At 42.2% G+C, this 72089-nt stretch overlaps 1 protein-coding gene and 1 pseudogene across 1 annotated transcript; both read left to right on the top strand.

Moving 5' to 3' along the window:
* The first annotated feature begins 23646 nt into the window (after window positions 1-23646).
* Window positions 23647-33591, top strand: LOC114110023 (pregnancy-associated glycoprotein 1-like; annotated as a pseudogene).
* Window positions 33592-52890: 19299 nt separating this feature from the next.
* On the top strand, window positions 52891-64827 carry LOC101106809 (pregnancy-associated glycoprotein 1-like). The gene is given in 10 exon segments (XM_042238254.2): window positions 52891-53023; window positions 56975-57125; window positions 58092-58209; window positions 58305-58423; window positions 59619-59812; window positions 60727-60843; window positions 62518-62612; window positions 62615-62658; window positions 62744-62842; window positions 64518-64827. Coding segments are annotated over 10 exon segments (1188 nt in total). The 5' UTR covers window positions 52891-52922; the 3' UTR covers window positions 64668-64827.
* Window positions 64828-72089: the final 7262 nt, after the last annotated feature.

Here is a 72089-nt window from a genome sequence, read left to right as displayed (position 1 = left end):
ATCTGGAAAATGGGCACCATAATGATAATTCCACCTTCTAGATTGCATGAGTGCCTGCTAAGAACAAGTGGCCCTGAGAGGGCTTTCTGGGTTTCTGAGTCTGGAATAAATATGAATTATTCTGCCACCTTGAAGAAGGAAATCTCCTTAGGGGTTATGGCTGCCATCCCCAAGGCTAAATATTGATTCAAGCCAAATGACATCTATTTCTGAACCCTGACCCAGAACTCTGACTGAGCCGATACTTCTGTTTTCTGGGCTTACACAAGAGCTAATGATTACTTGCTCAGATTACTCCCTTCCTCAGCCTTACCAGTCAGCCTTTCCTTGTCAACTATTCCCCTGAAATCACACTGCAAGGAAAGTTGTAAAGGCTCTTGCTCTCTTGTCAGTGCCCCACATCTCCAGTGTAGCAACAAGTAGCTGTCATAGCAACAACTATGGCAACCTGTACAGTCCAATCTCAGCCTCTTAAATGAATCTTTCCCCATTTGGCCCCTCATGGTTAAATTACCTACAGTTGCCTTAGTAATCTTCCTATACTTGTTATTTAATGTCGAAATATGTGTGGACCTCATCTAGTTTTTTTTCCCAAGCATAATTCCAACCATGCAAATAAGTAACCAAGCATTTAGTCATCTAACTACCCACAGGAATTGACAAAAGCAAACCACCCATCATGCATTTCTTGTTTGCCCCAAAATAGCATTGAGATGATCTGCTGAAACAATGTAATACATTGACATATACACTCTAGAAGGGACATGTTTTTCTCTGGATATTTTTTCCATCTAGTGCAGAATGTCTACCATAAGCCTGACCCTCCAGCAGTTGGTCACCTAATTTTTGCAGACTCAGCCCTCTCCATATCCCTTCCATATCCCTCAGTAAAATCTAGAGAACAGACTCAGTCAAAGTTCCCACTCCTGCAGAAAACAGCTTTTTGTTTTTTTAGGAAACAATATTTGGTAACACATTCAAATCTTGTGCTCCTTGCCTTGGATTCAAGGACCTGTACCAGATGACAGGAAGCCTCCCCTTCCACCTAAATCTTTCACCACTCCTACCAGGGCCACAGGCTTGACTGGACCCCAAAGACTTCTGCCTGCTCCCTCATGTCCTCTGTACCTCAGTTCAGTTCAGTCTCTCAGTCATGTCCAACTCTTTGTTATATCACGGGGTGCAGCATGCAAGGTTCCCCTGTCCATCACCAACTCCTGGAAATTGCTCAAACTAGGGTTCATCAGGTCGGTGAAGCCACCCAACAATTTCATCTTCTGTCTTCCCCTTTGCCTTCTGCCTTTAATCTTTCCCTGCATCAGGGTCTTTCCTAATGAGTAAGTTCTTCCCATCAGGTGGCCAAAGTATTGGAGGTTCAACTTCAGCATCGGTCCTTCCAATGAATATTCAGGACTTATTTCCTTTAACATGGACTGGTTGAATCTCCTTGCTGTCCAAGGGACTCTCAAGAGTCTTGTCCAACACCACAGTTTAAAAGCATCAATTCTTTGGTACTCAGCTTTCTTTATGGTCTAACTCTCACATCCACTCATGATTTCTGGTAAAAGCATAGCTTTGAATATACAGACCTTTGCAGGTAAAGTAATGTCTCTGCTTTTTAGTATGCTGTCAGGTTTTTCATAGCTTTTCTTCCAAGGAGCTAGCGTCTTTTTTTCTCACAACTCTGGTCACTATCTACAGTGATTTTGGAGCCCAGGGAAATAAAGTCTGTAACTGTTTTCATTATTTGTCCAGGTATCTGCCATGAAGTGATCGAACTGGATGCCATGATCTTCATTTTTCAATCTGTATAAACTACATCAAGAACATCCCAAAGAAAATGAAATGCAAAAAGGCAAAATGGTTGCCTGAGGAGGCCTTACAAATAACTTAGAAAAGAAGAGAAGCAAAAGGCAAAGGAGAAAAGAAAGACATACCCATCTGAATGCAGAGTTCCAAAGAATAGCAAGAAGAGATTAAAAAAACAAAAAACAAAAAGCAAACCTTCCTAAGTGATCAGTGCAAAGAAATAGAGGAAAACTTTAGAATGGTAAAGAGCAGAGATGTCTTCAAGAAAATTAGAGATAGGGAGGGAATGTTTCAGGAAGATGGACACAATAAAAGAGAGAGATGGGATGGACCTAACAGAAGCAGAATATTTTAAGAAGAGGGTGAAAGAATATATAGAAGAACTGCACAAAAAAGATATTGATGACCCAGATAACACTGATGGTGTGATCACTCACCTAGAGCTAGACAATTCTGAAATGCGAAGTCAAATGGGTCTTCAGAAGTTTCACTACAAGCAAAGATAGTGGAGATGATGGCATTGCAGTACAGCTATCAGATCCTAAAAGATGCTGCTGTTAAAGTGCTGCACTCAATATGCCAGCAAATGTGGAAAACTCAGCAGTGGCCACAGGACAGGAAAGGTCGTTTTCCCTGCAATCGCCCAAAAAGGTGATTTCAAAGAATGTTCAACTACCACACAGTTACACTCATCTCAAATGCTACCAAAGTAATTTCTCCAAGCAAGTCTTCAACGGTACATGAACTGTGAAATTCCATATGTTCAAGCTGGATTTATAAAAGGGAGAGGAACCAGAGATCAAATTGTCAACATTCGTTGGATCATAGAAAAAGCAGGAGATTTCTAGAAAAACACCTACTTTGCTTTATTGACCATGCAAAAGTCTTTGACTGTGTGGATCACAACAAACTGTGGAAAACTTACAGATGAGAATACCAGATGATCTTACTTGCCTTCTGAGAAATCTGTATTCAGGTCAAGAAGCAACAGTTAGAACTGAACATGGAACAGCAGACTGGTTCCAAATCGGGAAAGGAGTACATAAAGGCTGTGTATTGTCACCTTGCTTATTTAACTTATATGCAGAGTACATCATGTGAAATGCCCAACTGGATGAAGCACAAGCTGGAATCAAGATTTCTGGGAGAAATATCAATAGCTTCAGATATGCAGAAGACACCACCCTCATGACAGAAGTTTAAGAGGAACTAAAGAGCATATTGATAAAAGTGAAATAGGAGAGTGAAACATCTGGTTTAAACTTCACATTCAGACAATGAAGATCATGGCATTTGGTTCCATTACTTCATTGCAAATAGATGGGGAAACAATGGAAACTTTGAGAGACTTTATTTTTGGGGGCTCCAAAATCACTGCAGATGATGACTGCAGCCATGAAATTAAAATATGCTTGCTCTTTTGAAGAAAAACTAGGCAAACCTATACAATTTTTTTAAAAGTAGAGAGATTACTTTGCTGAAAAAGTTCAGTATAATCAAAGCTATGATTTTTCCAGTTGTCATGTATGGATGTGACAGTTGCACATAAAGAATGGTGAGCGATGAAGAATTGATGGTTTTGAACTGTGGTGTTGGACGAGACTCTTGACAGTCCCTTGGACTGTAAGGAGATTCACCAAGTCATCCTAAAGGAAATCAATCCTGAATATTCATTGGAAGGACCGATGCTGAAATTGAACCTCCAATATTTTGCCAACTGATGTGAAGAACTGACTCATTAGAAATAACCTTGTTACTGGGAAAGATTGAAGGCAGGAGAAGATGTTGATAGAGAATGAGATGGTTGGATGGAATCACCAACTCAATGGACATGAGTTTGCCCAAGCTCCAGGAGTTGGTGAAGACCAGCGAGCCCTGGCGTGCTGCAGTCCATGGGGTTGCAGATTTGGACATGACTGAGCGACTGAACTGAACTGAACATACCACATAGCAAATACTATTTGTAATTGGCATGTTTCTCCAGCAAGACTGGGGGTCCCTAAGGCCCCAACACATATCCCCAGTCAAGTTTGCACCCATGCACAGAAGTCATTGCCTAGCATTCACAAGGCATTCAGTGAGTTTTGGTTGCAGGGGGACCTCCATTTTAGTTGACATAAAGGAGTAAAGGACACATTTATACTCCTGTTTCATATAACTCCAAAGTAGAAAAGACAAATGAAAAAGCATTGTTTTACATGAAACATCTGGCAGCAGAGAATGGATTCCTGAGGCGGGAGTAAGCAAGGAGAGTTCTACAATTGCCCCAACTCTAGGAAACAGTTTCTAACACATACATGGAAGGTGTACCTAGGCAGAGGCAAACAGTCTCCCCAAGAAGAGAGATTTATGACTATATAGTTAGAATTCGGAGAAGGCAATGGCAACCCACTCCAGTACTCTTGCCTGGGAAATCCCATGGATAGAGGAGCCTGGTAGGCTGCAGTCCATAGGGTCGCGAAGAGTTGGACAGGACTGAGCAACTTCACTTTCACTTTTCACTTCCATGCACTGGAGAAGGAAATGGCAACCCGCTCCAGTATGCTTGCCTGGAGAATCCCAGGGACGGGAGCCTGGTGGTCGCACAGAGTTGGACACGACTGACATGACTTAGCAGCATCATTAGAATTCCCAGGAAAGATCTACATACAGAGAACTGTGGGAAGGTACAGGTGATATCCTTCCAGGGTTCAGCAGGGTAGATAGTACTGGTCTGAATTATAGGGAACAATCCTTGAGTCCCAAATTGCACCAAGTCTAATTGTGTCCCCACCCACCAGCATGGAAATTACTCATTTTTAAAAATATAAATTTATTTACTTTAATTGGAGGCTAATTACTTTACAATATTGTATGGGTTTTGACATACAGTGACATGATCCACCATGCGTGTACACGTGTTCCTCATCCTGTACCCCCCCCCCCCCACCTTAATCCCCATACCATCCTTCTGGGTCATCCCAGTGCACCAGCTCTGAGCATCCTGTATCATGCATTGAACCTGGACTGGCGATTTGTTTCATATATAATAATATACATGTTTCAATGCCATCCTCCCATTTCATCCCACCCTCGCCCTCTCCCAGAGTCCAGAAGACTATACATCTGTGTCTCTTTTGCCGTCTCTCATACAGTGTTATTATCATCTTTCTAAATTCCATATATATGCATTCAGTTCAGTTCAGTCACTCAGTCATTTCTGATTCTCAGTGACCCCATGAATCACCGCACGCCAGGCCTCAATGTCCATCACCAACTCCTGGAGTTCACTCAAACTCACATCCATCTTGTCGGTGATGCCATCAAGCCATCTCATCCTCTGTCGTCCCCTTTGCCTCCTGCCCCCAATTCCTCCCAGCATCAGAGTCCTTTCCAGTGAGTCAACTCTTCACATGAGGTGGCCAAATACTGGAGTTTCAGCCTCAGCATCACTCCTTTCAAAGAACACCCAGGGTTGATCTCCTTTAGAATGGACTGGTTGGATCTCCTTGTGTTCCAAGGGACTCTCAAGAGTCTTCTCCAATGTCACAGATCAAAAGCATCAATCTTCAGTGCTCAGCCTTCTTCACAGTACAACTCTCACATCCATACATGACCACTGGAAAAACCACAGCCTTGACTAGACGGACTTTTGTTGGCAAAGTAATGTCTCTGCTTTTGAATATGCTGTCTAGGTTTGTCATAACTTTTCTTCCAAGGAGTAAGCGTCTTTTAATTTCATGGCTGCAGTCACCATCTGCAGTGATTTTGGAGCCCCCCAAAATAAAGTCTGACACTGTTTCCACTGTTTCCCCATCTATTTCCCATGAAGTGATGGGACCGGATGCCATGATCTTCTTTTTCTGAATGTTGAGATTTAAGCCAACTTTTTCACTCTCCACTTTCACTTTCATCAAGAGACTTTTAAGTTTCTCTTCCCTTTCTGCCATAAGGGTGGTGTCATCTGCATATCTGAGGTTATTGATATTTCTTCCAGCAATCTTGATTCCAATTGTGCTTCTTCCAGCCCAGCATTACTTGTGGTGTACTCTGCATATAAGTTAAATAGGCAGGGTGACAATATAGAGCCTTGACATATTCTTTTTCCTATTTGGAACCAGTTCCATATCCAGTTCTAACTGTTGCTTCCTGACCTGCATATAGCTTTCACAAGAGGCAGGTCAGGTGGTCTGCTATTCCCATCTCTTTCAGAATTGTCCACAGTTTATTGTGATCCACACAGTCAAAGGCTTTGGCATAGTCAATAAAGCAGAAATAGATGTTTTTTTTTGGAACTCTCTTCCTTTTCTGGAACTCTCTGGCCAAGATCCAGTGGATGATGGCAATTTGATCTCTGGTTCCTCTGCCTTTTCTAAAACCAGCTTGAACATCTGGAATCTCATGGTACACATATTGCTGAAGCCTGGCTGGGAGAATCTTGACCATTACTTTACTAGTGTGTGAGATGAGTGCAACTGTGTGGTAGTATGAGCATTCTTTGGCATTGCCTTTCTTTGAGATTGGAATGAAAACTGACCTTTTCGAGTCCTGTGGCCACTGCTGAGTTTTCCAGATTTTCTGGCATATTGAGTGCAGCACTTTCATAGCATCATCTTTCAGGATTTGAAATAGCTCAACTGGAATTCCATCACCTCCACTAGCTTTGTGCATAGTGATGCTTTCTAAGGTCTACTTGACTCTACATTCCAGGATGTCTGGCTCTAGGTGAGTGATCATCAATAATCCTTTTATGCATGAAGCTGAAGAATATTGAGTATGTTAAATAGAGACATGTAAAGTAGGAATGCAAAGACTGTGAGAAAATAATTAACTGCATCAGAAGGATTTGCAATAACTTTAAGAGTGCTAGTTCAGTTCAGTTCAGTCGCTCAGTCATGTCCGACTCTTTGCGACCCCATGAATTGCACCACGCCAGGTCTCCCTGTTCATCACCATCTCCTGGAGTTCACTCAGACTCAGGTCCATCGAGTCTGTGATGCTATCAAGCCATCTCATCCTGGGTCGTCCCCTTCTCCTCCTGCCTCCAATCTCTCCCAGCATCAGAGTCTTTTCCAATGAGTCAAATCTTCACATGAGGTGGCCAAAGTACTGGAGCTTCAGCTTTAGCATCATTCCTTCCAAAGTAATCCCAGGGTTGATCTCCTTCAGAATGGACTGGTTGGATCTCCTTGCAGTCCAAGGGACTCTCAAGAGTCTTCTCCAACACCACAGTTCAAACGCATCAATTCTTTGGCGCTCAGCCTTCTTCACAGTCCAACTCTCACATCCATACATAACCACAGGAAAAACCATAGCCTTGACTAGACGGACCTTAGTGGGCAACGTAATGTCTCTGCTTTTGGATATACTATCTAGGTTGGTCATAACTTTTCTTCCAAAAAGTAAGCGTCTTTTAATTTCATGGCTGCAGTTAATACCATCTGCACTGATTTTGGAGCCCCCAAAAATAAAGTCTGACACTGTTTCTACTGTTTCTCCATCTATTTCCCATGAAGTGATGGGACCGGAGGCCATGATCTTAGTGTTCTGAATGTTGAGCTTTAAGCAAACTGTTCCACTCTCCTCTTTCACTTTCATCAAGAGGCTTTTTAGCTCCTCTTCACTTTCTGCCATAAGGGTGGTGTCATCTGCATATCTGAGGTGATTGATATTTCCCCCGGCAATCTTGATTCCAGCTTGTGTTTCTTCCAGCCCAGTGTTTCTCATGATGTACTCTGCATAGAAGTTAAATAAGCAGGGTGACAATATACAGCCTTGACGTACTCCTTTTCCTATTTGGAACCAGTCTGTTGTTCCATGTCCAGTTCTAACTGTTGCTTCCTTACCTGCATAGAGCTTACTCAAGAGGCAGGTTAGGTGGTCTGGTATTCCCATCTCTTTCAGAATTGTCCACAGTTTTTTGTGATCCACACAGTCAAAGGCTTTGGCATAGTCGATAAAGCAGAAATAGATGTTTTTCTAAAACTCTCTTGCTTTTTCCATTATTCAGTGGATGTTGCCAATTTGATCTCTGGTTCCTCTGCCTTTTCTAAAACCAGCTTGAACATCAGGGAGTTCACGGTTCACGTATTGCTGAAGACTTGCTTGGAGAATGTTGAGCATTACTTTACTAGCATGTGAGATGAGTGCAATTGTGCAGTAGTGTGAGCATTCTTTGGCATTGCCTTTCTTTGGAATTGGAATCAAAACTGACCTTTTCCAATCCTGTGGCCACTGCTGAGTTTTCCAAACTTGCTGGCCTATTGATTGCAGCACTTTCACAGCATCATCTTTCAGGATTTGAAACAGCTCAACTGGAATTCCATCACCTCCACTAGCTTTGTTCGTAGTGATGCTTTCTAAGGCCCACTTGACTTCACATTCCAAGATGTCTGGCTCTAGATTAGTGATCACATTATCATGATTATCTGGGTCGTGAAGATCTCTTTTGTACAGTTCTTCCGTGTATTCTTGCCACCTCTTCTTAATATCTTCTACTTCTGTTAGGTCCATACCATTTCTGTCCTTTATCGAGTCCATCTTTGCATGAAATGTTCCCTTGGTATCTCTAATTTTCTTGAAGAGATCTCTGGTCTTTCCCATTCTGTTGTTTTCCTCTATTTCTTTGCATTGATTGCTGAAGAAGGCTTTCTTATCTCTTCTTGCTATTCTTAGGAACTCTGCATTCAGATGCGTATATCTTTGCTTTTCTCCTTTGCTTTTCACCTCTCTTCTTTTCACAGCTATTTGTAAGGCCTCCCAGACAGCCATTTTGCTTTTTTGCATTTCTTTTCCATGGGGATGGTCTTGATCCCTGTCTCCTGTACAATGTCACCAACCTCATTCCATAGTTCATCAGGCACTCTATCTATCAGATCTAGACCCTTAAATCTATTACTCATTTCCACAGTATAATCATAAGGGATTTGATTTAGGTCATACCTGAATGGTCTAGCGGTTTTCCCTACTTTCTTCAATTTAAGTCTGAATGTGGCAATAAGGAGTTCATGATCTGAGCCACAGTCAGCTCCTGGTCTTGTTTTTGTTGACTGTATAGATCTTCTCCATCTTTGGCTACAAAGAATATAATCAATCTGATTTCAGTGTTGATCATCTGGTGATGTCCATGTGTAGAGTCTTCTCTTGTGTTGTTGGAAGAGGGTGTTTGCTATGACCAGTGCATTTTCTTGGCAGAACTCTATTAGTCTTTGCCCTGCTTCATTCTGTATTCCAAGGCCAAATTTGCCTGTTACTCCAGGTGTTTCTTGACTTCTTACTTTTGCATTCCAGTCCCCTATAATGAAAAGGACATCTTTTTTGGGTGTTAGTTCTAAAAGATCTTGTAGGTCTTCTTAAAACCATTCAACTTCAGTTTCTTCAGTGTTACTGGTTGGGGCATAGACTTGGATAACTGTGATATTGAATGGTTTGCCTTGGAGATGAACAGAGATCATTTTGTCGTTTTTGAGGTTGCATCCAAGTACTGCATTTCAGACTCTTTTGTTGACCATGATGGCTACTCCATTTCTTCTGAGGGATTCCTGCCCGCAGTAGTAGATGCAATGGTAATCTGAGTTAAAGTCACCCATTCCAGTCCATTTTAGTTTGCTGATTCTTAGAATGTTGACATTCATCCTTGCCATCTCTTGTTTGACCACTTCCAATTTGCCTTTGATTCATGGACCTGACATTCCAGTTTCCTATGCAATATTGCTCTTTACAGCATCGGATCTTGCTTCTATCACCAGTCACATCCACAACTTGGTATTGTTTTTGCTTTGGCTCCATCCATTCGTTCTCCCTGGAGTTATTTCTCCACTGATCTCCAGTAGCATATTGGGCACCTAATGACCTGGGGAGTTCCTTTTTTGGTATCCTATCATTTTGCCTTTTCCTACTGTTAATGGGGTTCTCAAGGCAAGAATACTGAAGTGGCTTGCCATTCCCTTCTCCAGAAGACCACATTCTGTCAGGTGTCTCCACCATGACCCTCCCATCTTGGGTTGCCCTGCAGGCATTGCTTGGTTTCATTGAGTTAGACAAGGCTGTGGTCCTAGTGTGATTAGATTGACTAGTTGTCTGTGCGTATGGTTTCAGTGTGTCTGCCTTCTGATGCCCTCTTACAACACTTACCATCTTACTTGGGTTTCTCTTACCTTGGCATGGGGAATCCCACAGGAAATGAAAGACTGGAGAATAGAGCAAAGAACTACAGAATTACTTGCTGAAAAATTTCCAGGAATGATGAAAGCTTTAAACTCGTTAAGACAGAAACTCAATTAATTCAAGGACAAAAAATATGACAACTATACAAAGGCATATCATAATGCATAGTTTAAGACAATCAACCAAAGAAAGGTAACAAGAAGGAAAAGCAGACACAGTAGAACAAAAAATGGGGATGACAGCAGATTAGGCAAAAGAAACAATGTTAGCCAGAGGACACTGTAACCACATCTTAAATTCTGAGAGAAACATAATTGACTCTGAATTCTATACCCAGGAAAAATACATATCAAAAACAAGATAAAATACTTTCTCACACATACAACAACCGCAAAACTGCATCACCACCAACAGACCAATGTAATAAATGTTTTTTAAAAGGTTTCAAGTCAGAAGGAATTTAAAACCAAGTGAAAATCTGTATCTACAGGGTGAATGAACAGTACTCAAAATGATAAACATGTAATATGTATTAAAAGGTAAATATAGGGATTTCTTTGGTGGTCCAGTGGTTAAGGATCTGCTTTGCAATGCAAAGCATTTGCAAATGGCAAAGGTTTGTTCCTTTGCCAGAGAACTAAGATCCCACATGCCACTGAACAACTAAGGCTACATGTCTCAAAAGAGTTTACATGCTGCAACTACTGAGCTTTCCATCCTCAATAGAGAGTCCCTACCACAAGGAAGATCCTGCATGCCACACTAAGACCCAGTACAGACAAAGAAATCATAAATGAATAAATAATTTAATAATTGTCATAATTAATAATGATAGATTAGCAAGTTAGAGAACATACCATGGATCTTAAAACTACTTGAAGAAACAGTTACAGTTAATAAAGTGACAAAGATATAAAAGGGAATTATAACAAGTACTCAGTCACAGAGAAGTCAGGAATAAAAAGAGACATGGGAAGAAAGAACATGGGACAAACTGAAGATAAAGAGCAAGATGATCGAATTAAACCCAACTAGAGTTAACCCCTCAGATGTGAACCCAGACTGAAGATATAACCCAGGGCCCAGATGACAGCAGATCCCCATACACTGCACTGTGCAGATGAAACAGAGCCTGCCAGGCCCCAGACCCCATGTGCTGGGGCACAGAACAGCACCAAAAGTTTATATGGAACAGTAAATTAGAAGAATTCAATCATACAAAGTACATGCTCTGTTTATAAAGAAATGGTATTAGAAATCAATGTTCACTGTACAGAAGAAGAACAAGGTGCTAGCATAGTGTGGACCTTCCCTCTTTTACACTCTAATTCTTCTCAGGGGGGAGCACATAAAGTTACAGGACTTACATCTCTTCAATACTAGACATACTTGACATACCTCAACAATACTAGACATTCATGTTTGATTTTCACTGTTCAGTCTCCTCTCTTGCTCATCCTGGGCAACAGGGACTGCTCCTCTAAACCACAGCTCAATCACTACACACAAATCCGAATGATATTTGCCGAGTCTTTCACATAAACCAGTGAAAACTTGTTTCCTCCTATTTCACACTCTTGGCTCTTTTCAACCAACCACGGGTCTTGTCCTACCTCCTGGGATTCTGATCCTCTGTTACTTGCAGCCGTATTCCCGTACATCGGACCTCAATTACACCCAATGAAATTCCTATTCAGACTGGCCATAATACACGTAAAAAGGGAAAGAACAGGCAGCTCCTTACTCTTCTCTCTTGTTCCTACATACATTCACTGAAAACCTGTGTAGCAAGTTTGTTACATACAAGTGTTCAAGTAGAAAACTTTCAAACATGTAAAAGTGCATTTGTATGTGCAATCATATCAGTTAGTTCACAGATCTGACACACATTGTCATGGGCACATCCAAGACAAGTTGGTGTGCATTTGTGTACTTTACTGTAGAGAACTGTATGGAGCACAATAGTGCAGGACTTTTATTTCAAGCCTACGCTGTCTGAAAGGAAGCATAAATGCAGTGGTAATGCAGATGGTACTACTATTCTATTTTTAAAAGTGTGCTTTGTTGCTCAGCTGTGTCTGAATTTTCAACATGTGAACTGCAGTCAGCCAGGTTCTTCTTGCCATGCGGATTCTCCAGACAAGAATACTGGAGTGGGTTGTCATACCCTTTCCAGGTACTGCAAGATTAAAAATGTTTCTTTTATTGTGTTTGTTTTTTACATATTATTAGTGTGAAAAGTATCATAAAGCTATTAAACTGCAGTAATATATAGCCAATTGTCTTAGTTGGCTACCTAAGAAACTTTGCTGGATTTATGAAGAAATTGGGATTTTTGAACACCCTTCTGAAATGTAACTTGTTCAAATACAGGGGACTTACTGTTCTGCTAAGACCTGTGGATCCAAAAGTGAATGCATCCCCTCCAGGTCCAAGGAAGTCATATTCTTGGTTGGGATTTTAGAGGAAAAGTGAGATCTCCATAATTATAGCTATTTCAGTCTTTTCAAAAGACCTTGATCAGGACAAACAAATAGTAAAGTAAAAATAGTCATTGTGTTTCTACCCACTTCTAGAAAGTGTTGCTAAGTTCTCAATACTGGATCTTGTAATGCTTGTGGACTAGATGTGACCAGAAATAAGGAAGGTGAGACAGGTAGGTCAGAATGTGAGGTAACAAAGACAAGGTATTTAGAAGCTGAAGAATTGAGAGATATTTGGGACCTGATTTGGAAAAGCAGTTTTCAAACCAAGTTGGGTCGTGTGTTATGTGTAATCCTCACTTTAGTCGTTAGAAGATCTCTACTGGCCAGTCTGCCTCTATTTTCTGGAGCACAGTTCAGATCCATCTAGCTGTTTCTCATTGCTTGTCCTTTCCCCTGGCTCCCACACTTTGCCCAGCCATTCAGGCTATTCCATTTTTTTTTTTTTGGTTTTGTTCTTTAAGGCAGGCACTGCAGGATACCTACAAAATGATGTATTCTCTGGTTCTATTTCAAAACTGAAAATAGTTTGTTGTATAGCCATGAGCCCAGTAGCTACAGGACTGCACTTCCTACCCACCCGTGCTCTTAGACATGACTGGTGACTTAGAGATGCAAGCAGATCTGTAAGAGGCATTGCTTGGAAGACTGCTTTCAAGGAGCTGATTCAGCGAAGAGATGAGACTCTTCCCTTCCCCACCTACTTCCTAACTGTTGCCTGGATTTTAGTTGTGATGGCTGGACTCCTACAGTTGTATTGGACAATCATGTAACCTTGGAGATGGATAGCACCCAAGCTCTGGCTGGCCCACCTCTAGCTTTGTTTCAGTAGGACAGAAAAATCAAGTTTATCTTGCTAAAGTTATAGCTGTTTTAGTTTTACAAAATGTGCAACCAAACTTAATCCTGATACTGCTATGTGTTTAATATGGTATAGCCTTATTATTTTGTCGGGTTTAGTGAATATATTTATATTTTACATTTCTCTAATTTTTATTTTATAAAAATAAAAATAAAAATAAAAAACCATTATACCTAAATTGTATAAATGCAAAATATGATTATAAGCATGCTTTCCTTTAGATTTTGAATTTTTATACTTTCTTATCTTCTTTCCATTCTTGTTTTTTCCATATTTGTTCAGCCTGGGCCATATCCTCTCTTATAAGCTCATCCATATCCATATCTGCAGGCCAAAACAGACCGAGAGCTGTGTGGGGAGAACTGAAGAAGAATGAATACAGGGATATGAATGAAGGGTGGTGGCCCTTGTTACTCATCGTGAATGTTCTGAAGTAGGATCACATTCCACTGTGCTTCTGTGTGCCCACCACCCCCAGGTTTGCCATGACCATGGAAGATACTTCGGCCAGTGGAATTTGAGTAGAGGTGATGTCAATTCCAAATGGAAGTATTATTTTCTGTCCCACTAGCTGCAATGCAGATATAATGACAGGAGCTGGAGCAGCCACGTTAGACCAGAGGTAAGTAGCACAGGTGGAAGATGTAACAAGAAAAAAGTGGGCCCTCATCTCTGTGGAGAGACCTGCAGTAACATTATATGACAGAGAATTGAAATTGTATTGTATTTAAGACAATGTTACTAAGGTTTTGATTACAGTCGTTGAAATTATAACCTAACACTCATAATAAAATAACTGAACTTTGTATTAGCCTTGTCTTGACATTAGGGTCTGAATGAGACAATATCTACTTACGTATACTTACAAGTGAGTCAAGTGACAGCCCTGCCCTCTGGAAGCTGTGCTCTAGTGTGGGATTCAGAAACTGAAGCAAGAACAAAGCCACATGTCAGGAGTGCTTCAAGATCCCATAGTAACCCTTGGGAGGGGAACCTCAATCAGTCCTGATCTTGGGTTACTTGAAGCAGGAACAGTCCTCTATCAGCCTCCTCATAAACAGGCCATGGTGTCAAGTTTCATGTGAAATGATTTATTTCAAATTCCTTCCAGAGTGTTTTCCCTTCTGATCCAGTGCTTAAGATATACGTTTGAGACCTGGTTTGGGATGATTGCAAATGCCCCAGGAAAACTAAGCTGGTGGACCACAGCTATGGAGCCTGAGTGCCCTAGAGCCTGTGATCTACATCAAGAGAAGCATAGGATTGAAAAGCCAGTGCACCAAAATTACAGAGTAGTCCCTGCTCACTGAAAATAGAGAAGTCCTGAGCAGCAATGAAGACCTGCAGCTAAGTCACTTCAGTTGTGTCCGACTTTGTGCGATCCCATAGGCAGGAGCCCACCAGGCTCCTGCATCCCTGGGATTCTCCAGGCAAGAACAATGGAGTGGGATGCCATTTCCTTCTCCAACGAATGAAAGTGAAAATTGAAAGTGAAATCTCTCAGTCCTGTCTGACCCTCAGCAATCCTATGGACTGCAGCCTTCCAGGATCCTCTGTTCCTGGGATTTTCCAGGCAAGAGTACTGGATTGGTGTCATTGCCTTCTCCGCATGAAGACCTCAGTTCAGTTCAGTCGCTCAGTCGTGTCCGACTCTTTGCGACCCCATGAATCGCAGCATGCCAGGCCTCCCTGTCCATCACCAACTCCCAGAGTTCACTCAGATTCATGTTCATTGAGACAGTGATGCCATCCAGCCATCTCATCCTATGTCGTCCCCTTCTCCTCCTGCCCCCAATCCCTCCCAGCATCAGAGTCTTTTCCAATGAGTCAAATCTTCACATGAGGTGGCCAAAATACTGGAGTTTCAGCTTTAGCATCATTTCTTCCAAAGAAATCCCAGGGCTGATCTCCTTCAGAATGGACTGGTTGGATCTCCTTGCAGTCCAAGGGACTCTCAAGAGTCTTCTTCAACACCACAGTTCAAAGCATCAATTCTTCAGCACTCAGACTTCTTCACAGTCCAACTCTCACATCCATACATGACCACAGGAAAAACCATAGCCTTGACTAGACGGACCTTAGTTGGCAAAGTAATGTCTCTGCTTTTGAATATGCTATCGAGGTTGGTCATAACCTTTCTTCCAAGGAGTAAGTGTCTTTTAATTTCATGGCTGCAGCCACCATCTGCAGTGATTTTGGAGCCCCCAGAAATAAAGTCTGGCACTGTTTCCCCATCTATTTCCCATGAAGTGATGGGACCGGAGGCCATGATCTTTGTTTCCTGAATGTTGAGCTTTAAGCCAACTTTTTCACTCTCCACCTTCACTTTCATCAAGAGGCTTTTTAGTTCCTCTTCACTTTCTGCCATAAGAGTGGTGTCATCTGCATATCTGAGGTTATTGATATTTCTCCCAGAAATCTTGATTCCAGCTTGTGTTTCTTCCAGTCCAGCGTTTCTCATGATGTACTCTGCATAGAAGTTAAGTAAGCAGGGTGACAATATACAGCCTTGACGTACTCCTTTTCCTATTTGGAACCAGTCTGTTGTTCCATGTCCAGTTCTAACCGTTACTTCTTGCCCTGCATACAGCTTTTTCAAGAGGCAGGTCAGGTGGTCTGGTATTCCCATCTCTTTCAGAATTTTCTACAGCTTATTGTGATCCACACAGTCAAAGGCTTTGGCATAGTCAATAAAGCAGAAATAGATGTTTTTCTGGAACTCTCTTTTTCCATGATCCAATCTGGTTCCTCTGCCTTTTCTAAAACCAGCTTGAACATCAGGAAGTTCACGGTTCACATATTACTGAAGCTTGGCTTGGAGAATTTTGAGCATTACTTTACTAGCATGTGAGATGAGTCAATTGTGCAGTAGTTTGAGCATTCTTTGGCATTGCCTTTCTTTGGGATTGGAATCAAAACTGACATTTTCCAGTCCTGTGACCACTGCTGAGTTTTCCAAATTTGCTGTCATATTGAATGCAGCACTTTCACAGCATCATCTTTCAGGATTTGAAATAGTTCATCTGGAATTCCATCACCTCCACTAGCTTTGTTCATAGTGATGCTTTCTAAGGCCCACTTTACTTCACATTCCAAGATGTTTGGTTCTAGATGAGTGATCACACCATCGTGATTATCCAGGTTGTGATGATCTTTTTTGTACAGTTCTTCTGTGTATTCTTGCGACCGCTTCTTAATATCTTCTGCTTCTGTTAGATCCATACCATTTCTGTCCTTTATCCAGCCCATCTTTGCATGAAATGTTCCCTTGACATCTCTAATTTTCTTGAACAGATCTCTAGTCTTTCCCATTCTGTTCTTTTCCTCTATTTTTTTTTTTTTTTTGCATTGATCACTGAGGAAGGCTTTCTTATCTCTTCTTGCTATTCTCTGGACCTCTGCATTCAGATGCTTATATCTTCCCTTTTTCCTTTGCTTTTTGCCTCTCTTCTTTTCACAGCTATTTGTAAGGCCTCCCCAGACAGCCAGTTTGCTTTTTTGCATTTCTTTTCCATGGGGATGGTCTTGATCCCTGTCTCCTGTACAATATCACGAACCTCATTCCATAGTTCATCAGGCACTCTATCTCTCAGATCTAGTCCCTTAGATCTATTTCTTACTTCCACTATATAATCATAAGGGATTTGATTTAGGTCATACCTGAATATCTAGCGGTTTTCCATACTTTCTTCAATTTCAGTCTGAATTTGGTAATGAAGAGTTCATGATCTGAGCCACAGTCAACTCCTTGTCTTGCTTTTGTTGACTGTATAGAGCTTCTCCATCTTTGGCTGCAAAGAAAATAATTAATCTGATTTCAGTGTTGACCATCTGGTGATGTCCATGCGTAGAGTCTTCTCTTGTGTTGTTGGAAGAGGGTGTTTGCTATGATCAGTGCATTTTTTTTGGCAGAACTCTATTAGTCTTTGCCCTGCTTCATTCTGCATTCCAAGGCCAAATTTGCCTGTTACTCCAGGTGTTTTTGACTTCCTACTTTTGCATTCCAGTCCCCTATAATGAAAAGGACATCTTTTTTGGGTGTTAGTTCTACAAGGTCTTGTAGGTCTTCATAGAACCGTTCAACTTCAGCTTCTTCAGCATTACTGATTGGGGCATAGACTTGGATAACTCTGATATTGAATGGTTTGCCTTGGAAACGAACAGAGATCATTCTGTCGTTTTTGAGGTTGCATCTAAGTACTGCATTTCAGACTCTTTTGTTGACCATGATGGCTACTCCATTTCTTCTGAGGGATTCCTGCCCACAGTAAGATCTAGTGCTGCCAAAAAAAAAAAAAAATTCTCCCAGAGAACCCAGTGAGGTCTCAAGGGAAGCACGACATGAAAAAGGATGGAACCAGTCTGGGTCTGATATCATACAAGTCATGGAGAAGGAAGCTACAGCCTGCTTTCACAGGGAACTTGGGATATAAGTTGTGCTGTAATTGTGTGCCAACCCAACGCTATGGGGCTGGGATATTTCACTCTCCCACTAGCGCCTCCCTCTCGTCCTTCAAATAACACCCAGCTGGTGTCTCCAAGCCCTTGTATTACATCCTCCAAAGACAAATCAAAGGTGACACTAGAAGCAAAAGACACCAAAGCTCAGGAAAATGAAACCTCAAATAATGTCTAAATTCCTGCATCCAGTCTGCCTTCTCCAGCATCTTATCTGAAATCCTGCGAGTCTAAAGAACTCCATGGGTCTCTACATGTAAGCATTAAAAAAAAAAATTCAGGTTTTAATTTATATAGGAGTGTAGTTGATTTACAGAATTGTATTAATATTAGTTGTATGGGAAATTAATTCCTTTATACATACACATGTTTCTTAGATTCTTTTCCCATACAGGATATTACACACAATTGAGCAGAATTCTTGTGCTGCACAGTAGGTCTTTGTTGATTATCTATTAAATAAAGTAGTCTACATATATTAATATCAAACTTCCAATTTATCCCTCTCCCACCTTTCCGCTTTGGTAACTATAATTATTGTTTTGATGGAGGGAAGGGTCTAAGCACTTTTTGGATGAGGGTCTGTGCTTGTGAGAGTGCAGTGGCCAGGGAAAGCAAGCCTGAGAGACTCATTTGAGATAATGGTATCACTAACACAGAAACTTCAAAATGGACTTTCTATAAACTTCTTACTGTAAAACTATTTCAAGCATAACAAATATAAGAAAGAAGAGTGTCATGAACCCTATATCTCATCATTCAGCATCAATAACTACAAAACTAACCTCTTAGTCCCACAGATTGTCATAGACTGGAGAGTATGCAACATCAAGGTGGTGGCCAATTGAGTTCCCAGTGGAGACATTCTTCACTTGCATCAGTCTTTCTCTTCTTGCTATGTTCTCACATGTGGTGGTTGAAGGGAAGGAAGAAGACAGAGAATAAGAGAGAAAAAGAGGGAGAGGCTAATCCCATCATGAGGGACCACCATCAAAACCCCATGTCAACCTGGGTACCTCCCAAAGACCCTACTTTCCAATATCATCACACTGGGAGTCAAGGGTGGACACAATTCACTCCATAGCAGCTATACATAGCATAGCAGCTATCTGTTTTTAAAATCAAGACAGACCATCATTTCATTCTCTCTTTTACTCCTTATTCATTTTTCCTGAAGTATTTTAGGGAATAGATGAACATTTCACCAAATGTACATAATGAGTATTTGTGGTAGAATGATAGCATATGAAAAAAAATGCTCTTTTGTTCCCAATAAAATGAACATTTTATATCCAGTCCATGTGCAAATTCCTCTGATTCTAAAAAAGCAGATGTCCTTTCACAGTTTATTGAAATAATGTAGTCATATGTTGCACTTGGTTGTTCTCCTTTAGGACTAAGTAAGTGTTCCTCTCCAAATTTTAATGACATTTATTTGTTCATAAATGGGGAGGAAGTAGGGTGGTTTGTCCTACAGAATGTCCCACTATTGGTTTTAGAGCAGGAGTCCACAATACCAGCACAGTGGATCAGGACCAGTACCAGTCCTTGGTCTATTAGGAACCAGACCTCCACAGCAGGAGGTGAGCTGCAGGCCAGTGAGTGAGGTTTCATCTGTATTATAGCTGCTCCCCATCACTCTCTCATCATCCCCAGAAGGGACAGTCTAGCTTGTTTCCCTGGAACCGTTTGTAGTTACATAACCTATGCTTAATAGAAACAAAAATAGCATAAATATTGATGACTGTTTTCCTTTCTCAGTGCTCAGAATGGTGAGTTGGTGTCCTAGCAATCTATCACAGTGACAAATTAGATGTTGCCTATTAACATTTGGACACATTCGGTCAGCTTAAAATTAAAAATTAAAAAACTAACATCATGGGATCCGGTCCCATCCTTCATGGCAAATAGAAGGAGAAAAGGTGGAAGAAGTGAGAGATTTCTTCATCTTAGCCACTAAAACCACTGTGGATGGTGACGGCAGCTATGAAATCAGAAGACATTTGCTTTTTGGCATGAAAGCTATGACAAACATAAACAGTGTATTGAGAAGCAGAAACATCATTCTGTCCAAAAAAACTGGTAGGTGTTTGGCCTTTTCATTTGGATTCCTAAACTTTCTGTCCAGTCCCCATTGGTCTTTGAAGTCCCTTAGCTTTCTGGTCCTTCACGATTCCCAAGATAATTTTGTGCATTTCTTTACCCAGTCCTGAAACCAGCCATCTCTTTAATATCGTCTGATGGGAAATGTATTTAGAAGCTACATGTTAGACCTCAGAATAGTCACTGTTATCAAGTTGTCACTGCTTCTACGTTTTACAGTGGTCAAAGGAGGAAGTACACATTTTCTTTAAAAATTAAAATAAAAAGGAATGTAATTACTTTGTACAAACTTATGCTTTCAGTTCAAGATTTAAGACAGCAGGGTTTGAAATAAACTTCTATATATTATGTGTGAACCTGTTTTTCTAGCCACTGAAAGCCTTACTTCAGAACATTAGTTTTAATTATTGTCTTGCTTTTACCTGTTAACATACATACAATTCTGTCACAATAACAGAAACAATATGCAGAACAATACATTGTTGAATTATTACTTGATGCAGCTGCGATGGCAGTGCAGATGGATGGCAGCTGCAACGGCAGTGCAGAAGCATGATGGAGAGGAACTACCCCACGTCCAAATCAGGGGCAGCAGCCAAGAGGAGCTACCCTACTTCCAAGGTAAGGAGCAGTGGCTGTGCTTTGCTGGAGCAGCTGTGAAGACATACCCCACATCCAAGGTAAGAGAAACCCAAGTAAGATGGTAGGCATTGAGAGAGGTCTCCAGAGGGCACACAGACTGAAACCACAATCACAGACAACTAGCCAATCTGTCACATGGATCACAGCCTTGTCTAACTCAGTGGAACTAAGCCATGCCATGTGCGGTGACCCAAGACGGACAGGTCATGGTGGAGAAGTCTGACAGAATGTGGTCCACTGGAGAAGGAAATGGCAAATCATTTCAGTATTCTTGTCTTGAGAACCCCATGAACAGTATGATAAGGCAAAAAGATAGGACACTGAAAGGTGAACTCCCCAGGTCGGTAGGTGCCTAATATGCTACTGGAGATCAGTGGAGAAATAACTCCAGGAAGAATGAAGGGATGGAGCCAAAGCAAAAACAACACCCAGTTGAGAGTGGGACTCGTGATAGAAGCAAGATTCGATGCTGTAGAGAGCAATATTGCATAGGAACCTGGAGTGTTAGGTCCATCAATCAAGGCAAATTGGAAGTGGTCAAACAGGAGATGACAAGAGTGAATAAAGACATTCTAGGAATCAGCGAACTAAGACGGACTGGAATGGGTGAATTTAACTCAGATGACCATTATATCTACTACTGTGGGCAGGAATCCCTTAGAAGAAATGGAGTAGACATCATAGTCAACAAAAGAGTCTGAAATTTAGTACTTGGATGCAATCTCAAAAATGACAGTATGATCTTTGTTTGTTTCCAAGAAAACCATTCAATATCACGGTAATCCATGTCGTTGTCCCAATCAGTAACACTGATAAAGCTGAAGTTGAACAGTTCTGTGAAGACCTACAAGACCTTCTAGAAGTAACACCCCCCCCCCCCCACCAAAGATGTCCTTTTCATTATAGGGGACTGGAATGCAAAAGTAGGAAGTCAAGAAACACCTGGCATAACAGGCAAATTTGGCCTTGGAATGCAGAATGAAGTAGGGCAAAGACTAATAGAGTTCTGCCAAGAAAATGCACTGGTCATAGCAAACACCCTCTTCCAACAACACAAGAGAAGACTCTACACATGGACATCACCAGATGGTCAACATTAAAATCAGATTGATTATATTCTTTGCAGCCAAAGATGGAGAAGCTCTATACAGTCAGCAAAAACAAGACGGAGTTGACGGTGGCTCAGATCATGAACTCCTTATTGCCAAATTCAGACTGAAATTGAAGAAAGTGGAGAAAGGCATTTGACCATTCAGGTATGACCTAAATCAAATCCCTTATGACTATACAGAGGAAGTGAGAAATAGATTTAAGGGACTAGATCTAATAGACAGAGTGCTTGATGAACTATGGACGGAGGTTCACGACATTGTACAAGAGACAGGAATTAAGACCATCCCCAAGGAAAAGAAATGCAAAAAAGCAAAATGGCTGTCTGAGGAGGCCTTACAGATAGCTGTGAAAAGAAGGGAAGCAAAAAGCAAAGGAGAAAAGCAAAGATATACCCATTTGAATGCAGAGTTCCAAAGAATAATAAGGAGAGATAAGAAAGCCTTCCTCAGCGATCAATGCAAAGAATTAGAGGAAAACAATAGAATGGGAAAGACTAGAGATCTCTTCAAAAAATTTAGAGATACCAAGGGAATATAGTTGTTGAATATAGTGTCAGATTTCTTTCTTCTTTTTCTTTTGGTTTTCTTTGGTTTGGTTTATGATGGGCAGTATTTTTGTTTTTCCTTAGAAGATATTCCACTCTGAATGTAGAGTCTTAAGTCTGAATTTTAAAGCCACTCAAGTAATGTGTTGTTATAGGTAGCTAGTCAACAACCTGATGCAGTTAGATTTATTAGTCTTTGTTCTCAATATTTTCAGTTCAGTTCAGTCCTTCAGTTGTGTCCGTCTCTTTGCAACACCACAGACTGCAGCATGCCAGGCTTCCCTATCCATCACCAACTCCTGGAGCTTGCTCAAGATCATGTCCATCGACTTGGTGATGCCATCCAACCATCTCATCCTCTGTCTTCCACTCCTCATGCCTTCAATCTTTCCTAATATCAGCATGTTTAGTATGCATTCAGTCTCTTTTAAAATCAACCAACATGAATTAAATTCCTCTCTGTCCCCACTGCACTCCCAACTCTAGGCCAGAAACAAAAATCTGCAGAGACTGAAGGCTGATTCCAGAACATCGCTGTGGAGATTTCATTCCCAATCTTTTTTTTGGGGGAAAAAAATTAGTTTCTTACATTAAAATCAGTAGATTGTACATATATATCCAAAGTTCTGATTCTCTTGAAACCATGGCCAACTGGCCTGCTTTCCAGTATGGGTGAAGTGGAGGAAAGGCTGCTCCCAGTTGTAAGGCCTGTGCTGCCCAGATTCCAACAGGGCCACCTAGTCCTAGTATCATATCTCCTGCCTCCCGGGGCCATGAGTTTGTGAGAACTAGACTTCTAGTACTCTTAAGATAATTACTACTTTTGTTTTGATCAGCTTTGACTTTGAAGCCTTTAACCCAAGATCCTAGCACACAGTTCTTCCTTGTATAGTTGTTAGATGATATAAAATATCTTGTGGATGCATATGACATTTCTTCTAATACTGAAATCATGCAACTGAAGTACTGCTTTGTCCTATCTTTGATACAGTCTGGCATCGTAGGTGCCCCTATGTCTGCCATTAGACCCACTACCTAAAGCCAGTTGTATGTCCCTGGGCTGTCCCCGAAGTCTTCAGTTTGCCATTTGACAACTTATCCTCCTAGAAATCTCCTTTCCAACGAAGACAGCAATGCATATCTCATGAAGTGACAAGGAAGATGACATGAAATCAAGAGTGTCGAGCATGCCCCCTAGTATCCATTTTCATGATGTTCTTAGCAGTTTTTTCTCCAAGTAGGCAAGGTTCTCCATCTTCTTAGCTGTTCATGCAGATCAGTTTGATTTTCCAGCTAAGATTCAAGGAAGAGATTACAGTTCAAGTCTCTGTATTCTGAAAAGCTTCAAAGGCCATTCACCAAGGACACTGATGAAGGTAAAGATTTTATCGAGAGCTTTGTGTTTTTCTCAGATCTTTTAGTGGCCTAAAGGGGAAGACTAGGGTAAATCAGAGCATGTATAACTAGGGGCCCCTAATCACCACTACATGCTAAGAACCCAAACTTCCCTGAGTACTTGAAGCCAGGAAAGAAACATGAAGTGGCTTGTGATCCTTGGGCTGATGGGCTTCTCAGAGTGCATAGTCAAGTAAGTATGGGGACTGTAAGTCACATCATATTCCTTTCTTGAAATTTTCTTTGCATCTGATTAGCCTTCCACCCATCAGGTTTAGAAGGGAATGGAATATTTCCCTAAGAATCTTAAAGCTCAACTCTTACTCCTTGAAAAATAACTTGTTACAGAAAATGTGGATTCCAAGGTCTTGGTGTAGATTTGGGTTGCACAAATCTTGGGGTCCAGTCATGTCATGACCCATAGAAAATGCAACTCCTTGTAACTTTTCAGTGCACAGTCTGTGCAGATGTCGATGTAGACCTGTGGAATAGCACTTTCTACATTTTATTCAACATGTCCTCTTTTTCCCTGTCTACTTCAGTGTGTATATGCCTATGTCTGCATCTCTGTATCACTGTCATTTATCTCTCCATCTCTTTGGAAGTCACTGGGAGTGTATTTCTCTCTGTGTTGTTTTCTTTTAATTTTTCATTTGACTCTTTCTTCCTTCTCAAGCCTCTGAATTTCCCTTGCTTGCTCCCTACATCTTGGATTCTTCTTTCAATTCTCTTTCAACTTGGAGAAAGATACACTGTTTTACACCGGACAAGCAGTGTGAACACAGTCAACTCAGAAACCTCTTGTGTTTCAAATTGCTCCCTTGTAAAAAAGGATAAGAGTCCCTCTTCTACCTCCTTCTTTGAGGTTCTATGAGAAGGAATGAGTGAGATGCCAACAGCAAAGCTAATGGCTGTCATTGTTGAGACTCCCTATTTATCAGGTACCTTATATCCATCACTTCTGTTATTACCAAGATATTCTATTTGGAGGGTTTGTATTGTTACATTCCACCGTTTTACTGAAAGGGAAACTGAGACACCACATGGTCATATGGCTTACCCAAGATTGCAGAACAGAACCTGTATTCAAATCTATGTCTTTGCCATGGTATATGCATAAAATTCTGATAATAATGTGCCTCATAAAAATGATTAGAAAATACACAGGGCCATTACAACGACAGTTATACCTTAACACTGACAGCTAATTGTAGCATTTTCTTTGTTTTCTTTGTCAAATGGCTCGATGAAAGAATACCTCTAAGGAGAGTGAAGACCATGAGAAAAATCCTCAGTGGAAAAAACATGATGAACAATTTCCTGAAGGAGCATGCTTACAGACTGTCCCAGATTTCTTTTCGTGGCTCAAATCTAACTATTCACCCACTGAGAAACATCAGGGATGTGAGTATTTTGGGAGGATGGTGCTCCACAGCGCCCCCTGGTGCTCTAGCCTAGCACTGGGGCTCATCTGGAGGTGCTAGGTGGGATGTTGGGGTTGGGGTTCCTGCAAGAGGCAGAGACACTGGAAAACAGGGACCCCACCCAGAGGAGAAGGCACTCTCATCCTCAACTGTTGTTCTTTGTGACTGGGCCTGGCAATTACCAGGTGACAGGTAAACATCCATTTGTGTGTGAAAGATGTGTCATTAGTTTGAGGGTGATTGTTCCTTCTGAACTAAGTGAGCCACGCATTTATAGATGAAGAGTGAATCATCACTTATCAAAAGGTAGAACCAAATGCAAAGCAATTGTGAATCCTCAGGTAGAGGAATTCAGTTGCCAGAGATGCAAGAACGACAGCAGTAAAAAGTTACTGAACCTGTATTCTGAGTATGGCCATAAGAATCACAGTGGATCCTGTTTTTAGGTTAGAAAAGGGCTTGTCTTCAAGATATCTTGAAGAATGCCCATGCTAGCCTGAGAGATAGGCAAAAAGTAAATACACATCAAATTAAAGGGTCAACTGTGTGCTGGTGATTGAATGTGGTCTGAGTTTAGAAAGAGTGGCTGGGGTTGATCAGGAAGGACCTCCTGGAGAAGCGGGTGCTAAGGTTGGGTTTGGAGAGACTACAGAGCTTCTCCAATGAAGGCACCAGGACTTCCCTGGGTTTCCAGCAGTCCTGGAGGCCCATGGGTTATGCCTCTGGGATTTCCATGCAGGAGGTACCACTTCAGCGCCTGGTCATAGAGTCAATATCCTGCATACAATGTAGCACAGGAAAAATATATCAAATGCAGATACATCTGTGACCAAAGCCTGTGAGCTGCACGGTGGTTAGAAAGTGATCTCAAGAGATATGTGACACCCATAGTGGTGCTGCAATTTGGGAATAGAGGGTAGCCAGTTCTGCACTAACCTACTCCCTCCTTCTCCCTGTAGTTGTTCTACTTGGGTAACATCACCATTGGAACACCTCCTCAGGAATTCCAGGTTGTCTTTGACACAGGCTTATCTGAATTGTGGGTGCCCTCCATCTTTTGCAACAGCTCAGCCTGGTGTGAGTACAGACACCCAGTACCCAGACCATCTTTCACTTGCCCTGCCACCTTATTTCCACCCTTGACACCTGATGACACTCACCTCTTTTATCTGCAGCTACACATGTTAGGTTTAGACATCTTCAGTCTTCCACCTTCTGGCCTACCAATAAGACCTTCAGCATCACCTATGGATCCGGGAGAATTAAAGGAGTTGTTGTTCATGACACAGTTCGGGTAACAGTGTAACAAATGCTGAGTCAGGACTGGCTATGGAGTGACCACTGCTTGCAAAAGAGATGCAGAATCATCTGGCAAGACCCTTCCTAGCCTAACTCTCATAAATATTGGCCATCTTATCCACAGGATCATGTCCCTGGGGAGGCAGTGCCCATGGTGACACACGAGCAAACAGATTAGCTAACCCAGAGAGTGGCTTGAGGTGTGGACTTGCAGCTCCTCTGCCCATGAGCAGTTCAAGGTTCATTTTGCTGGGAGCAAGAGGAAGGGATAAAAGCACCCACTTTTATATTCACTGAATGTTCCGGGCACTTTCTGGTGATAACTGGTTTAATCCTGCAACAACCCCACACAGCAGGTGGTCTGATTAGCTAATGAGACATATGAGGAATCTGAGGTGTGAACAGCAAGGGCCTTGCTGAGGGCACACATGTGGTAAGTGGTGGAGTTAGGCTGGCTTTTCAGGACTGAAGTTGCTATGGGGCATTTGGGGAAAGGATAAAACTGATCTGGGGAACTAGGGGGCAGTCAAGGGCTTCAGGTGTCCATTGTGGGACACTGGAGGCCTGAGAAATCAAGGGGCCTGATAAATGGCTTCTCACTCTAGACAACCCTGGCGAGTCTAATAAACCTATGCCCTGCCTCCCCCCAGATACTTGAGTAGTTTCCCTCTCTCTCTTTCTCTGTCATACACACTAACAGAAATATACAGATATGCCAAAAAGTGAATTCTCCAGACACTAATTTCATAGAAGCCTGCAAGCAAGATTGTGTTTTTGGCTTCTGTCCTGGACAGATGCAGAATCCACAGTACATTATAGAGAATGCAGTCCATTCCTGTCATTAGGTCACAGTGATGCCAAAGAGAAGGCTATCTTGCTCTCGATTGTTTTGTCCCTAAGGTGGCACCTATGGGAGCTGGCCTGACTCTTGGTTGCCCCAACTGGACAGAAGTCATGAGGCCAATTTGACTCACCTAGGTGGTATTTTTCAGAGGGGCAGATTTTATAAAATTCACAGCCTCTCTCAAATGGAACCCAAATTCCCCTTCCAGCTTGATCTAACCATCTGTGGGCCACCAAAGACAGAGCCCAGCCTCAATTCTTCTCTGAGGATCTAATGGCAATGCACCCAGCCCAGTCCTAGGCCACTTCACGTATCTGTAAGTGGGAACACTCTTCTCTCCAACAGATTGGGGACCTTGTAAGTACTGACCAGCCATTCGTTCTATGCATGGCAGAATCTGGGTTTAAGGGCATAGCTTTTGATGGCATCTTGGGCTTGAGCTACCCCAACAGATCCTTCTCTGGAGCCATCCCCATCATTGACAAGCTGAAGAATGAAGGTGCTATTTCTGAGCCTGTTTTTGCCTTCTACTTGACCAAGTAAGTCTGAGATGGACAATCCCTTTCTCCAAATTAGCTGTAAGATGTTTTCAGTTGCACGAAAATTATAGAATATTTGATAAAGAAGTATCCTGAGAGATAATCTAACCCAGGATAATATGGCTCCAGGGCCCAACTGGCTTCCCCCTGGCTTTTAAAAATAACAGGGAGAACAGAGGTGGGGTCCCTTCTGAGTGTGGGGCCCTGTTGACAATAGAGGTCACAGGCCAGTGGAGCCAACTCTGGGTGACCTGAACCCACACACTTAGAACTCCCAGGCCTTGATTTTCCTGAAAAATGACAAGGTGGACAAGGGGAAAGCCAAATGCTTCAGCACCCTGTCCTCTGAGGGTGTCTGAGCACTCAGGTCGCTGGAAGTCCAGGGCGTCTTCAGAAGACATAGTGGGTGGAGCCCAGCCAAGTGATTCAGCTTCTAACCTCCTCCGTGCCACTCATTAGCCAGTAACAGACCTCAGTCTGGATCTCGGTCACTCCTAGACTCGATTTCTGCATCTGCACATGGGGACCTTATTAGGGCCTTGATGGGTGGACCAGCACAGCTCTCAGACAGTGCTATTGTTACTGTCCTCCAAGGATTGCCCCTATCTCTCTACGGAGACAATTGGGAGGGCTGTTTGGTGATGTTTGGTGGGGTGGACCACCGCTGCTATGAGGGAGAGCTCAACTGGGTACCATTGATCCAAGCAGGCAACTGGATTGTACACATGGACTGGTAAGCCTCTCCCTCTGAGGATCAGCCCGAGTGATGCTCCTGCTACTGTACATGGGCACAGGCAGACACACACAAATGCATTCTCAGACACACAGTCACACAAAAATACACATCACCTTCAACGACAGAGACAGACACACAGACACATGGAGACACACAAGCACACACAGAGACACATAGAAACACACATACAGACAAACACACAAGCACATAGATACACAAACAACCCATGGGTTCGTAATCTCCAGGCTTTCTAAGCAAGGCTCTGACCAGGGTCCTAAAAGGGTCCAGAGAGGTCTGTGCAGCTGAGAGAGGGCTGCACCCACTACCCTTTGAGATGGGGAGCATGGTTAGAGGACTCTACAGTGTGGTGAACAGAGGATCAGGGAGAATTTCTCCAGCCTGAACAGAGTTATGATAAGATGACCAATAGTCCAGGGGTACCTAGGACATAGGAAGTTCTCAGTACAGATAAATGTCATTTTAAAAACAGGGACAGTCCTGAGAAAATGGGGAAAACTGGTCTTCTTAGGGAGCAGCTACTCAGCAGTGGAGAGAGGTTGGCTGCAGTCTTAAGATGTGAAAGCAACTAATAAAAAGGACACCCCACGTTCTTGGGCACACAGTGGGACAGGGGCTATAAGAGAGAATCAGGAAGGTGGGATCTAGGAGAGACCTGAGGACAAGAGGCATAACTGACAGGATTCTGTGTGATACCCTCAGACAAAAGCTCACCTATCCTTTGGAGTTTCTGTGGGCTAGTCATGTATTTCCTGGCCAGGGTCTCAGGGTCTGAGCTGGTTGTAGGAGCAGTGCTGGGAGACACCCTCTCCCAGAGGAGCCCCTCTCTCTCCCTACTATGAGAATCTGCTGCCCCTGCGAATCTCCATCTTCACTTTGTGTGAGACCCGTTATTTGTTCCCCATCAGATACAGCTCTCTGGAGGTTTCTTATTATTTTCTCAGTCTTCATTCACTTATTGAACAGACAAGCATTGGGCGTCCACTGTGTGCCAGGCACTTTAGGGAGGCAAGGAGAATAAAACTCGCCCTCACATCTAAGAAGGCAGATGTACATGAAGTGACTCACCTACATAGTGAATTGTGACTTTGGTACATGCTAGACATGAGGAGGAGAAGGCAATGGCAACCCACTCCAGTACTTTGCCTGGAAAATCCCATGGATGGTGGAGCCTGGTGGGCTGCCCTCTGTGAGGTCCCACAGAGTTGGACAGGAATGAAGTGAGTTAGCAACAGCAGCAGCAGCAGACATGAGGAAGGGTCTACAGAGAGTGAGCAAGACAGGAGACTGATAAACACCGGGGGAGAAACTTTCCGAAAACAATACAATTAAGGTGGAATCTGGAAGATGAGAAGAAATATGCTAGTCAAAGGGGAGTGGAGTCTTCTAAGAAGGAAGACCAGCTTGTGTCAAGGTATAAAGAATCCTGGTATATTCAAGTACTCCATTCAAGGCTGTCAAGAAAGGTGCTGTGTCGAGAGTAAAGGAAAAGAGGCAAGAGACGGGCTGTTTATGAGACAGTTGGGAAAGGGGCAACTCTGGGAAGACTCAGAGTGACCTTGATGCCTACTTTCTTCCATTGTCTCTCAGCATCTCCATGAAAAGAGAGGTTATTGCTTGTTCTGATGGCTGTGAGGCCTTTGTGGACACAGGGACATCACATATCGTAGGCCCAAGAAGACTGGTCAATAACATACAGAAGCTCATTGGCGCCACAGATTGGCGTTCCAAGGTGAAGGGTCGTGCCCCAAAGTCACTCCCAGTTTCCACACACAGCAAGGATCTCCAGGGCCAACCTCTCTCCCTCTCTAACAGCACTACGTTTCATGTTCTGTGGTGAATACCCTGCCCTCTATTATCTTCACCATCAATGGGATCAACTACCCAGTTAGCTCAAGCCTACATCCTCAAGGTGAGGGGACAATACCGAGCGTTGGTTCTCAAACTGAAGCTTGCAGGAACCCTTGGGCTCCTGCTGGGAGGAGGGCGCCATCTGGAGGCCATGTCACACCATTGCAGATGCTGCTGAGCCCAGTGGCTGGGCCAGTGCCTTCCACAAAACCAAACACTTGAAAGTAAAGGGCTTTGGATAAATGTCTATTTAGTTCTTTGGCCCATTTTTTGATTGGGTCGTTTATTTTTCTGGAGTTGAGCTGCATAAGTTGCTTGTATATTTTTGAGATTAGTTGTTTGTCAGTTGCTTCATTTGCTATTATTTTCTCCCATTCAGAAGGCTGTCTTTTCACCTTGCTTATATTTTCCTTTGTTGTGCAGAAGCTTTTAATTTTAATTAGATCCCATTTGTTTATTTTTGCTTTTATTTCCAGCATTCTGGGAGGTGGATCATAGAGGATCCTGCTGTGATTTATGTCTGAGAGTGTTTTGCCTATGTTCTCCTCTAGGAGTTTTATAGTTTCTGATCTTACATTTAGATCTTTAATCCATTTTGAGCTTATTTTTGTGTGCGGTGTTAGAAAGTGATCTAGTTTCATTCTTTTACAAGTGGTTGACCAGTTTTCCCAGCACCACTTGTTAAAGAGATTGTCTTTACTCCATTGTATATTCTTGCCTCCTTTGTCAAAGATAAGGTGTCCATATGTGTGTGGATTTATCTCTGGGCTTTCTATTTTGTTCCATTGATCTATATGTCTGTCTTTGTGCCAGTACCATACTGTCTTGATGACTGTGGCTTTGTAGTAGAGCCTGAAGTCAGGCAAGTTGATTCCTCCAGTTCCATTCTTTCTCAAGATTGCTTTGGCTATTCGAGGTTTTTTGTATTTCCATACAAATCTTGAAATTATTTGTTCTAGTTCTGTGAAAAATGTGCCTGGTAGCTTGATAGGGATTGCATTGAATTTGTAAATTGCTTTGGGTAGTATACTCATTTTCACTATATTGATTCTTCCAATCCATGAACATGGTATATTTCTCCATCTATTAGTGTCCTCTTTGATTTCTTTCATCAGTGTTTTATAGTTTACACCAATACAGTATACTAACACATATATATGGAATTTAGGAAGATGGCAATGACGACCCTGTATGCAAGAGAGGGAAAGAGACACAGATGTGTATAACGGACTTTTGGACTCAGAGGAGAGGGAGAGGGTGGGATGATGTGGGAGAATGACATTCTAACATGTATACTATCATGTGAATTGAATCGCCAGTCTATGTCTGACGCAGGATGCAGCATGCTTGGGGCTGGTGCATGGGGATGACCCAGAAAGATGTTATGGGGAGGGAGGTGGGAGGGCGGTTCATGTTTGGGAATGCATGTAAGAATTAAAGATTTTAAAATTTAAAAAATAAAAAACAAAAAAAAAAAAAAAAAGAAAGTAAAGGGCTGTGTGGGACACTAATCTTCCTGAAATAAATGTGGAGATGCCACACCATATGTCATGATGGGAGTCACAAGGAGAGGGGAACACTAAGGTCCTCAGTCCTCAAAGAGCTTCAATTAAATTTGAACCCATATGTTCATGAACATGAAATTCAGCAGTAGCAGTCCCTGAAATAGGCCATGTTACAAGGAGAATGGCGGGGGACAGTCCCAGTGTGATGTCCCAGCATAAGTTAATAGGCTCCCTTCCCTTCTCAAAGTTTTCCTGATTTGGATGATAAATTACATGGTCAGCCTAGTTCTTGGCTGCATCTTCTTGTTTTGGCCAGGTGCCTCCTTTGTGAGTTGGGGTACCCGACCCCTCTGTGGGGAAGTTGGATACTAACGTGTTAAAGAGTGCATGGCGACTGCTCAGCCCCGGCACAGGGTGGAGGCTTCATGTCAGCTCCCTGAGAGAGTTCAGAGCAGGCTGATGGGCTCAAAGAAGGCTTTCAGGAAGAGAGGGAATATCAGGAATTCTAAAACCACAAACTCATTGAGCCATCTGGAGGGTTGCTTGGTTCTAGGCAAAACTGCACTGGGTTCCATGCAAATGGCATCTCAAGGTGGTCTGCACTGGGGCACTGGGGATTTACTCGGGATGATGAGGGCTAAGGACTGACCAGTGGGAATGGGGTACCAGAGTACGTTATCCACCCAAGCCTGGAGTGGCCAAAGACAGTGAGTGTAGGCCAAAGGAGGCTTCTCAGAGTTCCTGAGTTAAGTCTTCAAGAACATGTTGTGGGCACTGCTCTATTTATGATGGATAACCAACAACGAGATGCTGTGTAGCACAGAGAACTCTGCTCAGTTATATGATAGCCTGAATGGGAGGGATGTCCTTGATACCAAGATACCTGGATACATACAGTTTAGTCCCTTTACTGTCCACCTGAAACTCAGAATATTGTTAATCAGCTATAATCCAATACAAAAAAGTTTTAAAATAAAGTATAGATTGTGGGGACACAGGAGGAGAACCAGCATTCTCTGCAGAGAAAACAAGGAGCAGGAGTCAGAAGAAAAGAAACAGGGAGTGACGGGAACTATGGACACACTTGTTCTTTTCTAGAAAATTATATTGAAGTGTGGCCAATCTTCAGTGTTGCATTAAGTTCTGCTGAACAGCAATGTGACTCAGTTATACATATAAAAATATATATATTTTTCTTATTCTTTTTCATGTGGTTTATCACTGAATATTGAATATAGTTCCTTACGCTCTACAGTAGGACTTTGTTGTTTTCCATTTCTCTGTTTCCCCAACTCCCAGTCCTCCGCTCACCACACCCTTCCTCATGGCAACCTCATGTCTTGGGCCTCTTTGGTTTTGGATGAACTCTTACATCCCATGCTGCTGAGAAAACCCCTTGATACTTACCAAAAGAGGGAAATAAAGCAAAGAATTGTGCTGGGTCTAGATATTGGGGGAAGTCACCGGTAAGGGTTCGTGCTGACTGGTGTGTGTCTCTGACTCCCCCAGGATTCTAGAGGCCGCTGCTATACCACCTTTCAAGAGCACAGAATGAGTTCATCTACAGAGACCTGGATCCTGGGTGACATCTTCCTGAGGGTGTATTTCTCGGTCTTTGATCGAGGAAATGACAGGATTGGCCTGGTACGGGCAGTGTAAATGCTTGGAGTGGTTCAGGAATCAGTAAGGCTGCTCCTAACACACACTTACTCACACTTTGGGCACTCCTGCCCATGATGCTGGCAAACTGTATTTGGTGGTCTGTACACCCTATTCTCAGTAAAGAATAAAGGGTTTCACTCTTAATGGTGCTGAAACAAATGGTTGCCTCTGTTTGTGTCTGGGAGTGAAGGATCTAGAACCAAGTCTGAATCAAAATTGAGAGAAGCCCTACTCCAACTGGCTTCAAGGGAAACAGAGACTCATTGAATAGATTCTGGGAATCCAGGATACAAGAATTAGAGCAAATACAAAGATCTCAGTGACTAGACCCAAGAAATCAGAAGAAATCAGTTCTCTCTCACCTTTTCTCATTCCCTTCAGTCTACTTTGATGGTCTTAGCCTGGCAACTTTTTTCCTTAAGGCTTATACACCTAGTGAGGGAGTTCAAGCTACCTGACCTAGGGTTTTAAATCCTGAAGGCATCACCTAGTAAGGAAAGAAGATTGCAGACATCACATTTCAAGGGTGTTCTCTGAAAGACCCACCTCAGATCACATGTACAGCCCTTGATCAACCATCCTGGCAGGGACATGGGGTCTTATGACTGGCTTTACATGGTCTTTGGCCCTGACTCAGCAGCACACATGATTGTCAATTTTCTCCAGAACTACATGACTGAAGCTGGGGAGAGGCAGCCCCAAGGATAGCGACTGGCAGATGGTCTAGGCGATGGAAGAATTTGTGATAACCCACCAACTCCACCACCTCTTCATTCAGAGGAATTATAAGGAATAATGAAATAGAGTCTCTTTACCCATCTCAAATGATCTTATCACTGGGCTACTCCTCCAGGGGATGTTGGGTGAGGCACTTCATGCAGAGCTGGTTCCCTCTTGTTCCCTCACCCCAGTCACCAGCTCTTTGCCACATATGCCTGCTCTGTCCTTTACAGTCCCACTTGGTAAGTGGTGGCCACAGTTGATCCCTGAGCCATCCCCCTACTCCAGGGCCCAGAATGCCCCTTCCTTGCCTCCAGTGCTGCTGGGGAGTATGCAACGCATGTATCGGGGGACCCAGGTTACACAGAGCCTTCAGCCTTTCTGAGTTTCCTCCAGGGGTGGAGCTACAAACTATTTTCTTAGAGCTGCCAAAGTTAGGCACTTTTGCAGTAGAAGCATCCGTTCCTTCCACCTGGAGACCTTCAGTAGATGCCTCAGCTGAGTCAGCAGGGGTCACAGGTTGATTTCCTTTCAGATTGACTGCTTTGATCTCCTTGTTGTATAAGGGCCTCTCAAGACTCTTCTCAATAACCACAGTTCAAAAACTCAGTTCTTTGGCATTTACTGTTTTTTATGGTCCAGATCGCACATCTATACATGATTACTGGAAAAATCATAGCTTTGATGCTACAGACCTCTGTAGCAAAGTGAGTCTCTGCTTTTTAATACACTGCAGGTTTTTCATAGCCTTTCTTCCTTCCGAGGAGCAAGTGTCTTTTATTTTTTATTTTTTACTTTTTTTTTTAATTTTAAAATCTTTAATTCTTACATGCGTTCCCAAACATGACCCCCCCTCCCACCTCCCTCCCCACAACATCTCTCTGGGTCATCCCCATGCACCAGCCCCAAGCATGCTGCACCCTACGTCAGACATGGACTGGCGATTCAATTCTTACATGATAGTATACATGTTAGAATTCCCATTCTCCCAAATCATCCCACCCTCTCCCTCTCCCTCTGAGTCCAAAAGTCCGTTATACACATCTGTGTCTTTTTTCCTGTCTTGCATACAGGGTCGTCATTACCATCTTCCTAAATTCCATATATATGTGTTAGTATACTGTATTGGTGTTTTTCTTTCTGGCTTACTTCACTCTGTATAATCGGCTCCAGTTTCATCCATCTCATCAGAACTGATTCAAATGAATTCTTTTTAATGGCTGAGTAATACTCCATTGTGTATATGTACCACAGCTTTCTTATCCATTCATCTGCTGATGGACATCTAGGTTGTTTCCATGTCCTGGCTATTATAAACAGTGCTGGCACAAAGACAGACATATAGATCAATGGAACAAAATAGAAAGCCCAGAGATAAATCCACACACATATGGACACCTTATCTTTGACAAAGGAGGAAAGAATATACAATGGAGTAAAGACAATCTCTTTAACAAGTGGTGCTGGGAAAACTGGTCAACCACTTGTAAAAGAATGAAACTAGATCACTTTCTAACACCGTACACAAAAATAAACTCAAAATGGATTAAAGATCTAAATGTAAGATCAGAAACTATAAAACTCCTAGAGGAGAATATAGGCAAAACACTCTCAGACATAAATCACAGCAGGATCCTCTATGATCCACCTCCCAGAATGCTGGAAATAAAAGCAAAAATAAACAAATGGGATCTAATTAAAATTAAAAGCTTCTGCACAACAAAGGAAAATATAAGCAAGGTGAAAAGACAGCCCTCTGAATGGGAGAAAATAATAGCAAATGAAGCAACTGACAAACAACTAATCTCAAAAATATACAAGCAACTTATGCAGCTCAACTCCAGAAAAATAAACGACCCAATCAAAAAATGGGCCAAAGAACTAAATAGACATTTCTCCAAAGAAGACATACGGATGGCTAACAAACACATGAAAAGATGCTCAACATCACTCATTATTAGAGAAATGCACATCAAAACCACAATGAGGTACCACTTCACACCAGTCAGAATGGCTGCATCCAAAAATCTGCAAGCAATAAATGCTGGAGAGGGTGTGGAGAAAAGGGAACCCTCCTACACTGTTGGTGGGAATGCAAACTAGTACAGCCACTATGGAAACAGTGTGGAGATTCCTTAAAAAATTGCAAATAGAACTCCCTTATGACCCAGCAATCCCACTGCTGGGCATACACACCGAGGAAACCAGAATTGAACGAGACACAAGTGTCTTTTAATTTTGTGGCTGCAGTCAAGGTCCATAGTGGTTTTGGAGCCCAAGAAAATAAAATCTGCCACTGTTTCCACTTTCCCCTCATTTGTATGCCATGATGTGGTGGGATCAGATACCATGAATATTGAGTATATTTTTGTGAATAGTTCTTTGAATGTTCTTTAAGCCAGTTTTTGCATCTCCTCTCCTCATCAAGAGGTTCTTTAGTTCTTCTTTGCTTTCTGCTATTAGGGCAGTGTCATCTTCATCTCTGGATGTTGATATTTCTCCCAGCAATCTTGATTCCAGCTTGGGATTTATGCAGTCCAGCATATTGAATAATGTATCCTGTATAGAAATTTAATAACCAGAGTAAGAATGTACACGTTGTCACACTTCTTTCCCAGTTTTAAGTCTTTCAGTTATTCTGTGTCTGATTCTAACTGCCGCTTTTTGACCTACATACAGACTTTTCAGGAGACAGGTAAGGTGATCTTGTACTCCCATTTCCTAAAGAATTTTCCACAGTTTGTTGTGGTCCACACAGTGAAAGGCTTTAGCATAGTCAGTGAAGCAGATGGAAATGTTATCTGGGATTCCCTTCCTCTATGATCCAATGGATGTTGGCAATTTGATCTCTGGTTCCTCAAACCAGATTGCACATCTGGAAGTTTTCAGTTCATGTAGTGTTGAAGCTTAGCTTGAAGGATTTTGAGCATTACCTTGCTAGCAAGTGAGATGAGCTCTATTGCGTGATAGGTAGAGCATTCTTTGGAATTGCCTTTCTTTTGGATTGGAATGAAAACTGACCTTTTCCAGCACTGTGGCCACTGCTGAGTTTTCCAAATTTGATGACATATTGAATGCAGCACTTTTACAGCCTCATTCTTTAGGATTTTTAAATAGCTCAGCTGGAATTCCATCACCTCTCCTATCATTGTTTGTAGTGATGCTTCCTAAGGCCCACTTGACTTCATATTCCAGTATATCGAGCTTTACATGAGTGACCCAAGCATCATCACTATCCCGGTCTTTATGACCATGTTTGTACAGTTCTTCTGTGCATTCTTGCCACCTCTTCTTAATCTCATTTGCTTCTGTTAGGTCTTTGACTTTTCTGTCCTTTTTTGTGCCCATCCTTGCGTGAAGTGTCCCTCTGGTAGCTCCAATTTTCCTGAAGTGATCTATCTCTTTACAATTCTATTGCTTTCTTCTAATTCTTGCAGTGTTCACTTATGAAGACTTTCTTATATCCCCTTGCTATTCTCTGGAAGTCCACATTCCATTGGGTATATTTTTCCCTTTCTCCTTTGCCTTTCACTTCTCTTATTTTCTCAGCTGTTTTTAAGGCCTCCTCAGGCAATGCCTTTTCCTTCTCACATTTGTTTTTCTTGGGGATGGTTTTGGTGACCACCTCTTGTACAATGTTACAAACCTCCATCCATAGTTCTTCAGCCTTCCAGACCTAATCCCTTGAATCTATTTTTCATCTCCAATATAAATCATAATGGATTTGATTTAGGTCATAGCTGAATGTTCTACTGGTTTTCCTTACTTACTTCAATTTAAGCCTGAATACTGCTTGCTTCTGCCTAAGCATTGTTGCCAGATCACCACCCACTGCTCCCAGTAGGTGTGGAGAAAAACACACAATTTGAGGACTGTTACCCTGGGCTTGTGGCTTTACCTGCTTAGCTGTGTGAACTTGATCAAATACCTTAACCTCAATATTCTCATCTGGTCAATGGGCACCATGATGATTATTCCACCTCTAGATGCATGAGTGCCCACTATGAACAAGTGGCCCTGAGAGGGCTTTCTGGGTTCCTGAGTCTAGAACAAATATGAATTACTCTGCCACCTGGGGAGAAGGAAATCTTCTGTTTAGAGGTTATGGCTGCTATCCCCAAGGCTAAATATTGATTCAAGCCAAATGACATCTATCTCTGAACCCTGACCCTGAACTCTGACTGAGCTGATGCTTCTGTTTTCTGGGCCCCAGCAAGAGCTAATGATTACAGACTCAGATTTCTCCCTCCCCAGCCTTACCAGTCAGCCTTTCCTTGTCAACTACTTCTAGCCTGAAATCACACTGCAAGGAGAGTTGTAAGGCTTTTTGTCTCTTTTCGGTTTCCCACATCTCCAGTGTAGCAAGAAGTAGCTGTTATGGCTACTTGTCATAGCAACAGCTATGGCAACCTGTGCAGTCCAATCTCAGCCTGTTAAATGAAACTGTCCCCATTTGGCCCCTCATGTTTAAATTACCTACAGTTGCCTTAGAATCCTTCCTGTGCTTGCTGTTTAATGACCAAATATGTGTGGACTTGATCTAGTTTTCTTTCCCAAGCCTGATTCCAATTATGCAATGAAGTAACCAAACTTTTAGTCATCTAACTACCCACAGGAATTGACAAAAGCAAACCACCCATCATGCATTTCTTGCTTGCCCCAAAACAACTTTGAAGTGATCTGCTGAAACAATGTGATAGTTTTGCATGTACACTACAGAAGGGACACTTTTTCTGGATTTGTTTTCCACCTAGTGCAGAATGTCTACCACAAGCTTCACCCTGCAGCAGCTGGTCACCTGGTTTTTGCAGACTCATCCCACTCCTGATCCGTTCGACATCCCTTGGTAAAATCTAGAGAACAAACTCAGTCAAAGCTCTCTTTTCTGTAGAAAAGAGATTTTGTTTTTAGGAAACAATACTTGGTAACACATTCAAAATCTTGTGCTCCTTGCCTTGGATTCAAGGACCTGCACCAGAGGATGGGAAGCCTCCCCTTCCAACTAAATCTTTCTCTACTCCAACCAGGACCAGAGCCTTCACTGGACCCTGTGTCCTCATTGGTATCATTCAGTTGCTAAGTCATGTCTGACTCTTTGTGATTACATGTTCAGCAACAAAACAGGCTTCCTTGTCTTTCACTATTTTGTGTAGTTTCCTCAAATTCATGTCCTTTTAGTAAGTGATGCCATCTCACAATCTCATCCTTTTATTCCCTCTCCTTCTGCCCAAAGTCTTTACCAGCATCAAGGTCTCTTCCAAAGCACTGGGTCTTGACATCATTGGCCTAAGTGTTGGAGCTTCATCTTCATCATCAGTCCTTCCATTGAATATTGCTCTACCACTTAAAAACAAAACTCATGTTTCCAATCACCTAACAATATTGAGCATTGATAAAGTTTAGTAGAACAGGGATCTTTTCCTTTGGGAAATCCCAGCACTGCCGCCCAGCCTTTCTCTTACCATTCTCTCTGTCTGGCATAGAATTGCTTCCCTGCATCTTCTCCAGTTTGAAATGGCCTGCGCTCCCAAAATTGTCAGCTATCCAGGAATTGTTCCTTCCTCTTTCCTTAAAGAATTCTGCCTGCTCCCTGATTTTCATCTGTACATCAGTTCAGTTCAATCTCTCAGTCATGTCCAACTCTTTGCTATATCATGGGGTGCAACATGCCAGGTTTTCTTGTCCATCACCAACTCCCAGAGCTTGCTCAAACTCATGTTCATCAAGTTGATGATGCCACCCAATAATTTCGTCTTCTGTCTTCAGCTTTGTCTCCTGCCTTTAATGTTTCCCAACATCGGGGTCTTTTATAATGAGTCAGTTCTACCCATCAACTGGCCAAAGTAATGGAGGTTAAGCTTCAGCATCGGTCCTTCCAATGAATATTCAGGACTGGTTTCCTTTAGGATGGACTGGTTGGATCTCCTTGCAATCCAAGGGTCTCTCAAGAGTATTGTCCAACACACAGTTCAAAAGCATTAATTCTTTGGTGCTCAAGTTTCTTTATGGTCCAACTCTCATGTCTGCTCACGATTTCTGGAAAAACCATAGCTTTGACTATACAGACCTTTGCTGGTAAAGTAATGTCTCTGCTTTTTAGTATTCTGTCAAAGTTTTTCATAGATTTTCTTCCAAGGACCAAGTGTCTTTTATTTCACAGCTGCAGTCCCTATCTTCAGTGATTTTGGAGCCCAGGAAAATAAAGTCTGTCACAGCTTTCATTGTTTCTCCATGTATTTACCATGAAATAATGGAACTGGATGCAGTAATCTTCATTTTTTGATCTGTATGTACCTCATCAAGACCATCCCCAAGAAAATGAAATGCCAAAAGGCAAAATGTTTGTCTGAGGATGCCTTAGAAATAACTTAGAAAAGAAGAGACACAGAAGGCAAAAGAGAAAAGAAACACATACCAATCTGAATGCAGAGTTCCAAAGATAGCAAGAAGAGACTAAGAAAAAAAAAAAAAAGCTTTCCTAAGTTATCAGTGCAAAGATATAGAGGAAAAAATAGAATGGGAAAGACCAGAGATCTGGTCAAGAAAATTAGAGATAGGGAAGGATCATTTCATGCAAAGATGGGTCAAATAAAAGACAGAAATGGCATGGACCTAAGAGAAGCAGAATATATTAAGAAGAGGTTGAAAGAATATATAGAAGAACTATACAAAAAAGATATTAATTAGCCAGATAACCACGATGGTGTGATCACTCACTTAGAGCTAGACATCCTGAAATGTGAAGTTAAGAGGGCCTTAAGAAGCATCATTACGAGTAAAGCTAGTGGAGGTGATGGAATTGCAGTTGAGCTATTTCAACTCCTAAAAGATGATGCTGTTAAAGTGCTGCACTTAATACTCTAGCAAATTTGGAAAACTCAGCAGTGGCCGCAGGACTGGAAAGGTCGTTTTCATTGCAATTCCAAAGAAAGGTGATTTCAAAGAATGTTCAACTACCACACAGTTACACTCAAAGTAATATCTCCAATCAAGCCTTCAATAGTACAGGAACTATGAATTTACATATGTTCAAGCTGGATTTAGGAAAGGCAGAGGAACCAGAGATCAAATTGACATCGTCTGTTGGATCATAGATAAAGCAAGAGAATTCCAGAAATATACCTACTTTTGCTTTATTGACCATGCAAAAGCCTTTGCCAGTATGGATCACAACAAACTGTGGAAAACGTATGGAGACTGGAATACCAGACAATCTTACCTGCCTTCTAAGAAATCTGTATGCAGGTCAAGAAGCAACAGTTAGAACTGAACATGGAACAGCAGACTGGTTCCAAATCAGGAAAGGAGTACGTAAAGGCTGTATATTGTCACCCTGCTTATTTAAATTATATGCAGAGTACATCATGCGAAATGACCAACTGGATGAATCACAAGCTAGAATCACGTTTTCTGGTAGAAATATCAATAACCTCAGATATGCAGAAATCACCACTCTTACGGCAGAAGGTGAAGAGAAACTAAAGAGCCTCTTGATGAAAGTTAAAGAGGAGAGTGAAACATCTGGCTTAAACTCCACATTCAGAAAATGAAAATCAAGACATTTGGTCCCATCACTTCATGGCAAATAGATGGGGAAACAATGGAAACAGTGAGATACTTTATTTTGGGGGCTCCAAAATCACTGCAGATGATGACTGCAGCCATGAAATTAAAGATGCTTGCTTGCTTGCTTGACAAGCCTAGCAGCATTTTTAAAAGCAGAGACATTACTTTGCTGAAAATGTTCAGTATAATCAAAGCTATGATTTTTCTAGTTGTCATGTATGGATGTGACAGTTGGAGCATAAAGAATGGTGAGTAATGAATAATTGAAAGTTTTGAACTGTGGTGTTGGATAATACTCTTGAGAGTCCTTTGGACTACAAGGAGATCCAACAAGTCCATGCTAAAGGAAATCAATCCTGAATATTCATTGAAAGGACTGATGCTGAAGCTGAAACTCCAATACTCTGGCCAACTGATGTGAAGAACTTACTCATTAGAAAAACCCTATTACTGGGAAAGATTGAAGGCAGGAGGAGAAGAGGATGACAGAGGATGAGATGGTTGGATAGCATCACCGACTTGATGATATGAGTTTGAGCAATTTCCAGGAATTGGTGAAGGACAGAGAAGCCTGGCGTGCTGCAGTCCATGGGATTGCAAAGAGTCAGACATGACTGAGTGACTGAACTGAACTGAACTGAACATACCCCATAGCAAATGCTATTTGTAATTGTCATGTTTCTCCAGCAAGATGGGGCTCCCCAAAGCCCCAACACATATCCCTAGTTAGTCTGCACCCCTGCACAGAAGTCACTGCCTAGCATTCACAAGGCATTCAGTGAGTTCTGATTGCAGGGGAACCTCCGTTTTGGTTGTCATAGAGGAGCAAAGGACACATTTATCCTCCTGTCTCAAACAACTTGAAAGTAGATGAGATAAATGAAAGATCAGTTTTTTACATCAAATGTCAGGCAGCAGAGAATGGATTCTTGAGGCAGGGAGCAAGCAAGGTGAGTTCTACAATTGCCCCAACTCTAGAAATTTTTTCCAACACATACATGGAAGGGACATCTAGGCAGAGACAAAAGGTCTCTTCAAGAAGAGAGATTTGAGACTCTAGATAGAGCTCACAAGAGAGAGCTACACACAGAGAACTCTGAGAGTGTACAGGTGATACCCTTCCAGTTTTCAGCAGAGTTGATAGTACTGGTCATGATTTTAGGGAACAATCCTTGAATCTCAAATTGCCCCAAGTCTATGCTGGTCCCCACCCACCAGCATGGAAATTACTCATAATTCCCATGACATCAGTATGACCCTGAAGACAATATTGCCTTACTAGTGGGGATTAGTAAACCTGGTCTAAAATCTGGTTTTATATCAGCTAAAAAGCCTGAACAGAAAGCCTCCAAAAATACAATTGTTTCCAAGAAATTAACAGTATTTGCAAACAGTGCCAGGAATAATTTATAAAAATTAAGAATATCCAGCATCCAAAGGGTAAAAATTGCCATATCCATACATCTGTGTCTCCCTTGCTGTCTTGCATACAGGGTTATCATTACCATCTTTCTAGTCCAATATCCAATTTAAAATTTCCATATGAATTGTGAAAATATTTGTCTTAGATCAATCAAAATATTGTAAAGTAATTATACTCTAATTAGTATAAATACATAAATTTAAAAAGAAAAAAATTTCCAGTGTGTAAAGAAGCAAGAAAATATCCATAATGAGGCAAAAATCAATTAGTGAAAACACATTTAAAATATACATTACATAATTAGCAGGGAAGGACATTAAAATGCTTCCTAGAATAATAATCTTTATAGTCATCAAGCTGAAGAATATTGAGTGTGTTAAATAAAGACATGGAAAATAGGAATGAAAGACTGGGAAAAAATTGATTGTGCATCACAAAGATTTGTTTTATAAAAACATAAATTTATTTAATTGGAAGTTAATTACTTTACAATATTTTATTGGTTTTGCCATACATCAACATGAATCCGCCGTAGGTATACACGTGTTCCCCATCCTGAACCCCCCTCCCTCCTCCCTCCTCCCTCCTCGTACCATCCCTCTGGGTCATGGTAGTGCACAACCCCGAGCATCCTGTATCACGCATCGAACCTGGGCCGCCCATTCATTTCACATGTGATAATATACATGTTTCAGTGCCATCCTCCCAGATCATCCCACCCTCACCCTCTCCCACAGAGTCCAGAAGACTGTTCTATACATCTGTGTCTCTTTTGGTGTCTCGCATACAGGGTTATCGTTACCATCTTTCTAAATTCCATATATATGTGTTAGTATACTGTATTGGTGTTTTTCTTTCTGGCTTAGTTCACTCTGTGTAATAGGCTCCAGTTTCATCCACCTCATTAGAACTGATTCAAGTGTATTCATTTTAATGGCTAAGTAATACTCCATTGTGTATATGTACCACTGCTTTCTTATCCATTCATCTGCTGATGGATGTCTAGGTTGCTTCCGTGTCTTTGTCAGTTACTTCATTTGCTATTATTTTCTCCCATTCCGAAGGCTGTCTTTTCACCTTGCTTATAGTTTCCTTTGTTGTGCAGAAGATTTTAATTTTAATTAGGCCCCATTGTTTTCTTTTTGCTTTTATTTCCAATATTCTGGGAGGTGGGTCATAGAGGATCCTGCTGTGATTTATGTCGGAGAGTGTTTTGCCTATGTTCTCCTCTAGGAGTTTTATAGTTTCTGGTCTTTAGATCTTTAATCCATTTTGAGTTTATTTTTGTGTATGGTGTTAGAAAGTGTTCTAGTTTCATTCTTTTACAAGTGGTTGACCAGTTTTCCCAGCACGACTTGTTAAAGTGATTATCTTTTCTCCATTGTATGTTCTTGCATCCTTTGTCGAAGATAAGGTGTCCATAGGTGTGTATATTTATCTCTGGGCTTTCTATTTTGTTCCATTGATCTATATTTCTGTCTTTGTGGCAGTACCATACTGTCTTGATGACTGTGGCTTTGTAGTAGAGTCTGAAGTCAGGCAGGTTGATTCCTCTAGTTCAATTCTTTCTCAAGATTGCTTTGGCTATTCGAGGTTTTTTGTATTTCCATACAAATTGTGAAATTACTTGTTCTAGCTCTGTGAAAAATACCGTTGGTAGCTTGATAGGGATTGCATTGAATCTATAGATTGTTTTGGGTAGTATACTCATTTTCTCTACATTGATTCTTCCGATCCACGAACACAGTATATTTCTCCATCTATTAGTGTCCTCTTTGATTTCTTTCATCAGTGTTTTATAGTTTTCTATATATAAGTCTTTTGTTTCTTTAGGTAGATATATTCCTAAGTATTTTATTCTTTTCGTTGCAATGGTGAATGGAATTGTTTCCTTAATTTCTCTTTCTATTTTCTCATTGTTAGTGTTTAGGAATGCAAGTGATATCTGTGTGTTGATTTTATATCCTGCAGCTTTACTATATTCATTGATTAGCTCTAGCAATTTTCTGGTGGAGTCTTTAGGGTTTTCTATGTAGAGGATCATGTCATCTGCAAACGGTGAGAGTTTTACTTCTTCTTTTCCAATTTGGATTCCTTTTATTTCTTTTTTTTTTTGTTCTGATTGCTGTGGCCAATACTTCCAAAACTATGTTGAATAGTAGTGGTGAGAGTGAGCACCATTATCTTGTTCCTGACTTTATGGCAATGCTTTCAATTTTTCACCATTGAGGATAATGTTTGCTGTGAGTTTGTCATATATAGCTTTGGTTATGTTGAGGTATGTTCCTTCTATTCATGCATTCTGGTGGGTTTTATCATAAATGGAGGTTGAAGTTTGTCAAAGGTTTCTCTGCATCTATTGAGAAAATCATATGGTGTTTATCTTTCAATTTGTTCATGTGGTGTATTACATTGGTTGATTTGCAGATATCGAAGAATCCTTGCATCCTTGGGATAAAGCCCACTTGGTCATGGTGTATGATGTTTTAATGTGTTGTTGGATTCTGGTTGCAAGAATTTTGTTAAGGATTTTTGCATCTATGTTCATGAGTGATATTGCCCTGTAGTTTTCTTTTTTGTGGCATCTTTATCAGGCCTTGGTATTAGGGTGATGGTGGCTTCGTAGAATGAGTTTGGCAGTTTGTCTTTGTCTCTGCAATTTTCTGAAGAGTTTAAATAGGATAGGTGTTAGCTCTTCTCCAAATTTTTGGTAGAATTCAGCTGTGAAGCCATCAGGTCCTGAGCTTTTGTTTGCTGGAAGATTTATGATTACAGTTTCAATTTCCATGCTTTTGATGTGTCTGTTAAGATTTTCTATTTCCTCCTGGTTCAGTTTTGGAAAGTTGTACTTTCCTAAGAATTTGTCCATTTCTTGGGAGAAAATAATAGCAAATGAAGCAACTGACAAACAACTAATCTCAAAAATATACAAGCAACTTATGCAGCTCAACTCCAGAAAGATAAACGACCCAATCAAAAAATGGGCCAAAGAACTAAATAGACATTTCTCCAAAGAAGACATATGGATGGCTAACAAACACATGAAAAGATGCTCAACATCACTCATTATTAGAGAAATGCAAATCAAAACCACAATGAGGTACCACTTCACACCAGTCAGAATGGCTGCGATCCAAAAATCTGCAAGCAATAAATGCTGGAGAGGATGTGGAGAAAAGGGAACCCTCCTACACTGTTGGTGGGAATGCAAACTAGTACAGCCACTATGGAGAACAGTGTGGAGATTCCTTAAAACATTGCAAATAGAACTACCTTATGACCCAGCAATCCCACTGCTGGGCATACACCGAGGAAACCAGAATTGAAAGAGACACATGTACCCCAATGTTCATCGCAGCACTGTTTATAATAGCCAGGTCATGGAAACAACCTAGATGTCCATCAGCAGATGAATGGATAACAAAGCTTTGGTACATATACACAATGGAGTATTACTCAGCCATTAAAAAGAATTCATTTGAATCAGTTCTGATGAGATGGATGAAACTGGAGCCGATTATACAGAGTGAAGTAAGCCAGAAAGAAAAATACCAATACAGTATACTAACACATATATATGGAATTTAGGAAGATGGCAATGACGACCCTGTATGCAAGACAGGGAAAGAGACACAGATGTGTATAACGGACTTTTGGACTCAGAGGGAGAGGGAGAGGGTGGGATGATTTGGGAGAATGACATTCTAACATGTATACTATCATGTGAATTGAATCGCCAGTCTATGTCTGACGCAGGATGCAGCATGCTTGGGGCTGGTGCATGGGGATGACCCAGAAAGATGTTATGGGGAGGGAGGTGGGAGGGGGGTTCATGTTTGGGAATGCATGTAAGAATTAAAGATTTTAAAATTTAAAAAATAAAAAACCAAAAAAAAAAAAAAGATTAAAAAAAAAAAAAAGAATTTGTCCATTTCTTCCAAGTTGTCCATTTTATTGGCATATAGTTGCTGATCGTAGTCTCTTATGATCCCTTGTATTTCTGTGTTGTCTGTTGTGATCTCTCCATTTTCATTTCTAATTTGGTTGATTTGATTTTTCTCCCTTTGTTTCTCGATGATTCTGGCCAATGGTTTATCAATTTTGTTTATCCTTTTAAAGAACCACCTTTTCTCTTTGTTGATTTTTGCTATGGTCTCCTTTGTTTCTTTTGCAATTATTTCTGCCTGAATTTTAAAGATTTCTTTACTTCTAATAACCCTGGGGTTCTTCATTTCTTCCTTTTCTAGTTGCTTTAGATGTAGAGTAGGGTTATTTATTTGACTTTTTTCTTATTTCTTGAGGTATGCCTGTATTGCTATGAACCTTCCCCTTAGCACTGATTTTACAGTGTCCCACAGGGTTTGGGTTGTTTTGTTTTCATTTTCATTCATTTCTATGCATATTTTGACTTCTTTTTTGACTTATTCTGTGATTTGTTGGTTATTCATCAGCGTGTTGTTCAGCCTCCTTATGTTGGAATTTTAAATAGTTTTTCTCCTGTAATTGAGATCTAATCTTACTTCACTGTGGTCAGAAAAAATGCTTGGAATGATTTCATTTTTTTTGAGTTTACCAAGGCTAGATTTATGGCCCTGGCTGTGATCTATCTTGAAGAACGTTCCGTGTGCACTTGAGAAAAAGGTGAAATTTGTTGTTTTGGGGTGAAATGTCCTGTAGATATCAAGTGGGTCTGACAGGTCTATTGTATCATTTAAGTTTGTGTTTCCTTGTTAATTTTCTGTTTAGTTGACCTAGCTATGGGTGTGAGTGGGGTATTAAAGTCTCCCACTATTATTGTGTTATCGTTAATTTCCCCTTTCATACTTGTTAGCATTTGTCTTACATATTGTGGTGCTCTTATGTTGGGTGCATTTATATTTAAAATAGTTTTATCTTCTTCTTGGATTGATAGTTTGATTGTTTGATAGTTAGATTGATCATTATGTAGTGTCCTTCTTTGTCTCTTTTCACAGCCTTTGTTTTAAAGTCTATTTTATCTGATATGAAGATTGCTACTTCTGCTTTCTTTTGGTCTCTATTTGTGTCGAATATTTTTTCCCAGCCCTTCACTTTCAGTCTGAATGTGTCCCTTGTTTTGAGGTGGGTCTCTTCTAGGCAACATATATAGGGGTCTTGTTTTTGTATCCATTCAGCCAGTCTTTGTCTTTTGTTTGAGGCATTCAACCCATTTACATTTAAGGTAATTATTGATAAGCATGATCCCGTTGCCATTTACTTTATTGTTTTGCATTTGAGTTTATACACCCTTTCTGTGTTTCCAGTCTAGAGAAGCCCTTTACCATTTGTTAGAGAGCTGGATTGGTGGTGCTGAATTCTCTCAGCTTTTGCTTGTCTGTAAAGCTTTTGATTTCTCCTTCATATTTGAATGAGACCCTTGCTGGGTGCAGTAATCTGAGCTGTAGGGTTTTTTCTTTCATCACTTTAAGTATGCCATTCCCTCCTGGCCTAAAGAGTGGCTATTGAAAGATCAGCTGTTATCCTTATGCGAATCCCCTTGTGTGCTATTTGTTTTTCCCTTGCTGGTTTTAATATTTGTTCCTTGTGTTTGATCTTTGTTAATTTGATTAATATGTATCTTGGGGTGTTTCACCTTGGGTTTATCCTTTTTGGGGCTCTCTGGGTTTCTTGGACTTGCCTGATTATTTCCTTCCCCAACTTAGGGAAGTTTTCAACTATTATCTCTATTCTATTATAGGTAGATTCCCTATCTCTTCCTTTTTTGTTTGGTTTGGTGGACATTTATCCTGTTCCTTTACCTGCTGGGTATTTCTTTGCCTCTTCATCTTGTTTATATTGCTGTGTTTGGGGTTGCCTTTCTGTATTCTGGCAGTTTGTGGAGTTCTCTTTATTGTCGAGTTTCCTCGCTGTGGGTGGGGTTGGATGGGTGGCTTGTCAAGGTTTCCTGGTTAGGGAAGCTTGTGTCAGTGTTTGGTGGGTGGAGCTGAATTTCTTCTCTCTGAAGTGAAATGAAGTGTCCAGTAATGAGTTATGAGATGTCAGTGGGTTTGGAGTGACTTTGGGCAGCCTGTATTTTGAAGCTCAGGGCTTTGTTCCTGTTTTGCTGAAGAATTTGTGTGGTATGTCTTGGTCTGGAACTTGTTGGCCCTTGGGTGGTGCTTGGTTTCAGTGTAGGTATAGAGGCATTTGATGACCTCCTGTTGATTAATGTTCCCTGGAGTTAGGCATTCTCTGGTGTTCTCAGAATTTGGACTTAAGCCTCCTGCTCCTGGTTTTCAATCTTCTTCTTACAGTAGCCTCAAGACTTCTCCATCTATACAGCACCAATGATAAAACATCTAGGTTAAAGATGAAAAGTTCTCCAGACTTAGGGACACCCAGAGAGGTTCACATAGTTACATGGAGAAGAGAAGAGAAGAGAAGAGAAGAGGGAGGAGGGAGATAGAGGTGACCAGGAGTAGAAGAGAGGTAATCAAAACAGGCGAGAACCAACTAGCCAGCAGTCACTTCCTACGTGTTTTGCACAGTCTGGATCCCTCAGAGTTGTTCACATAATTACACAGAGAAGAGAAGAGGGAAGATAGAGATAGAGGTGACCAGGAGGAGAAGAGGGGGAATCAAAAGGCGAGAGAGCAAGCTAGCCAGTAATCACTTCCTTATGTGCTCTTCACAGTCTGGATCCCTCAGAGATGTTCACAGAGTTATACAGAGAAGAAAAGAAGGAGGAAAGAGGCAGAGGTGGCCAGGGGGATAAAGAGGTGAATCAAAAGGAGAGAGACAGATCCAGCCAGTAATCAGTTCCCTAAGTGTTCTCCACAGTCTGGAACACACAAAGAGATTCACAGAGTTGGGTAGATAAGAGAACGGGGAGGAAGGAGATAGAGGCAATCTGGTGGAGAAAAAGGAGATCCAAAGGGGAAGAGAGCAATCAGGCCAGTGATCTCGCTCCCAAGTAAAAATGATTACTGAAGATTGGGTTCTTAAAGGTACAAAATTGTTAACAAATACCAGAAAGCAAAGATTAAAAATCTAGAGTAGATTTGGAGTCTCAAAAATACAATATTAAAGGAAAAAAACAAAGTCACAAAAATGATAATATATATATATATATATATATATGAATTTTGCTTTAAGAAATAAGGTCTCTTTTTCAAACTAATAGTAGGTTATAAAAAAGAAAATTAAAGGAGTAGTAGAGGTCTTAAAAATAAAAAAAATTAAATTTAAAGAATGAAAATAGTAAAAATATATCTAGAACTTTCTGTGGTGTTGTTGTGGACAGCGTGGGGTCAGTTCACTTTCAGATAGTTCCTTCATCCAGCTTATACTTCTAAAGAGCTATAGGCCCCTTCCTATGTAGTCCATGCTAACTGTGGGGTTTTAATCTACTGCACCTGTCACTTTCAGGGCAGTTCCCTCTGTTTTACCTTCTTCTGTTTGCTGGTCTCCTCAGTGTATAATTTCTGCCCTGACCCAATGGGGTGGTGGTAGACAATTTTTTAGGCTCACTTGTTCAGTCGTGCTGTGGAGAGGGAGGGACGTTGCCAGTAGATAACACTGGCTGTGTCATGGCGGTAATTCAGCCATACTGCATTTGCCCCCGCTCACGGTGTGTATGCTTTCCCTGTCTACACTGCTCAGGCTCTAGGTTGCTCTGCCGGGAATTGTCTGAGGCGGGTCCTGGGTTGCATGCACTTCCCAGTCTAAGCTGCTCAGGCTCAGGTACTTGGGTACTCCTCAAAGGTGCAGACTCGGTTTGACCTGCGTTTTGTGCCGTTCCCAGATCTGAGCCGTTCAGGAGACCAGGTGTTTGGTGAGCACAGTCGCTGAGACTTATTGCCTCTCCCTTCCCTGCTGCTCGGTTTTCTGGGTGTACAACCGACACACCTTCTCAGGCAGATGTTGACCACCCAGAATCCGAAGAAATCTTGGTTAGCAATGAAACCTGCTTGCAGTTTGGTAGATGATGCCTCTCTGGGGCTGCGATTGCCCCCTTCCAGCTCTGGCTGCCCTCACTCCTCTCTCTCTGGCAGGGGAAGGGCCGGTCCACAGCTGGTTAGCTCTGCTCAGTCCTTTTTTCAGTGAGCTGGCCTGGCAGTGTCTTATCTTAGGGCTTTTCACTTCGATAGCTATCTCAGGGTCTGGTTTGCTATCTGAAGTTAGTTCCCTCAGATTGCCTTCGGGGCATTCAGGCCCAGTCCTTACTCTAAGCAATATAGCCCGCACCTCCCTGCCCAGCCTCCTCTTGCTAGTGGCGGATGCAGGCGTCTGTGCTGCTTCTCTGCTGGGAGTTACAGTTGGGCATGTAATCTGTGGGTTTAAATTATTTATTTGTTTTTCCTCTCACTTATGTTGTCCTCTGAGGTTCTAAGGCTCGCCATAGACTCGGCAGTGAGAGTGTTTCCTGGTGTTTGGAAACTTCTCTCTTTTTAAAGACTCCCTTCCTGGGACGGATCTCTGTCCCTACCTCTTTTGCCTCTCTTTTTTTTTTTTGTTACAGCATCCAAAGGTAAAGTGGCCACATCCACAATCCAATTTAAAATTTCCATGTAAATTGTGAAAGTATTTGTTCTAGTTTCATCTCAATATTGTAAGGTAATTAAAGGAGAAAAATCCAGATGTATAAAGACGCAAGAAAATATCCATAATGAGGGAAAAATCAATTAGCAAAAACACAAGTAAAATACATATGACATAATTAGCAGGGAAGGACACTAAAATGCTTACTACATCAATAATCCTTATATTCATGAAGCTGAAGAATATTGAGTATGTTAAACAGAGACAAGTGAAATAGAAATGCAAAGACTGTGGGAAAATAATTAATTGTGCATCAGAGAGCTTTGAAGTAACTTTAAGAGTGCTAAAATATATGTAAATAGAATCTCACAGCAAGTGAATGACAAGAGAATAGAGCAAAGAACTTCATAATTACTGGCTGAAAAATTTCCAGGAATGATGAAAGCTTTAAACCCATCAACAAAGAAGCTCAATGAATTCAATGACAAGAAATACGACAACTATACAAAGGCACCTCGTAACTGATGGTTTAAGACAATCAACCAAAGAAATGTAACCAGAAGGTAAAGCAGACACAGTAGAACAAAAAATGGGGATGACAGCAGGTTAGGCAAATGAAACAATGTTAGCCAGAGGACACTGGCACCACATCTTAAATGCTGAGATGACTCAGAATTCTATACCCAAGGAAAATACATATCAAAAACAAGATAAAATAATTTCTCAGACATACAAAAACTACAAGACTGCATCACCACCAACAGACTAATGTAATAAATGTTTTTTTAAAGGTTTCAAGTCAGAAGGAATTTAAAACCAAGTGAAAATCTGGATCTACAGGGGGAATGAACAGTACCCAAAATGATAAACATGTAATACGTATTAAAAGGTAAATATAGCGACTTCTTTGGTGGCCCAGTGGTTAAGGATCTACTTTGCAATGCAAAGCATTTGCAAACGGCAAAGTTTTGTTCCTGTGAACTAAGTTGCAGAGAACTAAGATCCCACATGCCACTGAGCAACTAAGCCTGCATGTCGCAAATAGAGTTTACACTTAGATGTCCATGTTGGTCAGTTTGATTTTTCAGCCAAGCTTCAAAGAAGAGATTACAGTTCAATTCTCTGTATTCTGAAAAACTTCAAAGGCCACTCAACAAGGACACTGATGAAGGTAAAGATTTTATCGAGACTTTTGTGTTTTTTTCAGATCTTTTAGTGGCCTAAAGGGGAAAACTAGAGTAGGTCAGAGCATATATAACCAGGGGCTCCTGATCACCACTACATGCTAAGAACCCAAACTTCCCTGAGTACTTGGAGCCAGGAAAGAAGCATGAAGTGGCTTGTGCTCCTCGGGCTGGTGGCCTTCTCAGAGTGCATAGTCAAGTAAGTATGGGACTGTAAGCCACATCATGTTTCTTTCTCGGATTTTTCTGTTTATCTGATTATTCTTCCAACCATCAGGTTTGGAAGGGAATGGAATCTTTCCCTAAGAGTCTTAAAGTTCATCTCTTACTTATTGATAAGTAACTTGCCAAAGCAAAAACAATACTCAGCTGTGGATGTGACTGGTGATAGAAGCAAGGTCTGATGCTGTAAAGAGCAATATTGCATAGGAACCTGGAATGTCAGGTCCATTAATCAAGGCAAATTGGAAGTGGTCAAACAAGAGATGGCAAGAGTGAACATTGACATTCTAGAAATCAGTGAACTAAAATGGACTGGAATGGGTGAATTTAACTCAGACGACCATTATATCTATTACTGTGGGCAGGAATCCCTCAGAAGAAATGGAGTAGCCATCATGGTCAATAAAAGAGTCCGAAATGCAGTACTTGGATGCAATCTCAAATTGACAGAATGATCTCTGTTCATTTCCAAGGCAAACCATTCAATATCACAGTAATCCAAGTCTATGCCCCAACCAGTAACACTGAAGAAGCTGAAGTTGAATGGTTCTATGAAGACCTACAAGACCTTTTAGAACTAACACCCCCAAAAGATGGCCTTTTCATTACAGAGGACTGGAATGCAGAAGTAGGAAGTCAAGAAACAGCTGGAGTAACAGGCAAATTTGGCCTTAGAATGTGGAATGAAGCAGGGCAAAGACAACAGAGTTTGGCCAAGAAAATGCACAGGGTAGTAGCAAACACCCTCTTCTAACAACGCAAGAGAAGACTCTATACATGGACATCACCAGATGGTCAATACTGAGATCAGATTGATCATATTCTTTGCAGCCAAAAATGGAGAAGCTCTATACAGTCAACAAAAACAAGACCAGGAGCTGACTGTGGCTCAGATCATGAACTCCTCATTACCAAATTCAGACTGAAATTGAAGAAAGTAGGGAAAACCACTAGACCATTCAGGTATAACCTAAATCAAATCTCTTATGATTATACAGCAGAAGTGATAAATAGATTTAAGGGACTAGATATGATAGATAGAGTGCCTCATGAACTATGGAATGAGGTTTGTGACATTGTACAGGAGACAGGGATCAAGACAATCCCCATGGAAAAGAAATGCAAAAAAGCAAACTGGCTTTCTGGGGAGGTAAATAGCTGTGAAATGAAGAGTAGTGAAAAGCAAAGGAGAAAAGGAAAGATATAAGCATCTGAATGCAGAGTTCCAAAGAATAGCAAGAAGAGATAAGAAAGCCTTCTTCAGCGATCAATGCAAAGAAATAGAGGAAAAGAACAGAATGGGAAAGACTAGAGATATCTTCAAGAAAATTAGAGATACCAAGGGAACATTTCATGCAAAGATGGGCTCGATAAAGGACAGAAATGGTATGGACCTAACAGAAGCCAAAGATATTAAGAAGAGGTGGCAAGAATACATGGAAGAACTGTACAGAAAAGATCATCACGACCTGGATAATCACGATGGTGTGATCACTCATCTAGAGCCAGACATCCTGGAATGTGAAGTCAAGTGGGCCTTAGAAAGCATCACTATGAACAAAACTAGTGGAGGTGATGGAATTCCAGTTGAGCTGTTTCAAATCCTGAAAGATGATGCTGTGAAAGTGCTGCACTCAATATGCCAGCAAATTTGGGAAACTCAGCGGTGGTCACAGGACTGGAAAAGGTCAGTTTTCATTCCAATTCCAAAGAAAGGCAATGCCAAAGAATGCTCACACTACTGCACAATTTCACTCATCTCACATGCTAGTAAAGTAATGCTTAAAATTCTCCAAGCCAGGCTTCAGCAATACGTGAACCGCGAACTCCCTGATGTTCAAGCTGGTTTTAGAAAAGGCAGAGGAACCAGAGATCAAATTGCCAACATCCTCTGGATCATGGAAAAAAGCAAGAGAGTTCTAGAAAAACACCTATTTCTGCTTTATTGACTATGCCAAAGTCTTTGACTGTGTGGATCACAATAAACTGTGGAAAATTCTGAAAGAGATGGGAACACCAGACCACCTGACCTGCTTCTTGAGAAATCTGTATGCAGCTCAGGAAGCAACAGTTAGACCTGGCATGGAACAACAGACTGGTTCCAAATAGGAAAGGAGTACGTCAAGGCTGTATACTGTCATCCTGTTTATTTAACTTCTATGCAGAGTACATCATGAGAAACGCTGGACTGGAAGAAACACAAGCTGGAATCAAGATTGCTGGGAGAAATATCAGTCACCTCAGATATGCAGATGACACCACTCTTATGGCAGAAAGTGAAGAGGAACTAAAGAGCCTCTTGATGAAAGTGAAAGAGGAGAGTGAAAAAGTTGGCTTAAAGCTCAGCATTCAGAAAACAAAGATCATGGCATCCGGTCCCATCACTTCATGGGAAATAGATGAGAAAACAGTGGAAACAGTGTCAGACTTTATTTTTTTGGGCTCCAAAATCACTGCAGATGGTGATTGCAGCCATGAAATTAAAAGACACTTACTCCTTGGAAGAAAGTTATGACCAACCTAGATAGCATATTCAAAAGCAGAGACATTAGTTTTCCGACTAAGGTCCATCTAGTCAAGGCTATGGTTTTCCTGTGGTCATGTATGGATGTGAGAGTGGACTGTTAAGGCTGAGCGCTGAAGAATTGATGCGTTTGAACTGTGGTGTTGGAGAAGACTCTTGAGAGTCCCTTGGACTGCAAGGAGATCCAACCAGTCCATTCTGAAGGAGATCAGCCCTGGGATTTCTTTGGAAGGAATGATGCTAAACCTGAAACTCCAGGGCTTTGGCCACCTCATGTGAAGAGTTGACTCATTGGAAAAGACTTTGATGCTGGGAGAGATTGGGGGTAGGAGGAGAAGGGGACGACAGAGGATGAGATGGCTGGATGGTGTGACTGACTCGATGGATGTGAGTCTGAGTGTAGTCTAGGAGTCTGTGATGGACAGAGAGGCCTGGCGTGCTGTGATTCATGGGGCCACAAAGAGTCGGACACGACTGAGTGACTGAACTGAACTGAACTTGCTATAAGAACTGTGGATCCCAAGGTCTTGGTGTAGATTTGGGTTGAACAAATCTTTGGGTCCAGTCATGTCATGACCTATTGAAAATGCAACTCCTTGCAACTGTTCAGTGCACAGTCTATGCAGATGTTGTGGTCCTGTGGAATAGCACTTGTTTACATTTTTTTCAACATGTCCTCTTTTTTCCTGTCTATTTCAGTGAGTACCTCTGTATTGCTGTCATTTATCTCTCCATCTCTTTGGAAGTCACTGGGAGTGTATTTCTCTTCATGTTGTTTTCTTTTAATCTTTCTTTGACTCTTACTTCCTTCTCAAGCCTCTGAATTTCCCTTACTTGTTCCTTACATCTTGCATTCTTTTTCAACTCTCTCTTCTCTTTCAACTTGGAGAAAGATATACTGTTTTGCACTGTTTTGTACCTGACAAGCAGTGTGTCCACAGCCAATTTAGAAACTTCTTCCATTTCAAATTGCTCCCTTGTAAAAGAGGATAAGAGTCCCCTTCTACCTCCTTCCTTGAGGTTCTATGAGAAGGAATGAGTGGAATGGCAATAGCAATGCTAATGGATGTCATTGTGAGGCTTCCTATTTATCAGGTACCTTATATCCATCACTTCACTTATCACCAAGATGTTCTATTTGGAGGGTTTGTATTTGCACATTCCACCATTTTACCAAAGGGAAGACTGAGACACACATGGTCATATGTCTTACCCAAAATTGCAGAACAGAACCTGTATTCAATCTATGTCTTTGCCATGGTATATGCATAAACTTCTGATAATAAGGTGCCTCATAAAAGTGATTAGAAAATACACATGGACATTACAATGACAGTTATACCTTAACACTGACAGCTAATTGTAGCATTTTCTTTGTTTTCTTTGTCGGATGCTCGGTGAAAGAATACCTCTAAGGAGAGTGAAGACCATGAGAAATACCATCAGTGGGAAAAACATACTGAACAGTTTCCTGAAGGAGCATACTTACAAACTGTCCCAGATTTCTTTTCGTGGCTCAAATCTAACTACTCACCCGCTGAGAAACACCAAGGATGTGAGTATTTTGGGAGGATGGTGCTCACAGCGCCCCTGGTGGCCTAGCCTGACACTGGGGCTCATCTGGAGGTGCTAGGTGGGATGATGGGGTTGTGTTCCTGCAGAAGGCAGAAACAGTGGGAAACAGGGACCCCACCCAGAGGAGAAGGCACTCTCATCCTCAACTGTTGTTCTTTGTGACTGGGCCCGGCAATAACCAGGTGACAGGTAAACATCCATTTGTGTGTGAAAGATGTGTCATTAGTTTGAGTGCGATAGTTCCTTCTGAACTAAGTAGCCACTCAATTACAGATGAAGAGTGAACCATCACTTATCAAAAGGCAGAACCAACTGCAAAGCAATTGTGTATCCCCAGGTAGGGGAATTCAGTTGCCAGAGATGCAAGAACGACAGCAGTAAAAAGTTACTGAACCTGTATTCTGAGTATGGCCATAAGAATCACTGTGGTTCCTGTTTTTAAATTAGAAAAAGGGCTTATTTTGTCTTCAAGATGTCTTGAAGAATGCCAATGCCAGCCTGAGAGATAGGCAAAGAGTAAATACACGTCAAATGAAAGGGTCAACTGTGTGCTGTTGATTAGATGTGGTCTGAGTTCGGAGGGAGTGGCTGAGGTTGATCAGGAAGGACCTCCTGGAGAAGCGATGCTAAAGTTGGCTTTGAAGAGACTACAGAGCTCCTCAGAATTCCATGGGTGTCCAGCAGTCCTGGAGGCCCAGTGTGTATGCCTCTGGGCTTCCCATGCAGGAGGTACCACTTCAGCGCCTGGTCGTAGAGTCAATATCCTGCATACAATGTAGCACAGGAAAAATATATCAAATGCAGATACATCTGTGACCAAAGCCTGTGAGCTGCATGGTGGTTAGAAAGTGATCTCAAGAGATATGTGATACCCAGAGGGAGGCCTCAGTGTGGGAATAGAGGGTAGTCAGTTCTGCACTAACCCACTCCCTCCTTCTCCCTGTAGATGCAATACATGGGTAACATCACCATTGGAACACCCCCTCAGGAATTCCAGGTTGTCTTTGACACAGGCTCATCTGAATTGTGGGTGGCGTCCGACTTTTGCACTAGTCAAGTCTGTGGTGAGTACAGACCCGATACCCGGACCATCCTTCACTTGCCCTGTCACCCTGTTTTCATCCTTGGCACCTAATGACACTCATCTCTTGTGTTGCAGCTACAAATGTTAAATTCAGACATCGTCAGTCTTCCACCTTCCGGCCTACCAATAAGACCTTCAGGATCAGCTATGGTTCCGGGAGAGTTAAAGCAGTTGTTGTTCATGACACAGTTCGGGTAACAGTGTAACAAATGCTGAGTCAGGACTGGCTATGGAGTGACCACTGTTTGCAAAACAGATGCAGGTCCATCTGGCAGGACCCTTCCTAGCCTAACTCTCACAGATATTGGCCATCTTATCCACAGGATCATGTCTCTGGGGAGGCAGTGCCCATGGTGACACATGAGCAAACAAATTAGCTAACCCAGAGAGTGGCTTGAGGTGTGGACTTGCAGCTCCTCTGCCCATGAGCTGTTCAAGGTTCATTTTGCTGGGAGCGAGAAGAAGGGATAAAAGCAGCCACTTATATATTCACAGACTGTTCCAGGCACTTTCAGGTGGTAACTGGTTAAATCCTGCAACATAGCAGGATTACTGCTATATCCCACAAAGCAGTTACTCTGACTAGCTCATGAGACATATGAGGAAACTGAGGTGCAGACAGCAAGGGCCTTGCTGAGGGCACACATGTGGTAAAAGGTGGAGTTAGGCTGTCTTTTCAGGACTGAAGTTGCTGTAGGGTGTTTGGGGAAAGGATAAAACTGATCTGGGGTTCCTGGGGGGCAGTCTAGGGCTTCAGGTATCCAGAGTGGGAAACTGGGGGCCTGAGAAGTCAAGGGGCATGATTAATGAGTTCTCACTCTAGAGGACCCTTGAAAGTCTAATAAACGATGGCCTGTCTCCCCCAAATACTTGAGTAGTTCCCCCTCTCTCTTTCTCTCTCATACACACTCACAGAAATATACAAATATCCCAAAAAGTGAATTACCCAGGTAATAACTTCATAGATTCTTGCAAGCAAGATTGTGTTTTTGGTTTTGTCTTCCTGGACAGATGCAGAATCCACAGTACATTACAGAGAATGCAGGTCACAGTGATGTCAAAGAGAAGGCTCTCTTGCTCTCGATTGTTTTGTCCATAAGGTGGCACCAATGGGTACTGGCCTGACTCTTGGTTGCCCCACCTGCACAGAAGCCACGAGGCCAATTTGACTCATTCAGGTGGTGTTTTTCAGAGTGGAAGATGTTTTAAAATTCACAGCCTCTCAAATGTAGCCCAAATTCCCGTCCCAGCTAGGTCTAACCCTCTGTGGGCCATGAAAGACATAGCTCAGCCTCAATTCTTTTCTGAGGAAATAATGGCAATGCACCCCAGCCCAGTCCTGGCCCCACTTCACGTATCTGTAAGTGGGAACACTATTCTCTCCGACAGATTGGGGACCTTGTAAGTACTGATCAGCCATTTGGTATAACTGTGAAGGAAAAGTGGTTGGAGGGCCGAAGTTATGATGGTATCTTGGGCTTGAACTACCCCAACCTCTCCATCTCTGGAGCCATCCCCATCTTTGACAAACTGAAGAATGAAGGTGCCATATCTGAGCCTGTTTTTGCCTTCTACTTGAGCAAGTAAGTCTGAGATGGACGATCCCTTTCTCCAAATTAGCTGTAAGATGCTTTCAGTTGCATGAAAATTATAGAACACTTGATAGAGAAGTATCCTGAGAGACAATCTAGCCCAGGATAATTATGGCCCCAGGGCCCAACTGGCTTCACCCCTGGCTTTTATAAATAAAATGTTATTGGAACACAACCCTACCCCTGGGCTCAAGACCAGTAACATTGTCTAGGGGGTGAGTGAGGAAGAAGGCTAATGGAATGCAACAGGAAACAAGTTGAAGGAAAGGCATTAGGATTTGTTTATGAATTTGATAAGGAAGGAAGGAGAATGATGGTGGATATCTCTCCTTCCTCATTAGCATTTCACTGAGAGCCCAGGACCAGCTATCCAATTTGTGGAGCGAGTGAGAAATGAAAGTGTGGAACACAAAAGTGTGGGTCCCTTTTTCAAGAAATATTAAGCATTTCAAGACAGGGAGAACAGAGGTTGGGTCCCTTCTGAGTGTGGGGCCCTGTGGACAGTAGAGGTCACAGGCCAGTGGAGCCAACTCTGGGTGACCTGAACCCACACGCTTAGAACTCCCAGGCCTTGATTTTCCTGAAAAAATGACAAGGTGGACAAGTGGAAAGCCAAATGCTTCAGCACCCTGTCCTCTGAGGGTGTCTGAGGTCGCTGGAGGTCCAGGGTGTCTACAGAAGACATAGTGGGTGGAGCCCAGCCAAGTGATTCAGCTTCTAACCTCCTCCGTGCCACTCATTAGCTAGTAACAGACCTCAGTCTGGATTTCAATCTCTCCTAGACTCGATTTCTGCATCTGTACATGGGGACCTTATTAGGGCCTTGATGGGTGAACCAGCACAGCTCCCAGACAGTGCTATTGTTACTGTCCTCCAAGGATCGCCCCCATCACTTCTCTCTACAGAGATGAACGGGAGGGCAGTGTGGTGATGTTTGGTGGGGTGGACCACCGCTACTACAAGGGAGAGCTCAACTGGGTACCATTGATCGAAGCCGCCGACTGGGTTGTACACATGGACCGGTAAGCCTCTCCCTCTGAGGGTCAGCCCAAGTGATGCTCCAGCTACTGTACATGGACACAGGCAGACACATACAAATGCATTCTCAGACACACAGTCACAGAGACATATACACCACCCACAACAACACAGACAGACAGACAGACACATGGAAACACACGAGCAGACACATATAAACCTATACAGAGACACATATAAACATGCATTGCTAGTCAGAGACACACAAGCACACACAGAGACACATAGAAACACACATACAGACAAACACACAAGCACATAGATACACAAACAACCCATGGGTTCATAATCCCCAGGCCTTCTGAGCAAGGCTCTGACCAGGGTCCTAAAAGGGTCCAGAGAGGTCTGTGCAGCTGGGAGAGAGCTGCACCCACTGCCCTTTGAGGTGGAGAGCATGGTTAGAGGACTCTATAGTGTGGTGAACAGAGGATCAGGGAGAATTTCTCCAGCCTGAACAGAGTTATAATAAGATGACTAACAGTCCAGGGGTACCTAGGACATAGGAAGTTCTCAGTACAGATAAATATCAGTTTAAAAACAGAGAAAGCCCTAAGAAAATGGGGAAAACTGGTCTTAGGGAGCAGCTACCTAGCAGTGGAAAGAGGTTGGTTGCAGTCTTAAGACATGAAAACAACTAATAAAAAGACACCCCACATTCTTGGGCACACAGTGGGACAGGGGCTTTAAGACAGAATCAGGAAGGTGGGATCCAGGAGTGACCTGAGGACAAGAGGCATAATTAATAAGATTCTGTGTGATACCCTCAGACAAAAGCTGACCCGTCCTTTGAAGTTTCTGTGGACTAGTCAGGTAGTTCCTGGCCAGGGTCTCAGGGTCTGAGCTGGTTGTAGGAGCAGTGCTGGGAGACACCCTCTCCCAGAGGAGCCCCTCTCTCCCCCTACTATGAGAATCTGCTTCCCTAGCGAATCTCCATCTTCACTCTGTGTGCGACCTGTTATTTGTTTCCCATCAGATACAGCTCGCTGGAGGTTTCTTATTATTTTCTCAGTCTTCATTCATTCACTGAACAGACAAGCATTGGGCATCCACTGTATGCCAGGCACTTTAGTGAGGCAAGGAGAATAAAACTCGCCCTCACATCTAAGAAGGCAGATGTACATGAAGTGACTCGCCCACATAGTGAATTGTGACTTTGGTACATGCTAGACATGAGGAGGAGAAGGCAATGGCAACCCACTTCAGTACTCTTGCTGGAAAATCCCAGGGTCGGCGGAGCCTGGTGGGCTGCCCTCTATGAGGTCGCACAGAGTCGGACACGACTGAAGTGAGTTAGCAACAGCAGCAGCAGCAGACATGAGGAAGGGTCTACAGAGAGTGACCAAGACAGGAGATTGATAACCACCGGGGGAAAGACTTCCCAAAAACAATACAATTAAGCTGGAGTCTGGAAAATGTGAAGAAATTTGCTATTCAAAGTGGAGTGGAGTCTTCTAGGAAGGAAGACCAGCTTGTGTCAAGGTACAAAAGATCCTGGTGTATTCAAGCACTGCATTCAAGGATGTCAGGAAAGGTGCTGTGTCGAGAGCAAAGGAAAAGAGGGCAAGAGATGAAGGCTGTTTAGGAGACAGTCGGGAAGGGGACAACTCTGGGGAGACTCAGAGTGACCTTGATGCCCGCTTTCTTCCTTTGTCTCTCAGCATCACCATGAGAAGAAATGTTGTTGCTTGTTCTGCTGGCTGTGAGGCCGTTGTTGACACTGGGACATCAGCAATCGAAGGCCCAGAAAGACTGGTAAAAACATACAGAAGCTCATCGGCGCCAGGCAACGGCGTTCCCAGGTGAAGGGTCATGTCCCAGGCTCACTTGCAGTCTCCACACACAACAAGGATCTCCAGGGCCAACCTCTCTCTCTCTCTCTAACAGTACTACGTTTCATGTTCTGTGATCAATACCCTGCCTTCTATTATCTTCACCATCAACGGCATCAACTACCCAGTGCCAGGTCGAGCTTACATCCTCAAGGTGAGGGGACAATACAGAGGGTTGGTTCTCAAACTGAAGCTTGCAGGAACCCTTGGGCTCCTGCTGGGAGGAGGGCGCCCTCTGGAGGCCATGCCACACCATTGCAGATGCTGCTGAGCCTTGTGGCTGGGCCAATGCCTCCCACGAAACCAATCGCTTGACACTAAAGGGCCATGTGGGACACTGATCTTCCTGAAATAAATGTGGAGATACCACACCATATGGCATGGTGGGAGTCAGGAGAGGGGAACACTAAGGTCCACACTCCTCTAAGAGCTTCAATTCAATCTGAACCCTTAGGTGCATGAACATGGAAGTCAGCTCTAGCAGTCCCTTAAATAGGCCATGTTACAAGGAGAATGGCTGGGGACAGTCAGTGTGATGACAGTCAGTGTGATGTCCCAGCATAAGGTTTTTCTGCTTTGGATGATAAATTACATGCTCAGCCTAGTTCTCAGCTGCATCTTCCCATTGCTCTGGCCAGGTGCCTCCTTTCTGAGTTGGGGTACCTGACCTCTCTGTGGGGAGGTTGGATGCTAATGTGAATAAAGGGTGCACGGTGACTGCTAAGCCCTGGCACAGGGTGGAGGCTTCATGTCAGCTCCCTGAGAGAGTTCAGAGCAGGCTGATGGGCTCAAAGAAGGCTTTCAGGAAGAGAGGGAATTTCAGGAATTCTAAAACCACAAACTCATTGAGCCATCTGGAGGGTTGCTTGGTTCTAGGCAAAACTGCACTGGATTCCATGCAAATGGCATCCCAAGGTGCTCTGCACTGGGGCACTGGGGACTTACTCAGGGTGATGAGGGCTCGGGACTGACTAGTGGGGATGGGGAACAAGAGTACGTTACCCACCCAAGCCTGGAGTGGCCAAAGAGGTTGCATCTGGGCTGAAGGAGACTTCTCAGAGTTCCTGAGTTAAGTCTTCAAGAACGTGTTTGGGCACTGCTCTATTTAAAATGGATAACCAACAATGAGGTGCTGTGTAGCACAGAGAACTCCGCTCAATTATATGACAGCATGGATGGGAGGGGTGTCTTTGGGACCAGGATACCTGAATACATACGGTTGAGTCTGTTTACTGTCCATCTGAAACTCAGAATATTGTTAACTAGCTTTACTCCAATACAAAATAAAGTTTTTAAATAAAGTACAGATGTGGGGACACAGGAGGAGAACCAGCATTCTCTGCCAAGAAAACAAGGAGCAGGAGTCAGAAGGAAAGAAACAGGGAGTGAGAAGAACTATGGACACTCTTGTTCTTTTCTAAATAATTATATTGAAGTGTGGCTGATCTTCAGTATTGCATTAAGTTCTGCTGTGCAGCAGTGTGACTCAGTTATATACATAAAAATATATATTTTTTCTTATTCTTTTTCATGTGGTTTATCACTGAATATTGACTATAGTTCCTTGTGCTCTACAGTAGGACTTTGTTGTTTTCCATTTCTCTGTTTCCACAACTCCCAGTCCTCCACTCACCACATCCTTCCTCATGACACCCTCATGTCTTGGCCCTCTGGTTTTGGATGAACTCTCACATCCCATGCTGCTGAGAAAACCCCTTGATACTTACCAAAAGAGGGAAATAAAACAAATAATTGTACTGGATCTGGATATTGTGGGGAGTCACCGGTAAGGGCTCATGCTGACTGGTGTGTGTCTCTGACTCCCCCAGGATTTGAGAGGCCGCTGCTTTACCGCCTTTCTAGAGAACAAAGTGAGTTCATCTACAGAGACCTGGATCCTGGGTGACGTCTTCCTGAGGCTGTATTTCTCAGTCTTTGATCGAGGAAATGACAGGATTGGCCTGGCACGGGCAGTGTAAATGCTTGGAGTGGTTCAGGAATCAGTAAGGCCGCTCCAAGCAAACACTCACTCACACTAGGGCACTCTTGCCTATGATGCTGGCAAACTGTATTTGGTGGTCTGTACACCCTATTCTCAGTAAAGAATAAAGCGTTTCACTCTTAATGGTGCTGAAAAAATGGTTGCCTCTGTTTGTGTCTGGGATGTATACAGAGATCAGAAATGATCTAGAACCAAGCCTGAATCAAAATTGAGAGGAGCCCTACTCCAACTGGCTTCAAGGAAAACAGAGACTCATTGAAATGATTCTGGGAATCCAGGACACAAGAATCAGAGCAAATACAAAGATCTCAGTGAGTGGACCCAACAATCAGAAGTCATCAATTCTCTCTCATCCTCGCTCTTTCCGTTTGTTCTTCTTTGATGGTCTTAGCCTGGCAACTTTCTTCCTTAAGGCTTCTACACCTTGTGAGGGAGTCCAAGCTACCTGCCCTAGGGTTTTAAATCCTGAAGGCATCACCTAGTAAGGAAAGAAGATTGCAGACATCAGAATCAAGGGTATTCACTGAATGACCCACGTCAGATCACATGTACAGCCTTAGATCAACCATCCTGGCAGGGACATGGGGTCTTATGACTGGCTTTACATGGTCTTTGGCCCTGACCCAGCAGCACACATGACTGTCATTTCCTCTAGAACTACATGACTGAAGCTGGGGAGAGGCAGCCCCAAAGATAACAACTTGGGAATGGTCTAGGCCATGGAAGAGTTTGTGATGACACACAAACTCCACCACCTCCTCATTCAGAGGAATTATAAAGGATAATGAAATAGACTGTCTTTGTCCTATCTCATATGATCTTATCACTGGGCATGTCCTCCAGGGGATTTTGGGTGAGGTACTTCATGCAGAGCTGGTTCCCTCTTGTTCCTACACCCCAGTCACCAGCTCTTTGCCACACATGCCTGCTCTGTCCTTTTCAGTCCTACTTGGTAAGTGGTGGCCCCAGTGGATCCCTGAGCCATCCCCCTGCTCCAGGGCCTAGTATGCCTCTTCCTTGGCCTCCAATGCTGCTGATGAGAATGCAATCCATGTATTGGAGGATCCAGTGTACACAGAGCCTTCAGGCTTTCTGAGCTTCTCCACGGGTGGGGCTACAAACTATTTGCTTGGAGCTGCCATGGTTAGGCACTTTTGCAGTGGAAGCATCCATTCTTTCCACCTGGAGACCTTCAGTAGATGACTCAGCTGAGTCAGCAGGGTCACAGGTTTATTTCCTTTCAGATTGAATGGTTTGACCTCTTTGTTGTATAAGGGACTCTCAAGAATCTTCTCAAGCACCACAGTTCAAAAGCTCAGTTCTTTGGCATTCACCATTTCTTATGGTCCAGATCGCACATCTGTATATGATTACTGGAAATATCATAGCTTTGACACTACAGACCTCCGTAGCAAAGTGAGTCTCTGCTTTTTAATACACTTTCCAGGTTTCTTATAGCCTTTCTTTCTTCCAAGGAGCAAGTGTCTTTTAATTTTGTGGCTGCAGTCAAGGTCCATAGTGGTTTTGGAGCCCAAGAAAATAAAATCTGCCACTGTTTACACTTTTCCCTCATTTATTTGTGATGATGTGGTGGGACAGGATGCCATGAATGTTGAGTATATTTTTGTGAATAGTTTTTTGAATGTTGAGTTTTAAGCCAGTTTTTGCATCTCCTCTCCTCATCAAGAGGCTCTTTAGTTTTTCTTTGCTTTCTGCCATTAGGGCAGTGTCATCTTCATATCTGTGGATGTTGATATTTCTCCCAGCAATCTTTATTCCAGCTTGGGAACTATGCAGTCCACCATATCAAATGATGTATCCTATATAGAAGTTAAATAACCAGAGTGAGAATGTACACCTTGTCATGCTCCTTTCCCAGTTTTAAATCTTTCAGTTCTGTGTCTGATTCTAACTGCCACTTTTTGACCTACATACAGACTTTTCAGGAGACAGGTAAGGTGAACTTGTACTCCCATTTCCTTAAGAATTTCCCACAGTTTGTTGTGGTCCAAACCGTGAAAGGCTTTAGCATAGTCAGTGAAGCAGATAGTAATGTTTTCTAGGATTCCCTTGCTTTCTCTATGATCCAATGGATGTTGGCAATTTGATCTCTGGTTCCTCAAACCAGATTGCACATCTGGAAGTTCTCAGTAGTGTTGAAGCTTAGCTTGAAGGATTTTGGCATTACCTTGCTAGCAAGTGAGATGAGCACAATTGCATGATAGGTTGAACACTCTTTGGAATTGCCTTTCTTTTGGATTGGAATGAAAACTGAATGAAAACTTTTCCAGCACTGTGGTCACTGCTGAGTTTTCCAAATTTGCTGACATGTTGAATGAAGCACTTTTATAGTCTCATTCTTTAGGATTTTTAAGTAGCTCAGCTGGAATTCCATCACCTCTCCTGTCATTGTTTCTAGTGATGCTTCCTAAGGTCCACTTGACTTCATACTCCAGTATATCTGGCTTTACATCAGTGACCGAAGCATCATCACTATCCCGGTCTTTATGATGGTTTTTGTACAATTCTTCTGTGCATTCTTGCCACCTCTTCTTAATCTCATCTGCTTCTGTTAGGTCTTTGAGTTTTCTGCCCTTTATTGTGCCCATCCTTGCGTGAAGTGTTCCTCCAGTAGCACCAATTTTCCTGAAGCAATCTGTACTCTTCACAGTTTTATTATATTCCTCTAATCCTTGCAGGGTTCACTTATGAAGACTTTCTTATATCCCCTTGCTATTCTCTGGAAGTCTGCATTCAATGAGTATATCTTTCCCTTTCTCCTTTGCCTTTCCCTTCTTTTATTTTCTCAGCTCTTTTTAAGGCCTCCTCAGGCAACCCCTTTTCCTTCTCACCTTTGTTTTTCTTGGGGATGGTTTTGGTGACCACCTCCTGTACATTGTTACAAACCTCCATCCATAGTTCTTCAGGCTTCCAGACCTAATCCCTTGAATCCATTTTTCATCTCTTCTATAAATTCATAAGGGATTTGATTTAGGTCATAGCTTAATGGTCTAGCGGTTTTCCTTACTTACTTCAATTTAAGCCTGAATGCTGCTTGCTTCTGCCTAAGCAATGTTGCCACTTCACCACCCACCACTCCCAGTGGATGTGGAGCAAAATCACACAATTTGAGGACTGTTACTCTGGGTTTCCATGGGTGGCTTCCCTGGTGGCTCAGAGGTTAAAGCGTCTGCCTGCAGTGCAGAAGACCTGGGTTTGATCCCTGTGTCAGGAAGATCCCCTGGAGAAGCAAATGGCAACCTACTCCAGTATTCTTGCCTGGAGAATCCCATGGACGGAGGAGCCTGGTGGGCTACAGTCCACAGGATCGCAAAGAGTCAGACACGACTGAGTGACTTCACTTTCACTTTCACCCTGCGTTTGTGCTTTGCTTTTCACGTGCTTACCTGTGTGACCTTGATTAAGTCCCTTAACCTCGGTTTTCTCATCTGGACAAGGGACACCATGATGATAATTCCACCTCTAGATGCATGTGTGCCTGCCAAGAACAAGTGGCCCTGAGAGGGCTTTCTGGGTTTCTGAGTCTGGAACAAATATGAATTACTCTGCCACCTGGTGAGAAGGAAACCTTCTGTTTAGAGGTTATGGCTGCCATCCCCAAGGCTAAATATTGATTCAAGCCAAATGACATCTATCTTTGAACCCTGACCCTGAACTCTGACTGAGCCGATGCTTCTGTTTTCTGAGCCCCAACAAGAGCTAATGATTACAGACTCAGATTGCTCCCTTCCCAGCCTCACCAGTCAGCCTTTCCTTGTCAACTGCTTCTAGCCTGAAATCACACTGCAAGGAGAGTTGTAAGGCTTTTCGTCTCTTTTCGGTTTCCCACATCTCCAGTGTAGCAAGAAGTAGCTGTTATGGCTACTTGTCATAGCAACAGCTATGGCAACCTGTGCAGTCCAATCTCAGCCTGTTAAATGAAACTGTCCCCATTTGGCCCCTCATGTTTAAATTACCTACAGTTGCCTTAGAATCCTTCCTATGCTTGCTGTTTAATGGCCAAATATGTGTGGACTTGATCTAGTTTTCTTTCCCAAGCCTGATTCCAACCATGCAATGAAGTAACCAGACATTTAGGAATTGGCAAAAACTACCCACAGGAATTGACAAAAGCAAACCACCCATCATGCATTTCTTGCTTGCCCCAAAACAACTTTGAAGTGATCTGCTGAAACAATGTAATACATTGGCATGTACACTCCAGAAGGGGCACTTTTTATGGATTCATTTTCCACCCAGTGCAGAATGTCTACCACAAGCTTTGCCCTCCAGCAGCTGGTCACCTGGTTTTTGCAGACTCAGCCCATTCAAGATCCCTTTGACTTCCCTCAGTAAAATTTAGAGAAGAAACTCAGTCAAAGCCCTCTCTCCTGCATAAAAGCGTTTTTTATTTTTTAAGAAAACAATGTTTGGTAACTCATTCAAAATGTTGTGCTCCTTGCCTTGGATTCAAGGACCTGAACCAGAGGATGGGAAGTCTCCCCTTCCAACTAAATCTTTCTCCACTCCAATCAGGACCAGATCCTTCACTGGACCCTGTGTCCTCATTGGTATTGTTCAGTTGCTAAGTCATGTCTGACTCTTTGTGATTACATGTTTGGCAACACAACAGGCTTCCCTATCTTTCACTATTTCATGTAGTTTCCTCAAATGCATGTCCTTTGAGTAGGTGATGCCATCTCACAATCTCATCCTTTATTCCCTCTCCTGCCCATAATCTTTTCCAGTATCAGGGTCTCTTCCAATGAGCTGGGTCTTCATATCATTGGCCTAAGTGTCAGAGCTTCATTTTCATTATCAGTCATCAGTCCTTCCATTGAATATTGCTCTACCACTTAAAAACAAAACTCATGTTTCCAATCACCTAACAATACTGAGCATTGATAAAGTTTAGTAGAACAGGGATCTTGTCCTTTGGGAAATCCCAGCACTGCCACCCAGCCTTTCTCTTACCATTCTCTCTATCTGGCATAGAATTGCTTCCCTGCAGCCTCTCCACTTGAAATGGCCTGCTGACCCAAAATTGTCAGCTATCCAGGAATTGTTCCTTCCTCCTGCCTTAAAGACTTCTGCCTGCTCCCTGATTGTCCTCTGTACATCAGTTCAGTTCAGTCTCTCAGTCATGTCCAACTCTTTGCTATATCATGGGATGCAGCATGCCAGGCTTCCCTGTCCATCACCAACTCCCAGAGCTTGCTCAAACTCATGTTCATCCAGTTGATGATTCCACCCAACAATTTCATCTTCTGTCTTCCCTTTGCCTCCTGCCTTTAATCTTTCTCAGCATTGGGGTCTCTTAAATAAGTCAGTTCTACCTATCAATTGGCCAAAGTAATGGAGGTTAAGTCCTGCCAATGAATATTCAGGACTGATTTCTTTTAGGATGGACTCCTTGGATCTCCTTGCAGTCCAAGGGACTCTTAAGAGTCTTGTCCAACACCACAGTTCAAAAGCATAAATTCTTTGGTGCTCAACTTTCTTTATGGTCCATCTCTCACATCCACTCATGACTTCTGGAAAAACCATAGCTTTGACTATACAGACCTTTGCTAAAGTAATGTCTCTGCTTTTTAGTAGGTTTTTCATATACAGACCTTTGCTAAAGTAATGTCTCTGCTTTTTAGTAGGTTTTTCATAGCTTTTCTTCCAAGTACCAAGTGTCTTTCCCCCCCCCCCCCCCCACAGCTGCAGTCACTATCTGCAGTGATTTTGGAGCCCAGGGAAATAAAGTCTGTCACTGCTTTCATTGTTTATCCATGTATTTACCATGAAATAATGGAACTGGATGCAGTTTTTGATTTGTATGTACCCCATCAAGACCATCCCTAAGAGAATGAAATGCAAAAAGGCAGAATGGTTGTCTGAGGATGGCTTAGAAATAACTTAGAAAAGAAGAGTAGCAAAAGGCAAAAGAGAAAAGAAACACATACCAATCTGAATGCAGAGTTCCAAAGACAGCAAGAAGAGATTTAAAAAAGCCTTCCTTAGTGATCAGTGCAAAGATATAGAGGAAAACAATAGAATGGGAAAGACCAGAGATCTGCTCAAGAAAATAAGAGGTAGGGAAGGATCATTTCATGTAACGATGGGCCAAATAAAAGACAGAAATGGCATGGACTTAAGAGAAGCAGAATATATTAAGAAGAGGTTGAAAGATATATAGAAGAATGATACAAAAGGATATTAATGAGCCAGATAACCACAGTGGTGTGATCACTCACTTAGAGCTAGACATCCTGAAATGTGAAGGCCCCTTAAGTCAAGAGGGTAAAGCTAGTGGAGATGATGGACTTACAATTGAGCTATTTGAAACCCTAAAAGATGATGCTGTTAAGGTGCTGCACTTAATATGCTAGCAAATTTGGAAAACTCAGCAGTCGCTACAGGACTGGAAAGGTCGTTTTCATTGCAATTCCAAAGAAAGGCGATTTCAAAGATTGTTCAGCTACTAGACAGTTGCACTCATCTCACAAAGTACCAAAGTAATTTCTCCAAGCAAGTCTTCAATAGTACATGAATTGTGAAAATCCTTATGTTTAAGCTGGATTTAGAAAAGGCAGAGGAACCAGAGATCAAAATGCCATCATCTGTTGTATCATAGAGAAAGCAAGAGAATTTCAGAAATATAATTACTTCTGCTTTATTGACCATGCAAAAGCCTTTGACAGTATGGATCACAACAAACTGTGAAAAACTTACAAAGATTGGAATACCAGACCATCTTACCTGCCTTCTAAGAAATCTGTATGCAGGTCAACAAGCAACAGTTAGAACTGAAGATGGAACAGCAGACTGGTTCCAAATCAGGAAAGGAGTAATTAAAGGCTGTATATTGTCACCCTGCTTATTTAAATTATATGCTGAGTACATCTTGCGAAATGCCCAACTGGATGAAGCACAAGCTGGAATCATGGTTGCTAGGAGAAATATCGATAACCTCAGATATGCAAATGATACCACCCTCAAGGCAGAACTTGAAGAGAAACTAAAGAGCCTCTTGATGAAAGTGAAAGAGGAGGGTGAAACATCTGGCTTAAACTCCACATTAAGAAAATGAAGATCATGGCATTTGGTCCACTCACTTCATGGCAAACAGACAGAGAAACAATGGAAACAGTGAGAGACTATTTTGGGGGGCTCCAAAATCACTGCAGATGATGACTGCAGCCATGAAATTAAAAGATGCTTGCTTGTTTGAAGAAAATCTATGACAAGCCTAGCAGCATTTTTAAAAGCAGAGACATTACTTTGCTGAAAAAGTTCAGTACAATCAAAGCTATGATTTTTCCAGTTTTCACGCATGTATGTGACATTTGGAGTATAAAGGATGGTGAGTAATGAAGAATTGAAGGTTTTGAACTGTGGTGTTGGACAAGAC

The sequence above is a fragment of the Ovis aries genome, chromosome 21 (genome assembly GCF_016772045.2).
Source record: "Ovis aries strain OAR_USU_Benz2616 breed Rambouillet chromosome 21, ARS-UI_Ramb_v3.0, whole genome shotgun sequence".
Classification (NCBI taxonomy): domain Eukaryota; kingdom Metazoa; phylum Chordata; class Mammalia; order Artiodactyla; family Bovidae; genus Ovis; species Ovis aries.
The sequence above is the reverse complement of the archived record's forward strand: the minus strand, read 5'-3'. Positions and strand labels throughout refer to the sequence as shown.